This window comes from Diadema antillarum, unplaced genomic scaffold (genome assembly GCF_040938485.1).
Source record: "Diadema antillarum isolate AM-2024a unplaced genomic scaffold, OU_Dant_1.0 seq00001679_RagTag, whole genome shotgun sequence".
In the NCBI taxonomy this organism is placed as follows: Eukaryota; Metazoa; Echinodermata; class Echinoidea; order Diadematoida; family Diadematidae; genus Diadema; species Diadema antillarum.
The window spans coordinates 20,657-92,745 of record NW_027272374.1 but is presented as its reverse complement, the minus strand read 5'-3'; the positions used below and the strand labels follow the sequence as shown (position 1 = coordinate 92,745).

Below are 72,089 nucleotides of genomic sequence, written 5' to 3'. Positions count from 1 at the left end.
AATTTGTGTACCTTGAATTGGAGCAGCGAATCAAAATGCAGTGTAAAACTGACAATTTTAACAGTTTATTAACAGTTAATAGTTTAAAAGCACGCTGGAACACGCTTTAGCGGAGTACTTTATTTGAAAGATCAAAATATACCAGATTAAAAGATAGAAAACTAATATGCGGAAATGAGCGCATTATAGAAAAATAGTAGGTTTTTAAGAGGGCCTAATTTTCATTTCATTTTGATTTGCGTATTACGAAGAAACTAGAAATACATGTTTATAACATTAAATTCTTTCCTAAACTGTTTTAAATCAATTCAAGTATTTCATTTCAAATTTTACGGTGAAATAAACCTTGTAATTCAACGAAAGGTGAAATGTGTTCTTCGTCTCCGAACTTCATGTTGCAATTAGAGCGGTGCCGAGCATGACTTCAAAGCGTAGTGGAATGCTAGACATCCAATTGTAACGCCTTGAACCCAAACCTGTGTTTGCATGAATTACGAAGAGTTGCCACTCCATCTCTGTAACACCTCCCTGGTGTATGGGTGCACGTCACGAGATTAACCCCACAAGTCATACCTAACGCACAAATCACACAGCCCACTAGTAATACAGCTACAGAGTCATACAGTTCACGAGCAAGACGCTATAACGTGAACAAGGCCCACGAGACCGGCATTACATCATGGGGCTTTAATGTATGCAGTGTCATCTCATGGGCCTCTTTTGCCCAGTGTCCAGCTTGTGGGCCTCCTGCCTCATGTCGATCTCGTGGGCTGTGTGACTCATGGGATGATCCTTTGTGTACTAGGTGCAAACTGGTGAATGGTTGTTACGGCAAGCGTTTTTTAGAGACATTTGAATCCGTTGTACTAATGCCCTCTGCAATTTCTTGCTTTACAAAATACCTATACTGTTTTCTGAATGTTATGGTAAGAACAGTATCCTGCAATATGCATGACCTGGTTTATGATATAATGATGCTACCAATATATAGTCAGAGATGGAAGGGGAAAGTATGAATTATGAGAATGATAAAGAAAACCATATTGAACATTAACTGTAAGAAATAATAGAAGTTTTTATTGTCTCTCGGAGCTTGATTTCATGTTGATGTCATAAATTCTTTTTTTTTCAAGATATTGTGCATTCTTCTTCTTCTACATGTCCTATATTTTCTTGTTTCCTATGACATCCCATGCAGCTTGACCATGCCACAGGTCCTTGTCCTATAGTTCCCCATATTCTCGAAAATTTCATTGATTCGTACATTGCTTCGTTATTTGGATGCAACATCAAATAGGACACATAAAAATACATGAAATTGTATGAAAATATTCGTGTTACCATATCCAACAACTCGTTTGTCTTTGTAAACAGACGTACAGCTGTATTAAGCTGTCGGATGGCATCAATTTCAACTGATTTGGTTAGTCACATCGGTTTTCTGTTTAACGTGCATGCCAGCGCGTAAACTCGCCGGAGTAATGGAGAAAACAAAAGGCATATAGATATAGATATATATCTGTCATGTTTTATTCCAAACCAATGGACTCCCACACATTCCTCTCTCCTCCTCGTGTCACCCCAACATGCGTTCACAAGCATACCCCCACAGTCAGGCCCTATAAGAATCAAACGTAATCGTTCTCAGCCATCAAAGGCACAGATGCACCTATGGAATTCTTTTGTACATCAATAGAAATTGTGACAACTGTTTGAATAATTACAGCACTCCATCTCTTAAACCTCCTTGCTACTACTAGTCCATGGGCCAAGACCGGAAAAATGGGTTATAGGTACCACCTGAGGTGGCACAACCTTTTTGGTGTCATTTTGTTTGTCGGACATAGATATGCTTATCAAGCTATGATAGCATTTCCAAATGAGTAGCTTAGTCATGGTAAATGAATTTTTAACCAATTTGGTCTCGTTTTTATATCGCTATACTTCTGAATCGAAACTAACCGCTAAACAAAGAAGAGCGCTGTCTTCTGTATGTCCACAGGTGTTCTGTTGTAAACGCGGTGCTCTTAGTCTTTATTCAAGCCAGCGAAGGGAATATCCAAGGGGTTATGATATCCACAGCTGTCACGCGGTGCGCTTAGTCTTTATCTAGAACAATGTACCGTTATCATATCTAAAGTTCCTAATAAAAGGGATTATTCTGTTTCTATACTACCCTCTCAACAAATACATCAGTTTTAAACAAAAATCACTATGTTCACTTACATCATTATTTATTATAATGTACTGTACTGTACCGGTACATTGTTTCTGCATTATCTTTCATTGTTGGATGTAAATAAAGCGACATTGGCGTGGTATTAGCGTTTTCACCGTAGCGTTTTCACCGGAAAATGATAAATAATTGAAAAATACGGTTAAATTCACGAGGAATTGCTTTTTTGTTGTTGTTGTTTTTAGATAAAGGGATATACACTGTATTATAAGCTTTGGATATTCTCTTCGCCGTCTTGAATATTAGGCTGCGTTTATCAACTTTCCCCTGTTTAAACGGCTTTCGATAGCCCTTTCGATAGCCCTTACGAAAGCCCTTTCCATAGCCCTTTCGAGAGCCCTTTCCAAAGACCTGACTGCCTGTACTATTAATGTGTCGCTCGTTTTCTAAGAAGGGACGGCGAAAAGCAATTACCATCATAAAGATATATCTTCCTTTGAGAGTGACGAGTCATGATGCAATGCCACATGAATCAATTGTCTTCCTATCTGTGAGGCAGCTCCAGTTTAGCACATACTTCAAATATTTCTGAGTGGCGGCATGAGACTTTGGCTGCGTTTATCAACTTTCCCCTGTTCAAACGGCTTTCGATAGCCCTTTCCAAAGCCCTTTAGAAACGGCTTTCAAAATAGTTGCGTTTATCAACTCTCTTCGCGAACACGATTATTTAACTGGCCTCTCACTGCACAGCTGCATTGCGCTATTCGACCCAAGGAGAAGTACAAGTACTGAAGTACAAGACTACAAAGCCGTTTCAAAACAGCTTTGCGTTTATCAACTTCCAAAAGGCTTTTACAAACAGGTTTCTGAAAACCTGTTTAGGAAACCTGTTTGGATAGCCACAAATTTGGGGCTTTCGAAAAGGCTTTCCTAAAGGGCTTTCAAAACAGCTTTGCGTTTATCAACTCGTAAAAATTCCTTGAAAGCTGTTTGGATAACCTGTTTCTGCCGAGAAAGGAGAGTTGATAAACGCACCCTTTCGTAAAGGCTTTCCTAAAGGGCTTTCAAAACAGCTTTGCGTTTATCAACTCGTAAAAATTCCTTGAAAGCTGTTTGGATAACCTGTTTCTGCCGAGAAACCTAGAGACTAAGCACCTGTGGACATCATAACCTTTGGATAATCCCTTCGCTGCCTTGAATAAAGACTAAGCGCACCTCGTTTACAATAGAACACCTGTGAACATACAGTAGACGATGGTCTTCTTTGTATAGCTGTTAGTCTCGATTCAGAATTATAGGGATATAACAACGAGACCAAATTGGTTTAAAATTCATTTATTATGACTAAGCTACTCATTTGGAAATACTATCATAGCTTGATATTACGAAAGCATATCTATGTCCGACAAACAAAATGACACCAAAAAGGTTTTGCCACCTCAGGTGGTAGGCCTACCAATATCTGGCCTGGCCCATGGACTATACCCAGCCGTATATCTTTTGCCTGCTCTCCACGAACAATAAGAAATACTTGCGATTTCAGCAAAACGGACGTCACGCTTGTACGAACACAAAAGCAAATTAAAGCGGGTTTAATACGATGTATTTGAAAGGCGTGTGTCGGAAAAATTCAATGACATAGCAGAAGAGAGCTGTATAAAATGACACTCATCAAATGACATCAATACACCGACACACAGCCGGATTGTCCAGAAGATGCAACCCAGAACAAAAAAGAATGAAGTGGGAGGAACGTTTCACTGACGCCGGACCTGGGACCCATCATGAAAAGTACGGTAACAACAACGAAAGCCAAAAACGATATAGAAACCCGCAAGTACATGGCGTCAATATTCGGCACACGAATTGTGTGCCACAAAATTTAATAATAATAGTAATAATAATAATAATAATAATAACAAAAACACCCCCCCCCCCCACACACACACACACACATATTTGCACTAGCTGATTCCTAGCACTCCCCCAGATGCGCTTATATAAAAGACCGGATCTGCCAGGTCGCACCAAGGAGGCACACGTGGGGAGAGGTATCCTTGCTCTACACAGATGTCAGACATCCTACGCGTTTCTCATCACATTTTGCGTGCTAACCACTGGACATTCCCCTTGTTGAAACGAAAAAGTTTTTGACAAATTTTGAGACGAGTTTCTTATAGATTTACACCGTTCCTGCACGACGTTGGCCTTTATTATATGAATATGAAAATAATGCTTATAAGTGAACGTCCCAGTTAAGCAAAAGTTCAAGCTCATTGTACAGAGTTTGGAAAATCGTAAGCAATTGCAAGCAAGAACAAGCAAAAGCGCCGTTTTATGCATACGTTTTCACGCAAATTCTTGGTCTTTAAGCAATTGGTTTCGGGCAGCAAAGCAATTGCTTGTGCTTGTTATCAATACTGTTTGTTTTTGTGCAAACGGTACAAGCACAATGCTGACACAAGCAATTGCTAGCTTTTTGTTTTGTTTTTATATGCAGCCTACGGCCCACTCTCTCTCCCGGTTGTCCAAGGTAAGGTTTTTCAGCCGTGGAAATCTGTCGCTGGACAGGTGACAAATGTCATGAAAATGCCCCGAGACTCTCCGAACTGCAATGAATTCACATAAAGATACCTTTAAACACCACGATAAAATTTGTGAACCACGATTCAACTCACCAATGACCTGCGTGAAATGAGATTGCCCTGTTTGCAGCACAGACTGCACAAAGGTTGACGGAATAATGCTTCTGGCTCCTGGCGCTATGGAACGCCATTGGGGAAACAATAAAAAATTCATTTCACTCCAGCCAATATTCATTTCACTTTTAGCAAATACATTTCACTCACCAACATTTATTTTACTTAAAAAAAAAAATACATTTCACTTTTAAATGAAATTCATTTCACTTTTCACAAAAATACATTTCACTTTTAGATAAAAATTCATTTCACTTTTGAGTAAAAATTCATTTCACTTTTCACAAAAATACATTTCACTTTTAAATAAAAATTCGTTTCACTCTTCACAAAATGTATTTCACTTTATAACCAAAAACATTTGACTTTTCACAAAAAATCATTTCACTTTTCGAGAAAAAAAAAATCATTTCAATTTTCCGTTAAAAAAAATCATTTCACTTTGGCGTACCATATCACTGTGACGAAACCATTTCACTGCGCTAAAACCATTTCACTCTGATAAAACCATTTCACTCTGATAAAAAAAAAAAATACGTTCCTCTTTTTTCCCGGCCAAAAGGTGGCGCCAGTCTGAGAGGAGTCACAGTGCCATGGCACTTTGTTAGCACTGAGCTGAGGTGAGAGGGCCGGCCAGCCGGTCGGCTGGCTATGCAGTACATATATTTAGCGCGCTACGCCGGCGCGGCAGCGACGCGAGGCGAGCGTGCAGTCGACGGCCCTCGCCTCGGCCTCACCCACGTCACATGCACGCTCGTGCCGTTACATGCATACTACATCGAGAGTTGAATCTACGCCTGACTTGCTGAATAATGCATGCATCTTGGACGGGAATAGAGGGTTCTATTTATCGCAATACTCATTTTCAAAGGTGGGTACCGTACGGTATGGGTACGTTTGAGGCCCGTAACTTTGGGGGGTGGGGGGGTTCAGGGGGTTCGAACGAACCCCCCCCCCCCCCCCGCTAGCGAGCAGGGTCCGCTTGAAAAAAATAAACAAACAAACAAACGTGAAAACTTCTTCCCGGGCAGAGCTCCAAATACGACAGAAGGATGATTTTTAAAGATAAAACAACAACAACAACAAAAATAAAACAAAAACAAAAACAAAAAGCCAGCATGACCCAAACTCAACTAACGTCTCTTGCACATCTCCATAATTATTCACTACCACAAAGTGATCAACCTGGAGGAGGTGGTTGATATCTTCAGCAACACAAATCGAAGATGCTGAACTTGGTATAAATGATATAGGTATAAGAACAAGGGCGCCGGGAGCGGGGGAGGGGTTGCAGGGGTGGCACTTGCCCCCCCCCCCCCCCAAAAAAAAAAAAAAAAAAATTGGGGGGGGGGGGCAAAACGGTTTTGCCCTCCCCCCCCCCCCCCCCAGTGCTCCCTGTAACAAATTAATCAATTATTTAAAGACCAATATGAACAATAAAGGCACTTTTCTTGTCTAAAAGGTGTCAATTTCATAACTGAAAAGGCAAAAGTTTCGTCCCTAACGGGTCGAAAATCATAATTCATCATTAATATACATTATACCTATACATATTTACTTATGACTAAATTCAGTGTATAGATGGTAGCCTCGCATCCTCGAGTGTGCCCCCCCCCAACATATCTTTAGTAAACCTTACATTTTCCCTTTCTTCTATGCTTTTTAGCAATATAAGAATAACTTTTATTGCTCGAATAATGCGATCACGTCTAAGCTTTTAATGAATACATTTCAGACGAATGGCAAAGTGAAAGTGGCTCGCTCTGACCGTACATATAGTAATATGAACAGCTTTCAGAAAACAAACATCACTGCGTAGGACTATCATCATATAACTTATGAAAAATGTTAATTTGATATATACGGGAAGAGCGAGCGAGCCACTTTCACTTTGCCATTCGTCTGAAATGTATTCATTAACAGCTTAAACGTGATCGCATTGTTCGAGCAATAAAAATTATTCTTATATTGCTAAAAAGCATAGAAGAAAGGGAATACTGTTTGTCATAAATGACGTGTGCATAATCATATCTGATGTAACCGGAATTAAGCAGAAATAAATCAAATCAAATCAAAGAAAGGTAAAATGTAAGGTTTACTAAAGGTATCAGGGGGCACCCTCGAGGAATCGAGGCTACCATCATTACACTAAATTTACTCATAAGTAAATATTATAGTGTATAGGTATTATAATGTATATTGATAATGAATTATGACTTTCGCATTTTCAGTTATGAAATTGACACCTTTTAGACAAGAAAAGTACCTTGTTTATTGTTCATATTGGTCTTTAAATAATTGATTAAGTATTTGTTACAGGGAGCACTTGGGGGGAGGGGAACCGTTTTGCCCCCCTCCCCCAATTTTATTTATTTTTTGGGGGGTGGGGGCAAGTACCACCCCTGCAACCCCTCCCCCTCCCCCGCTTCCGGCGCCCTTGTTCTTATACCTATATTATCTATACCAAGTTCAGCATCATCCTTCTTGGATTTGTGTTGCTGAAGATATCAACCACCTCTTCGAGGTTGATCACTTTGTGGTAGTGAATATGGAGAAGCGCAAGAGACGTTTGTTGAGTTTGGGTCATGCTGGCTTTTTGTTTTTGTTTTTGTTTTATTTTGGTTGTTGTTGTTTTATCTTTAAAAATCATTCTTCTGTCGTATTTGGAGCTTTGCCCGGGAAGAAAATGAGTATTGCGATAAATCGAACACTCTATTCCAGTCCAAGATGCATGCATTATTCAGCAAGTCAGGCGTAGATTCAATTCTCGATGTAGTATGCATATAACGGCACGAGCGTGCATGTGAGTGAGGCCGAGGCGAGGGCCGTCGACTGCTAGCTCGCCTCGCGTCGTTGCCGCGGCGGCGTAGCGCGCTAAATCTAGGTACTGCATAGCCAGCCGGCCGGCTGGCCGGCCACTCACCTCAGCTCCGAGCTAACAAAGTGCCATGGCACTCTGACTCCTCTCAGACTGGCGCCACCTTTTGGCCGGGAAAAAAGAGGAACGTATTTTTTTTTTTATCAGAGTGAAATGGTTTTATCAGAGTGAAATGGTTTTAGTGCAGTGAAATGGTTTCGTCACAGTGGTATGGTACGCCAAAGTGAAATGATTTTTCTTTTCTTGAAAAGTGAAATGGATTTTTGTGAAAAGTCAAATGTTTGTCGTTAAAAGTGAAATACATTTTGTGAAGAGTGAAATGAATTTTTATTCAAAAGTGAAATGTATTCTTATGAAAAGTGAAATGTCTTTTTGTGAAAAGTGAAATGAATTTTTACTTAAAAGTGAAATGTATTTTTGCGAAAAGGGAAATGAATTTTTATCTAAAAGTGAAATGTATTTTTGTGAAAAGTGAAATGAATCTTTATTTAAAAGTGAAATGCATTTTTGTAAAAAGTAAAATAAATGATGGTGAGTGAAATGTATCTGTTAAAAGTGAAATTAATATTGGCTGGAGTGAAATAAATTTTGTTTTGTTTCCCTAATGGCGTTCCATATGGCGCCAACGGAAATGTACATAGTTTAACGCAATCCCAAACTGGCGTCTGGGTTGAATAGGCGGATTTTCTCTCTGTCATTGACCTAACACGCGTGAGTCTCGAAGAGGTCTAAATGCTATCCTGGTCTAGAAATTTACATCCAAAGCATCACAGGCATTTCGTGTAAGAAAAGTCTTGTAATAGTACCTACAGGGCACTCCCAGAATTGAGCTCTTTTCTGTGTCTCCCTATATATAACTATTAATTGACATGCAAAACAGTTAAAGTCATCGATGGCACGGTATACATATAGCATGGCCACCTGGCTCACTTTTTTTCTCCCTTTCTCTCTCGCTCTGTCACTCTCTGTCTCCCTCTCCCTACACATAAGCATGATGACTTGTGTACCTGAAGGCCGTGTCACACCATAACGCGGTCTTGTGGCGAGGAGGTAGTTTCCAGCACGTAGAAGATTTTCAGCGGGCGAACACGAATGTTTGCAATTTTCATTCATGCCTTGTCATACCGTACGGGGGAACTTCTGCGGCTTGACTTGCGGGGAAACAAATTTACTCCAAGGAGCTCTCCGCAGTTGGTCCGCACCTGACAGTATCTAGCGCGTAGTTGCCCGGAGGTGCTCACGCAAGTCCGATTCAACCGCAGCCAAGTTTTGAGCATGACCAAAACTTTTTCCGGGTGAGTCGCGGGAATGCCCGTAGAGGTCCACGCAGAACGCCAGTAGGAGACCCGTAGCGGCAGTACTTCCCAGGCAATTCCCACGCAGGTACTTCGCAGTCCCGTATGCAGCCAAGATAATGAAATTCTGTGAGATTTCAGCCATTCCATTAGAGGAATTCCTTCACTACGTTGTCAGCCCCCACGCGATTGGTATAAAGGTCACACAGTATACTCGCAAGTATAACGCGTCCAGCAAGTAGGACACATGCGCTGACTCGCACAAATCCTTTTCCGCCCTCAGGAATGTCCGGTATGCTAGAAAATCCCTACACGTAACAAGCCCGAGTAGCTTGCCTGGAAAGGTGTGACAGGGCCTAAACACGGTTGCGGGTAAAAAAAAAAAAATATGCGTGCGCACCTCCGGGCGACTACTTTTGAGATACATGCTAGTACTGTCATGTGCGGATAGCTATGGGGACCTCCGGGTAGTCAAAATTGTTCTTTGCAAGTCGCACGCAAGGCTGGTGTGACACGGCCTTGACTGACAAACAATACCACAGCATTAACCAATATGCATGAAATTGATTAGAAATTTTCTGTGTGACATCGGTACTTTATTGAGATATTCATGTCTGGCTCTCGCAAAGACTGAATTGTACAAAAAAATACATCGTACAAAATACAACAATGGTTACAAAACAAGTACTGATATCAAAGAAAGTTTAAAGTACACTTAAAAACAAAGCGAGATCGATGAGGATACTGCCGGGGTAAGTCGCAAACTGTTCCTTAACATTACATAGCAGACGCAGGTGACAAAGATTCTTTTCACTCTCACCCTTCCATCTGCATCATCCCTAAATGTAATATCAACCCTAAATGTAATACACCTTAACCCTAAATGTAATAACAACCCTAAATGTAATACATTTTAACGCTAAATGTAATAATCGAGTCAACCCTAAATGTAATACATTTTAACCCTAAATGTAATAATCGAGTCAACCCTAAATGTAATACATTTAACCCTAAATGTAATAACCGGAGACAACCCTAAATGTAATACTTTTTAACCCTAGATGTAATATCGACCCTAAATGTAATACATCTTAACACTAAATGTAATATCGACCCTAAATGTAATACACCTCAACCCTAAATGTAATAACAACCCTAAATGTAATATCGACCGTAAATGTAATACATCTTAACGCTAAATGTAATACATCTAAACGCTAAATGTAATATCAACCCTAAATGTAATACATCTTAACGCTAAATGTAATAACAACCCTAAATGTAATCCATTTTAACGCTGAATGTAATAACAATCCTAAATGCAATTCATGTCAACCCGATTAAATATAATACATTTCAATGCTAAGTGTTATTACGACCTTAAATGTAATACACCTGATTATAGAGAGAGTAACCAACGCAGAATATCGGGTAAAAGGTCAGGGGTATAAAGGGGATATGACGCAACTTTCTCTCGCACTCTTGAAAGAACGACAATAGTTGCTTAGACTTGTTTTTGCTGTTTACCCAGGTAAAAATCACACAGTCTTATCAAATCCAGTGTTTGCTGCAAAGTTAATTAGGTCCATGTGACATAGTTCTTAAATCTATTACCTTTATCATACAATCACATAAACATTTTGTATTCCAATCTTTATTCAGTGTTCATGATTGCTTAGAGTTTTGTTGAAAAAGATAAAAAAATGGGCAAAAGTTAAGTCAGTTTGCCTTACTCATACATTCATATATCATAGGAAAGTCAATATACAAATGGTGACTCAAAAATGATAAAAAAGACATCTATTTCCTTTTGCTTTGCAGGCATTTTTAAATTTATTTCGTGTACCCTCGCCATGACCAATTGTCCCAGTTTCGTGTCACTAAGCATAGTAGTGATTGCCAGGAGTAGTGAGCAATGTCATGAGGCTAATATTTCGGACAGTGATTTGCTGCCATGTCAATGTGTGACAGATATTTTGTTATTGAAACATTACATAGATAATGATGGTTCATAAAAAAAAATTGCGAAATTTTTCTAAATCTTTCTCATTTCTAATTTTCTCAATCTACTCGCTCTATCATCCCGTTTCATCAGTAGGTTTTTTTTCTTGCAATATTATTTATATGCAGAATTTCCTTGCAAAGAATTTTTGCCAATTTCTTTTCTTTTTCATCAAAACTGTAAACAATCATGAACACTGAATGAAGTTGGAATGCAAATGTTTATGTGATTGTATGATAAAGGTATAGATTTAAAAAGGACGGAAGGTAAACGAGTGAGAAATAGTTTCAAAGTCCATTGAATGAATTGGGGATAAAGGTCTTACCAGGACAGAAAGAGAGGCCGCTAAATAGGCCCAGAGCGAGTCCTATGTCCGTAGCGGTAGTCCCCAGGCTGTTGGAAATGTGTGGCAGGTACACAGCAGTCATCTTCAGTGTGCCGAGGAAACACGTAGAGAAGGTGAACATGGTAAGAACGGCCGCGGCGATTTGAAAGTTGCAAGCAAGCTGTATTCGAGGCATTTTGCGAGATTTTGAACGAGAAACAAACGTGAGGTCTGAAAATCTACGGCATCTACATGTACAAGATCACCGCGTCTGCCGATGATCAAAAGAAAGCACAGTTCACGCTCTGGAACATTGACCAGGGTCACTGATATATAGGGCGCTTATGGCTGGCCGTTCTAGCCAAAAATTTATGCCGGGCCTTTAGAGCCATAAAGTTATGATGTATTATTATAACGCCGTGTATAAATGCATAGACCAAATGGCAGCTGGTCCCATGATACCCACAAATACATAACAATAGAAACAAGAGAAATTTTAAAAGCTACATTTCTGTACACACCCTCGAGGGTACAGAAATTCAAACGAGGAGAGTGACAATACGGAATGGCTATGGAGTGTGACATTGAGAAATAAGATATGGATACTGCATTGATAGCAAATCTTTTCTGAATTAGTGCTATGAATAACTTAGATTTTTGACTGACGTGACAAGTTTGCTCCCGACGAATTGGGGATGGGGGACCAAAGTTGGGCCAATTTTCAAATTTTCATCTTCTTCTTAAAAACGCATGGTGTGATTTTCACCAGACTTGACAGGGCTTCTCGCTAGAGTGATAGAATACGGATCTTCGCAAATTGGGAACCATTCACCACTTGTAGCCTCAAGGGGCACAACATCCTTGGGGGTCAAGTTGGGGTCAAATGTTCATCTTCTTCTAAAGAGTATGGTCAGATTTTACAAACTTGTCAGGTCAGACTATGGAAAATATATTTGTACAAAATACAAATGGGAAAAATCCCCCACATGGAAGGCCTAGGGGGCATTATGCCTCAGGGGCAGAGGTAGGGGAATACAAAGCCTCCAGATTAGAGAATATTTACAAATTCCTACACTATAGCGATAAGCTAAGTTAGTGTTTAAGAGTATAGATCGGTGACTACAGTTTGAAGTCTGTTCATGGCATTTCTGGGGATGGGCCCTGTGTGTGACATTTAGGCGGGTGTGTGGGCATAGTTATGTATTGGGACCTAATTTTCACATTTTCCTCTAATTCTAGAAAATACATGTTCAGCTATCGAACTTCACAGGTATTATCACTGGGGGTCACGATGTATATTATTTAGTACAATGATTCCCCTTTGGAGGGAATCTGTGCAAAATATTATCATTAATAATGAAATTATTCAAAACCAATGATACTCTGAATAAATAAGTGAATGCACATTCAGGGGTTATTTGTGGTAGGTTTAGACGAGGACTCAATTGAGGGCTAGTTTTTACAGTTTGATTTTTTTTTCTTCAAACTGCATAGTCAACTTTTCTTATGAGATCGCAGTCCTATTTAGGAGGTATTTTTACCAGTTTTACCCTCTCTGTGCAAGTGAGTCAAAAACAATGTGAACAAATTTCACGTACAAACCTATTGAAAGGTAATAATCGTGACACTTAAAGAGTTAATAAAATAAATGGACACCATGTCCTCTGGATGCCCTCAATCTGCCTCCCTCCTGCTCCCCCCCCCCCCCCCCCAACTCCGTTTGCTGTATTCTCAGGTAATAGTCTGCAAGGAAGTGAAGTGTGAAAGGTGAACTTAGGATAGGCCTGCTCAGGTGAGCACGAGACTCTCGAGTCTCTTGTTTATAACCCCATGTATAGTTGAAGGGGATGGCTAGTGGGAATGCTGGGGAATGATTGTTCCAATCCTTGTGGGATTCATTTAAGAATACAGTACATTACATATCTATTGTTGTGTGAAAATTATTTGCTTCAGAATGGTCTCATATTCAAGTAATGTGCAGTTTAATCGCCCCGTCACTGTACAGGCATGCTAACCTGGAAACATTAAACTGCACATTACTTGAATATGAGACCATTCTGAAGCAAATAATTTTCACACACCAAATGCATAATTTACTCTTAAATGAATCCCACAAGGATTGGAATAATCATCACCCAGCGGCATTCCCACTGATTCCTACTAGTCAGTTACTTTATAGCCGTTCCCTTTAACCGCCTCCTCTGAATAGGCAGGCAAAGCTTCAATGATCAACATAAATTCCAGAAACTCCGGCCTTCGATATCATATTTCCAACTTTAACACACTGCACAGTGTATATTCTACTTGACTGATGGTGCATGATATTGCAAATAATGCGTGTACCAAGAGAAGCACTACAGCAAAACGAAAAGCACAAAGTGGTTGTTGATCGAACCAGGGAAGTGTTTAGATAGAAAAGGAGAAGAAACAAGAATGCCTCCTCTGTACCCATTAGTCCATGGGCCAAGACCCGAAAAATGGGTTATTGGTACCACCTGAGGTGGTACGACCTTTTTGGTGTCATTTTGTTTGTCGGGCATAAATATGCTTATCAAGCTATGATAGTGTTTCCAAATGAGTAGCTTAGTCATAATAAATGAACTTTTAACCAATTTGGTCTCGTTTTTATATCCCTATACAATGCACTTCTGAATCGAAACCAACCGCTATACAAAAAGAGCACTGTCTTCTGTATGTCCGCAGGTGTTCTGTGGTAAACGCGATGCTCTTGGTCTTTATTCAAAGCAGCGAAGGGAATATCCAAAGGGTTATGATGTCCATAGCTGTCACGCGGTGCGCTTAGTCTCTATCTAAACCAATGTACCGTTATCATATCTAAAGTTCCTAATAAAAGGGATTATCTATACTGTCTTTATACTACTCTCTCAACAAATACATCAGTTTCAAACAAAAATCACTTTGTTCATTTACAATTTTATCTATCATAATGTATTGTAGTGTGACAGTTGATAGTTTTTGCATTATCCCTCATTGTTGGATGGAAATAAAGCGACATTGGCGTGGTATTAGTGTTTTCACCCACCATATAGCGTTTTCACCAAAAAATGATAAACAATTGAAAAATACGGTAAAATTCACGAGGAATCGTTTGTTTGTTTGTTTTTTTGAGGGGGGTTGTTTTTAGATAAAGGGATATACACTGTATCATAAGGTTTTGATATTCCCTTCGCCGTCTTGAATAAAGACTAAGCGCTGTGGACATCATAACCTTTGGATATTCCCTTCGCTGCCTTGAATAAAGACCAAGCGCACCGCGTTTACAACAGAACACCATACAGAAGGCAGTGCTCTTCTTTGTATGGCGGTTAGTCTCGATTCAGAAGTATAGGGATACAACAACGAGACCAAATTGGTTAAAAATTCATTTATTATTACTAAGCTACTCATTTGGAAATGCTAGCATAGCTTGATAAGCATATCTATGCCCGACAAACAAAATGACACCAAAAAGGTTTTGCCACCTGAGGTGGTACCAATATCTGGCCTGGCCCATGGACTACATGCTCCTTAATTGCAGCCAAGAAGTTACATGCATGCAGTTTATGCAGGTGTTCATAAATCGCTTTGACAAAAGACAGCATTTCTGTATAATAACATGTCTCAATCACAACAAATCGCGCGAACAAAACTATGCACAAATGTGCGCAAGATGGGGAAATGTTAACTTTTTACAAGATACTCAAAGTCCTTTTATATTCCTGGGCAGTGGCGTAACTACGGGGGGGGGGGGAGCACGTGCCCCCCCCCCCCTCCAATCCGATGGTAAAAAAAGGAAAAAAATTGCCAAAATGGTAAATCAAGGGTTAGTAAACATATGCTTTTGAAATCGACATGAAAAGGAGATCAAGAAATAAGATATTTTTCTAAGACTTCTTTTAACCATAATTAAAGAGGTATGTAGTGTGAAACATTGTTCAAAAACCACGGAGCCGACAAACGATTGTGATTCAGCGTGATTCCTGGTTGGCATTCTGAATATAAGCAAGATGTGCGCAGTGTGCTCAGAACATCCGAACGGCAAAAAGAGTCGTTGCACTGTTGGCAATGTGATGTATAATGTATACAACTTTGTACCTTACGCTTCCTTATATCAAAGCTAGATCGCTGATTTTTCAGTGTTGCTTTATATACTAGTCTATATTAAAATGCCTTGCATTGCCAATAATAAGACTTGACCTGGGCTATTTCGTAACTTTTCCATGTATATAAAACACACTCAAACACAAACACATAGGGGATGCTCCAAAGTGCAGATTTAGGATATCCTTCCCCCGTTTGGTCACTTCGACGCCCCCTCGCTTGTCATACCTCCCCCAATCATGAAAATAAACCGACACCCTTGACTACCAGTGGGGGAGCATCCCCCTCTTAATTTCCAAAGCGAAAAAAAAAATATATAGCTACAAACGGCAGTTTTTGGACTATAAAATGTCAAAATGTTCAACCTCGCTCGCATTTAATCGTTATGCCATTCTCCTGATGTTGCTGCCAGTAACTGCCAGCAGTTGCGCCCTGGCGCCCACCCCTCCCCCCCCCCCTTTAATTTACAAAGCGAAGAAATATGTAGCTACAAACGGCAGTTTGGGGACTATAAAATGTCAAAATTTTCAAGGTCGCTCGTTTCGATCGCTCGCATTTAATCGTTATGCCATTCTCCTAATGTTGCTGCCAGTAATTGCCGGCAGTTGCGGCCGGTGCGCCCCCCTTAATTTCCAAAGCGAAAAAAAAATGTAGCTACAAACGGCACTTTTTTGACTGTAAAATGTCAAAATATTCAAGCTCGCTAGCTCGCATTTAATCGTTATTCTCCTAATGTTGCTGCCAGTAATTGCCAACAGTTGCTCCCGGTGCGCCCCCGCCCCTTATTTTCCCAAGCGAAAAAAATATATATATAGCTACAAACGGCAGTTTTTGGACTGTGAAAATTTATGTAAAAAATTTCAAGCTACATCGCTCGCATTTAATCGTTATGCCATTCTCCTAATGTTGCTGCCAGTGATTGCCGGCAGTTGCGGCCGGTGCGCCCCCCTTAATTTCCAAAGCGAAAAAAAATGTAGCTACAAACGGCACTTTTTTGACTGTAAAATGTCAAAATTTTCAAGCTCGCTAGCTCCCATTTAATCGTTATGCCATTCTCCTAATGTTGCTCCCAGTAATTGCCAACAGTTGCTCCCGGTGCGCCCCCGCCCCTTATTTTCCAAAGCGAAAAAAAAAATATAGCTACAAACGGCAGTTTTTGGACTATAAAATGTCAAAATGTTCAACCTCGCTCGCATTTAATCGTTATGCCATTCTCCTGATGTTGCTGCCAGTAACTGCCAGCAGTTGCGCCCTGGCGCCCACCCCTCCCCCCCCCCCCCTTAATTTACAAAGCGAAAAAATATAGCTACAAACGGCAGTTTTGGGACTATAAAATGTCAAAATTTTCAAGGTCGCTCGCTTCGTTCGCTCGCATTTAATCGTTGTGCATTTCTCCTGATGTTGCTGCCCGTAATTGCCAACAGTTGCGCCCGGTGCGCCCCCGACCCTTATTTTCCCAAGCGAAAAAAATATAGCTACAAACGGCAGTTTTTGGACTGTAAAAATTAATGTCAAAATTTTTAAGCTCGCTCGCATTTAATTGTTATGCCATTCTCCTAATGTTGCTGCCAGTAATTGCCAGCAGTTGCGACCGAAGCGCCCTCGCCCCTTATTTTCCCAAGCGAAAAAATATAGCTACAAACGACAGTTTTTGGACTGTAAAAATGTCAAAATTTTCAAGGTCGCTCGCTTCGCTCACTCGCATTTAATCGTTATGCCATTCTCCTGATGTTGCTGCCAGTAATTACCAGCAGTTGCGCCCGGAGCGCCCTCGCCCCTTATTTTCCCAAGCGAAAAAATACAGCTACAAACGGCAGTTTTTGGACTGTAAAATGTCAAAATTTTCAAGCTCGCTCGCTTAAGGCGGTGTCACACCTGTCCGGGCAAGCTATGCCGGCTTGTGGCGAGGAGGTAGTTTAAAGCACGTAGAAGATTTTTCGCGGGCGGACAAGAATGTTTGCAATTTTTGCACTTGTTTCTTACTTACTAGACGCGTGCTCTTAGCTTCTACTTGCGTGCGTTCCGTGTGACTCGCGTGAGAGCTTTGAAACCAATCCATTTTCCGTTACGAGCGACTTACGGGGATTGCGAAGTACCTGCTTTGGAGTTGCTTGTGAGGTGCTACCGGTAAGGGTTTCCTACTTGTGTTCTGCGCGTACCTCTACGGGCAACTCCCGTGACTCTTCCGGAACAAGTTTTGAGCATGCTCAAGGCCTTGTCATACCGTATCTGGGGAAGTTTTGCGGCTTGACTTGCGGGGAAACAAATTTGCTACCCGGAGCTCTCCGCAGTTGGCCCGAACTTGACAGTACCTAGCACTTATCTCGTCCTTAGTTGCCCGAAGGTGCGCACGCTAGTCCAATTTTCCCGCAGCAAAGTTTTGAGCATGACCAAAACTATTTCCGGATGAGTCGCGAGGATTGCCCGAAGAGTTCCACGCAGAATACCCGTAGGAGGGCCGTAGCCGCCGCAATTCACAGGCATTTGACCCACTTGAAGTAGGTAAGTTGCCCGCTGATCTATGCCTATGTGAAGGGAGTGCGTGCCATTTGTGGGTTCATTCTCTTCTTTGTCCTCTGTCCTCTGTGGCGTCGAGGACTACCTGGTCCCTTTCGGACAGGACTTCATCCACCGAATGGACTTCAGCAGCAATTTGATGCATTTGCTGTGAATCTTCCGGGCTTTGTGGCTGTCCATCCACTGGACGTTCTCTGCCCTTGTGCTCTTTCCGTCTACGGGGCATCTTCACTTCTTGAAAGCTAGTTGACAAATGATTGTTTGCCCATCCACTCGAACCATCCTATTGTTCAGGCTAGCACTCACCTCGCAGGCGACTAGTACGCAGATAACACGCAGTTGTGGCGCAGGTACTTCGCAGAGCCCGTATGTCGCCCGTAACTGACATAAAAGAAGCTATCACGAAGCTATCACGTGACATCCACGCACCTAACATGCAGTTCAACGGAATACACGCAAGAAGGACTTAGGTATCACGCGTTTATCATGTAATACCCACGCCAAACTCGCCCTAAACCTTGTCCGGCCGCAGAAATTATTCTGCGTGCTGAAAAATCCCCGTACGCAATAAGCCCGCTTAGCTGGTGTGACAGGGCCTTTTTTGGCAGCGGGTAAATAGAGCCAGCGTGCGCACCTCCGGGTAACTACTTTTGAGATACATGCTAGGTACTGTCATGTGCGGGTCATCTGCGGGGACCTCCGGATAGCAAAAATGTTCTTCGGAAGTCGCACGCAAGACTGGTGTGACACGGCCTTTAACTCGCTCGCATTTAGTTCTTATGCAATTCTCCTGATGTTGCTGCCAGTAATTTGTCGTTTCACACCGTCATTCCATAATCCATGTAAAGAAAACACATTCCGTTATGTATTCTACACAGCGCACGCACAAACACGCACACACACATACACACGCACGCACGCACAAGCACCCTCAAAATTACTTTTCCACGAGGTGCCCCCCCCCCCCCCAATCTCTTGACCCACGCTACGCCACTGTTCCTGGGGTATAGATAACGAGAGGATTTGAAGAAAAAAATAACAGCTTGATTCCGTTACATCCTATGCTCCTTACAGGATTTCTCAGAAATTCCTCTGCAAAATTCCTTATTTGTTTATTTGTCTAAAAACAATGTTGATGTCGTCCATGAATCTATATATCCATGTTTTGTTGAAGCTTATGATTCAACGTTCCTTAAAATCATTTGAATTGAATTCATGTTACATGTTACGCCCGATTAACGGGTATCCAATAGACATTTGACAGGGAAGCATTTGTGATGTAGAGATACGGTAATGGCCACATCATCCATTATTATCGATTATGTACATTATGTAGCGCTACACAGCTGGGAAACCCCCATTAAAAGAAGTGATCTAGATCAACACTATATAAAGTGACATGCCTGCCTTGGATGGTAAGAAATTCTATTTGCCCCTTTTGTTTACATTTTGATGTACTCTCTAAAAAAATCGAGTGAAAATTTTCACTATAAAAAGAGTGAATACAAAAAAGAGTGAATTTCGAGTGAAATTGGAGTGAATTTTGAGTGAAAATGCTCATTTTCACTCATTTTGGAGTGACGTCAGGGATCACTCGAAGATTTTGGAGTGATCCCTGACGTCACTCCAAAATGAGTGAAAATGAGCATTTTCACTCAAAATTCACTCCAATTTCACTCGAAATTCACTCTTTTTTGTATTCACTCTTTTTAGAGTGAAAATTTTTCACTAGATTTTTTTAGAGAGTATATTTCCTAGTAAGAATATATATTTAGACACGATCCTCGTTCGAGGTTCACGTTTAGAGCATATACTCGCAATGTTTATCCTTCTTTCATTCGTACACCTTAAATGGAGCATCTATTTTCATTTGCCCCTTTTAAGGATGTGTGTTTTGCAGCGATCGTTGTATACTTGATGGTACATACGTCACTATGTATGAGTACATGTACGTGGATCCATATGTGCAAAAGTCATGTGCCTACGTGCGTGCATGCCTTGATGATAGTTGTATTGTTGTTGTATTATATTACATTTGGAAATGGATTAGGAAAATACATATTCCATACAGATTGTATAGTGTACATATAAAACAAAGTGGAGGGCTCTATACGTGGAAGTTTGTTATCTTCTTTGTTGCTGAATATCACTAACAGTCTTTAGGAATAAAAGTCGATGTAATTGTTCTCTTCCTTATTCAGAGAAAACTTTGAAGAACAAGCAAATCGGTCTCACTCGCTAACTATTAGTCTATACCGTTTCATTCTTTTTCCATTGGAAGAAGGGCCACGACGATGAATGCAAGCTGTGTCTTTTCATGTCCACATTGATGACTCAAATATTCATAATGATAGGTTAATGTATGTAGACAACACACGTTGACACAATGAATGAAGGGAGGAGTAGAAGAGAGAGGAAGTCAGATAAAGAATATTTCAAAGTTTACGACCTTTCCCTCTCACAATCCCCCCCCCCTTTCTCTCTACCATTCTATCTGTCAATTATTATCTCACCAGCATTACTCTTTCCATGCTTCTTCAGATCTTCTTGTTCTTCTTCTTCGTTCTTCTTCTTAAATCTTCACCTGGGGAGAACCACTGAATCGTGTCGATTATTGTTCAATCTGGATAAATGGTCCGCTAACACACGCCTACTGAGTTTTCAGGTTATACACATTGTTATCTATAGTTCTATAAAGAATTAATATTGTTCTGCGAATGGACACCCGTTTTGATCGTCAAATACAGTAAAATATGTTAGACATATACATTGGCTTTGGTAATACTAAAAGCTGGAAAGGGCAATTGTTACCGCTATGTACATGTGCAAACTCTTTAACAACATGTTATCACACAGTAGTCTATGCTGTGTACATGCTTCATCATGATACCGAAATACTCTATAGTTCCAAGAAGTTAGGTTGTCCAGAGTTGTACAAATCATCCGATATTCTTTAATGATACTTTATGCCAATGACTCGCATATTGCCTTCATTCATAACGACCCCTTACACATACCTTCAAGGCACAGCTATAGGGCTCACACCTGTAAATATAATGGAATATTCCTGACTGCATCACAAAATCTTACCAAAGATACTAAATAAAATGAAGAAAAAATAATTAAAAATCAGAGAAGGCAGTTTGGTCCCAAAAAAAAAATGAATAACTGCATTTTAGTTGGAAGATGAAAGCTTTTCTCGTGAAACTTGAAAAGACTATTATGATGGGTGCATGTACGGAAAACATGTGATTTCTTGAGTGAAAAGAGCTCGCGGTAGTCTGGCTTTGTGGACCCTTGGACAGAGTTTGAGCAGAAGAACCCCCATTAAAATTTGATGGATGAAAGGGTATACATCACTTTTTCTGGTTACCCAAGATGAAACACATCATTTCTCCCAGCTATTTTACAGAATTTTTGAATTTTGAATTTTGACACAGGTCTCTACGGGGAATTATTTAATCGTGTAAGCCCTATATGTATAGTAATAGATTACGAAATGTATCACCAAATGTAGGTCAGGGCCAGCAAATAATGTATTGTTACTAAATCTTGCATGTATGCAATGCAATGTTACAGCACTCATAATGTTGATAACTTAACCCTATAAAGCCCATGCTGTTTTTACCCCTTACAGGCCCAAGGGGGTATATTGTGCCCCCCCCCCATATAACTTCCTTATTATATGACATATTACCGTCATATTTGATGAAGCAGAAGCAAATCCACTATACTAAAAAGTATGTAATTGTTGAAATTTCTCAAGGTCAACACGTGGGGGCGCTTTTCATTATAATATAAAGAAATATATGAGACCTGTGATGTATTGTTTTGGATAGGTGCATATAGGGTCTATTTGTGTCACAATTCCATGATATTGGAATTTTGAGTTTGCAGATTGATAACATGATAAACAAATGATATTACAGGCAAAGTTTGTGTGAAAATTAAACGAAATAAAAGGAAAGTCTTTGGAAAATGCTGTATTTTCGATTGCTTCTGTTATATCTATTATTTGATGCCTATATAAAATATAAAGGAAATAATAAGAATACCATTTCAGGGTAATTCAAAACATAAAGGAAATAATAAGAATACCATTTCAGGGTAATTCAAAACATAAAGGAAATAATAAGAATACCATTTCAGGGTAATTCATGACCAATTATTACTTGAAATTTTGGTCCTTTTTTATGGTCATTTTTATGTTGTTAACTGAAATTGAAAGAGAAAAAATGCAAAATCTGATTGACATGGTTATCAGTTTACGGTTGCCATGGCAACCAACAATATCAGACATAGCTAGATTATATATCAACATGTTAACAATAAGATTTCAAGAAAAGTCACCAAATTAGAGTGAAATTGGATAAAGGGTGTAGGAGTGGCAAATGAAAATATGCCACCCCATTGGGCTTTACAGGGTTAGATCAAACACTCAATCAAACGAGGTTTCTTGGGTGATATCATACTTCCTGTTTCTTGACGTTACTCATACATGATTACTACTGATTGTCTTTTATACTCATGCAGTAAGTACAAAAGGTTGTAATGTAACTTAAATTTTTTAAAATTTTGAATGTCGTTTCCTTTTGATAAAGAATTAGGTCCTAAGTTCAGAGTCTATGCACCCATATATACACATATATTTAGTAGGGCCTACATTGCATTTTCAGTGATCCAATTCATTGCGGAAGTTAGAACATGTACATAGCATATAAAAACATGCCCACACGAGGTCTCCTTATTGTGGACATCTGGAAACCACTGCAAGAAACAGCACTTGTGTTCGTTTGCGTTCTCCGACATACGGCCAGCATGAACCACGTTGAGGCACTATCTAACTGGTCTAAAGCAATACCTCGGGGTCTACCCTGGATATGATGATACAAAGTGAATTTCTCATCCAAAAGGAGGGTCAACACGGTAGGCAATATTGATATCTGTATATACCGTTGGGTTACTGATTTAAAAGTGTATCATGGGGAGTTTTGGAATATATCCGTGAAGGCTCGTAATTCTTCGGAGAACGATCACACAAAATCTTGAGAAATTATGACCTTGAAACTTCACTATAACTCTTATTCACAATATTGCAAGTATGATTTGTAGTGAGTGTATATGCATCTATATAGGGCCTATGTCAAAGTGTGTAAGACATCATGGAAATAATATTTAGTCATGGTATAGGCCCTACCTTTCTACAGATATGAATGTTATCCATTTTTTTTCATTTCTTTATAGATCTTTTGATTTTCAAGCTCGATTCTTGAAAGTTTGTTGGTTTATATGAACTAACTATATGTTCCCATAGCCCTACCCACCTACAACACCGCATGTAGCTCTGTTGTGCAACACTTGAAGCACATTGCATCCAATTTCTTCTACACAGCTGATGTGTTTAGATTTATCGGCATCTAGATTACTTCATTCTTTTTTTCTGTGTTGATTGTGTGGTGCTCGTGGCGGATTTAACCCTTTAGCAAGTGAAGATAGTAATATATAATAATAATTATTATTATAATGATAATAAAAATAAAAATGATGATAATAATGAGAAGAAGAAGAAGAGTAGTAATCATATAATGATAATGACGATATTAATAATGAAGATATTCATTCATTCATGAATGTTTTTATTTTCATTTCCGATCAATATACATAGGTAACATGTAATACAATCATGTCGCATATAGGCCCTACTTTAACTTAACTCGTGAATTACACACTTTCTTACTTTAACACATAGGACTTACGCATGGTTGTATACTCCGCAGTCTTCTGAGAAGTGACATTGTAAGCATCAACTGTTTTCTTCAAAGTGGTGTACTTGGTTCGATGCCAGGAGCATTGAAGGAATTAAACAGTGGTGAAATACGGTTGGCTGTGGTTTTGTTGTGTTTGTCTGTGTGCATCACAACGTCACTCCAACTTTATGAGGTTTGCTCTGGGGATACTATAGGAATTGAATTTCACTTTGAACTAACTTACAGCCAGAGCGCTCTCTACGAATGGAACATGCTTAGTGGAAACTGCGAATTCAACTTCAATGGTAAAATGGTGTCTGATTGTCTACAACCTAACCAAAGGGAGAGATTTTCTGTGGAAACACTCAAAACTGATTCGTATCTAAATGTGACACTGGTTATTAGACATTCTCTGCGTACAGATAGCGGTACGTTCTTCTTTGCTGTTGGAGAAGACATAAGAAAGAACCGGACAGTTATTCTGAGAGACCAGGCTTACCTAGAAGTCGTTCCTGCTCCTGCCCCGGCAATATGCACTATTCATCCACTGTCTTACACAGCAAATTGGATGAAGCTACTGTGCAGTGCCCTTCATGCTGACGAAGGCGATGGATCTTTAGCTTGTTATCAAGACTCCGAAATATGTCATCACGTCCAACAACCACACCAAATAAGTAATTATATAAGAGCCGAGTTTTTTGCTAGCACCAAGTCACCCATCTACTGTTGCTCCTACAATACAGCTTGTGTCAAACGCCATGCGGAGTGCTCGGATTACGTTTATCTTCAGCCAACCAGCGAGTCTGAAACTTCAGCGCTTTTTATCAGCAACCCTACCGATGATACACGGGTAGCAATACCCGAAGATGTCGGTGTACTTGCCAAGTTCAGGAAGCGAGGTACATCACCTGAGCCAACTGCAGCTCCTAGTCCTAATAGCGGAAATTTCGGAAGCCAATTTATTTGTTCTCTTCTAATTGGTCTCGGTCTTGTGTGTTCCAGCTGGACTTGAACACAAGGGAATGCAGAAAGCTCTCTGTTTTCTAAATTAAACAAGGAGCAAAGAATATACTTTGTCTTTTTATACGATTTTTGTTTTTTGTCTCTGAAAACTGAATTTCTTATATTCATATCCCTCCTCATTAGGCACAGCAATAATGTTAGTAATACAAATAATTTGAGTGCAATGTATGAGTACTTGTAAAACGACTGCTGTGGTTTTGTTTCTTTAATTCTGAAGCAGCTCTGTGTCATTCGCAATCGAATGAATTGTGTATTATGATCATTTGCATCAAAGGTATCTATGTGGTTCAAGTGCAACAAGTTGTCTTTGAACGTTGATAAGACATGTTTGATACACTCTAAGAGCCATCAATCCCATACCAATAATAAAATAGATTTTTTTTTTGATAGTGTAAATATTAGTGAAAAGAAATCTACCAGTTTTAGGTATCATTCTGGGTTCAACATTGACTTGGAATAAACATGTTCAAAAAATATGTCCTTCGATTTCAAAAGCGATTGGCATACTTTATAGGTTGAAACCAATTTTGACCATGAACGTTCTTTTAATTTTGTACAATTCTTTTGTTTTACCACATACATGTATCAATTACTGTAAGATTGTATGGGGCAACTGTAACAAATCCAAAATTGATATGCTATTTCATTTGCAGAAAAAAAAAAAGCTATCCGTATGTGTACACATTGACGTTATGTAGCCCATACCAATCCTCTATTTAAACAACTGAAAATAAATGATTTTCATTCTTATCAATCCCCCATTTTAAGTTCAAGTACAGCAACAATCTATTACCGTTCTTGACACTTTCATCTCAATTAGTAAAGTACACTCTTATCCCACTCGTCATTAATTGCAATTACATTAATCTAAATAACCCGAAGTTACTTGTCGCCCATAGATTTATCCGACACTACGGACCGGATATATGGAATTCTCTGCCCGAACGAATTAAATCATGTGAATCGCTTTTTTCTTTCAAAGCAAACATGAAAAAGCACATTACATCAAATTATGGAGATTAGCCAATATCGTGAACATCCTAGTCTTCTAATTGTAAGATGGTTTAATATATGAATGTTTTGGTACCCCCCCCCCCCCCCCCCCCACACACACACACAGTCTTTTTACATCCATTATCGTAGAAGTCATCTCATACCGCGCGCCTGCTGGGAACATTTACTTGCACCAGCACTCACATCACTCACTATACTCTCTAGTACATTGTATCTATTCAATTATTGTTGTCGCAATGCGATGCTAGAATGACATTCTGGGGTTGTTGGGGTGTGTTTTTTTTTTCTCTCTCTCTCTCCTCTAAGGCTGTAGTATCTTCAAGCTATATATCCTTATCAGACTGCTTATGACGTCTCCGTGGCCGAGCGGTTTAAGTCGTTGGCGTTCCATGCCAAAGACCCGGGTTCGATTCCCGGCGGAGACCAACTTTTCAACTCTTAACACTTTTCCGAAAAGGAGGAACAGTGAGGGGAATAATGATGTCAAAGCCGAGCACCGTTTTCTCCTTCCTTTCTCATATCTCACATATGCCAAATTAATTCAGGAGAAGCCGAAAATCTGTTTGCAGCGGTGATTACTTTCACAATATATAATACCTAATGATAGATGCCTTATAACACCATCGGTCAAAAAAAAAAAGTAGGAGGTAGACCTACATGTAGGACCTTCATATTTTCAAACACATGCAGGACATGTTGGATAAAAATGACATAGCAACTTTTATATTCGTAAAGTAATATGTCATTACTTTCTTTTCTCCTAGCACACATGTAACATGTATTTAACTGTTGTCTGGTACAATATATTCATTCTTTATAATCTCTTCTCGTTGGCGTGCGTGTGCATGTACGCGTACTACATGTAGATACACTACAGTCGTAACTCTAAATTTCCTTACGCATGTTGTAGGGATGTTATACCTCCATTCTAACTTATTTACATGTTTCATGTAACGTATATACAATGCATAATCAAATGTATTGTAGTTAAAATTGTATGTAGCGAAGTACTATTTCAACCCTAATTAGGCCAGTTTATTCAGGTAGATCGTAGAGCGGGTGAGGCTGGAAGGCCTCCCATTCCCCCAGATCTCGGCCGTTGACAGCGCGATCGTGACGAAAATCGGCACACACATTGCCTGCGATGCAATCTAAAAAAAGTAACGTTGTTTTTTTTTTTTTTTATTATTATAATTTATGCTAAATTATGCTAATTTATGCATAACGTGCATGTGAAATCAGACTATTTGCTATAAATCACCTAATAAAGCTCAAAACAAGCAAATTTTTGTGTAAATTCTTTCTAGTGTCCCTAGCAAAGGTAAGTGAAAAAAGAAATGTGCCATCAAAAAAATTGCCTAAGTATTTTTTATTTTTTATGTATTTCTTGTTTTTTACTTTTTGTTTTTCGTTGTTTTTTCAATGGAATTTGTCCACAGCATTGTTGCAAGCAGGAAAATATACCGTTAATTGATTTTAATCAATAAAACCCAAAAATAATCATGCTTTTATGAAATTTGACTGTAAGCACGGTTTGCATTGAATACATACAAAAATTCAAGTTTTTGAGTATTTTTTTAGCATGACATGCATGTACATAATTATGCATAACTTTGGAACCGCGTGCCGGGCGTTACAAATTTTTTGTCAAAAGAAACGGGAGACTCGGAAAAAAAAAAAAGATCATGAAACGTCGCGGCGATAGCTTTTGCGATGGCGACACATCGCGCGGAATGTCAGGGGGGGGGGGGGCCTCCGAGCCCCCGCCTAGTTCGGGTTAAGTATTTCATGTTCTTTTTTTCTTGTATTTCATTGCTCTCGACTTTTTTGTTTTTATTGCTTTATATCAATGAAATTTGTTGGGGACACTTTGTTCTAAGCATGAAGATATGTTCTTGATTGATTTTAAACAATAAAAGCACAAAATTAGTCACACGTTATGATTGCATTGAAGTTGTATATGAATTTACGTTTTTGAGCAGTATTTGGTCCAATATGCAAGTACAATTTACATACATATTTATGCGTATCTTCGAAAACATGCACCCGAGTGTCACAAATTTGGTCTCAAAAGCTGCAGGAAACTCGAAAGCAAAAGGTTTTGAAACATTACGCAGATACATAGCTTCTTGTGATGCTACATTTTGTGTGGAGTGTCAAGGGGGGGGGGGGGGAGCTTCCAAGGCCCCCTCCAGGCCTAGTTACGATTAAAAAACTTCAAAACTGTTGTATGAAGCATTTTATAAAAAAAATTTAATTTATGATTATTACTATTAAAGCGTTTACAATTGAAACTGCCATGTCAACGGCTGTCTGACCTCATGTAAGCTGAACATCATAGGAAATATGTGGTTTGTGACTGTGTGATGGTATGATGGGTACAGCTGATAGGTACAGATCACCACTGAATGTCTGCAATTCTCGTTATTCCATTCATTGACACATCTTCTTGTAAGGATCTTGTGTCCTAAGTCCAATAACATTGTCTGAGCAAAGACCGGCTACAAGCACACTTACAACTAATACCAACAACAAACAACTGTGTCATACAGTGTTTTCTATTGAAGAAGTTAACTGCAGTGATACACACACAGTACTATAGAACACAATCACTTCTACCAATACAGAAAATATGTTTCATTTAAATGTTCTGGTCATATGTTTATTTCATTGCACTTCCAAATACACAACATACATTTATGTCATTCTTAACAAGTACATAGAGCCTCTTTTAACTTATACACACAATAGACATGCACTGAGTAGGGTCCTGTATATGAGGCATATTATGCATTACTGTATACGCTGTTATTTTCACATACAGATATTTTCGCAAAAGAGGAGAGCATAGACATTTTCGCGAGATGTTGTTTTCGTGAACTGACACCACCGCTAACATTAATATACTATTAACAGAGTGCATGGAGACATTTTCATGTGTTGTTAATTTTGTGATCCAACTGTGACTCGCGTAAATTAAGCCCTTGCGAAAATAACAGCTTTTACAGTATTAGCCTCACAAGACAGCAGTGCAAAGCATATTAAAGAGCTAATTTACAAATGCATTTCAAGATTTGCACCAAAGCCTTCTTGTAACTCAGACAGTCTGCACCGCTTTGATACATGGATATACATGTAAAGAGTGCATTTCGAATATTTCTAATGCATATTGCCAGATACGATACATGTAAACGTAGTACCACATGTGGGATGAAATGCACCATCAAGAGCTGTTAGAACACTCACAAGTTTAATGTTCATACACACACAATAATAAGTATTCTTAATACACGTATGTGACCCTGCACCACAAAACTAACAAATAGTCGCAAGACATTAAATTTTAGTCAAGGGCAGATTCTAGAAGAGCAGACTAAGCTTTAAAATGATGTATAACTCTGTTTGAATGGACTCTCATAACCAATCTGAATATTGAAAAGAAAATACATACTCTGGAAAAGGTGTTTCCCGAGAAAAGAGCCTCTCGAAAATGGGGTATGTTCAAGCACTTAATTTTACCAGGCCGTGCTAGATGTACGTGAATGGGACAAAAAAACAGTAATGCACTCCACAGCAACAACAATGAAGGGATTACAAGATTAACCTGAAATTGATCATGCTCAATTAACACATTCTATCCATGACTAATAATAACTTTCAAAGCAGTAGCATAATCCTTTCAAAAGTTATTAGAGTTGAAAGTGAAGAGTGTGAGAGAGGTGTTTACGAAAATGCAAAGGGGACTATAAGACACACCTAATCACACTTTTCTATTTAAAACTAGATATATCGCTACGGCTACTGATATGCCTCCGCCATAATGCATGGTTCTCCTAATAGGTCTATAGTACAATGTCTTGACAATGTGTGATGACAGTTTCACACAATTGGCAAAATATTAAAATGACAGGTTTGACACAAATGTGCTGAATGTTCACTTTCCTAGAACTAGGTTCAATTGGATGAATGATTGAAATGTCAGAGTGCAGGTATTTGGGGAACTGATGATTTTTACTTGACTTTTGACCCTTGTATAAGTTTATGCATTGAGTAATTTTCAAGGTATTGAGAAAAAGTATAATTTCAGTATCAAATGGGAAAATAGCATTATCTAAACCTGGCCTTTGACCTTTGACCTCACAGTTCCAAAGAGAATCACTGTTAGGTTGAACATGCATAAATATGTAAGTTTCATGATGATACCTTGAGTTACTTTCGAGATATGGAGGAAAAAGTGCAATTTAGCACTTTCACTTGACCTTTTACCTTTTGACCTTTGACCTTTTGGCAAGAAACTTCCCCAAAAATATATATTGGGTAATACATGCCATACATCAAGTTAAAAAAAAAAAAACCTTCAGCCTATTGCATTTTAAGGAAAGTAGTGATATTTTGAGGAGTTGACCTTGACCTTTGACCCCTGACCTTTGACCCATGACCCCAACTTCCCTAGATAATCACTGCCCATCGGTACAAGCATATATACTAAGTTCCATGAAGATACCTTGAACCATTTGCGAGATATGGAGAAAAACATGAAATTTCAATTTTTTTTCCACAAAATAAACCTGTGACCTTTGACCTTTGACCCTGTGACCCTAAAATCCACACAAAGTATTATCCCCCAAGGATATACCTTCATATCAAGTTTGATGTAAAACCACCACACGGTTCTTGAGATATCGACAAAAACAAAACGGGACGGACGGACGTACGGACGGACGGACGGACGGACGACCCGAAAACATAATGCCTCCGGCCACTTCGTTGCGGAGGCATAAAAATGCTTAAACCACAATTCCCAAACTTTACCATAATGTAGAAGATGTCTTGCTCTTTCAAAAAAATATGAAAAACTCAAGATTGACTAGGCTGACCCATCTCACCTATTTTGAGTCCTCACGCAATATGAAAAACTCAAGATTGACTAGGCTGACCCATCTCACCTATTTTGAGTCCTCACGCAAAATCAGTGCATGCAACTTTTTGTTCGTTTTATGACGCATGGTCACATAATGGTGAAGGCTCGTTTTAGAGGAATAATAATATTAACTGGCCTCATTTTTTTAACTTAATTCTACAAACATATCTCTGGCTGACATCAGGAGGCTCTTGTAACCATGAGGACTTTCATATGAAGTGTGGTAAAATAAGCCTCTTATGAGACACCTGAAATCTATCACAACAGTCAGTTTTCAAGATGTACAGATATCACAACATAACTCTGCGATATATCACTTGCATACAGGTTAACAGCCCTCTCCAATCAACGCTCCATGAATGTTCACATCAATTCAACAGCAATGAATTTTAAAGACTATTTCTTCTTAGTGATTTTTATTTTTCTCACTATGAACTTTATAGTTCCAAAGTTGTGGGTAATATCTTTCTCTCACAAGCACTATGAATTTGCACAAAAATTCTCTTGTAAATGTCATAAAACATCAAAACTTTCTGGGGTGAAAGTTCGGATCACACTGTAGCCACAGATGGCAGTCCCTGACTCCGAAACACAGAATGCTTCTTCAGGACACGGCAACCTCCACCGTGCTCAGGTTGCACTCTGGTAGGACTCGTATCTGGCACGCCTTGCTCCTGTAGTAGACCTGGCTGTCTCGGAATGGCAAGATGGTGGGCTTCCTGTCAGAGGAGTTGCTATGGTGATGAGATGCCTGGTTGTTTGCATTGGTTGTGTTCGCTTCAGCCAAGGGTTTCCCATCTGTGGTTACAAAGTGGGGAAGAAATCGGGTATGAATATTGTGAAATATTACAATATCATGATAAGACAAACAATGAATGTCACTTCCGACACAAAAAAAATAAATGAATTTTTAAAAATTTATCAAATACTTCAGACATTTCATTATGCAATGGATGTGTAGCAGTTCTAACAAACACCATCTAACTTTACACTGCAAGGAATATAGCGAAGGTAATGTCAGGTTTACATATGTTTATAGCTTAAAAGCCTTTGACATACCAAAGGCATCTCTCATCTCCCCCAGATTTGGCTGTCAACACCTCCCCTGCCCCTCCCCTGCCCCTCCCCTGCCCCTCCACTGCCCCTCCTCCTGAACCTGCCCCTTTCCCCCCCCCCCCCCCATGCCACTGGGCACATTATAAGCCCATACGATGATGTGTGCACCAATTCTACTCAATAGGGAATTTATCTAGTCCTTTCCTGCATAATTTGAGCAGACCCTTATACAATGACTGCAAGATAATCTATTATTTCATCTGTTGTTTGTTTGTTTGTTTTGTTTTTTAGTGGTTTTTTTTTTTTTTTTGGGGGGGGGTTATGGAACACTACAGAACAGGATCCACAATCTTCCACTAAAAAAGGTTGGAACGTAATCACTATGGCACTGATCATTGATAAGATAAGAATAAATAAGCATTCTACCTTTCAGATGTTCTTTACTTTACAACTGCAGATTAATAAGGGCCATTTGTTTACACATGTTAGACACTGTAAATTCACTGTTATGAAGACTAGGCTAATAATAAAATTTCTTTACCATGCACACAAAAGTTAGGAAAAGTTTAATCTTTCATACCTTTGATCTCTGAAATTGAAATTGAAATCTCATTATTGGTTCACGTTTTCAGTCATGATGAAATTCACTACTAAAGTTTTGGTCACAATTTACCAACACTACAGTCTTGATTTCGCTAAACAATGAATGGACAGACATGAAAAATACACAAGGCACATGAGCTGCAGAGTCAGCTTACCCTTTGCTTGTACACCAGTCATGTACTGGCTTAACCTGATGGCAGGCATGGGCAGAAAACCAGCCACCAGCGGGATGACCTCTAGTGTCACCTCTGTGATCTCTGACCCTTTGGTTGGCATGGTAACGACACCAGTGCTGCGCCCACAGACGGCCCACATGCCTCCGTCCGTGTCAATCTCGTACATGAGAGAGGACACACTCTGGACTGTGGGCGTGAGTGGGGTATTTGTGGGCGTGTCCCCAGATGAGTTTGCCATGGCAACTGCGGTAGGCGTGTCCAGTATCTTGATTGTGACATCAAGGGAGCAGAGGGTGCCTGCTTTGCAGAGCTCCTCCTTCGGGGGAGGTTTGATGATCGATGTGATCTCAAACAGAGTCTGTGGTATAACGATAATGAGGTCAAGTGGAAAAGGGTTAGGGAAGCACATTGCAGTATTGATATCAAGCGGCCAGTATACCATTGGATGTGAATAATTCCCATTTTGCACTCAGCATCTGGATATTGATTGACTCCAGTTATGCGCCACTACATCGGCTAAAATAACAGGCACAACATCATGTAAAATGTTTCATTTCCAAGACACTACACAACAACTGTTTCGCTTGCTTGTTTTGCAATAATGAAATTGCCCTTTAACTGATGGTTGAATGAATAAAGTCAGGTTCAGCAATCATATGTAGATACCACAATCTCTTGGTCGTCATGACATTTCATTTCCATAAAAAATACAGCTTAAGCTAATTTTTGTTCAGAATTCTAACCCAAGTTTGTTCCTCACCATATCTTGCAGGCACATACCAATACATGCACACACAAACACACATACACACGAAATACTAGCATTCACGTGATCTGAAACACTTATTCAGTTTCATCATGCATCTTCAATAATTTGCTATGTGTGGTTGCTGTATGCAGTATAAAGTTTGAAATGCAAACACCGTCACTTTGTCTTCCTGTTTCATATCAACAAAGTAGACTTCAAAGGTGCTTGCACGTTCATTCAGTTTACATACCCACACATAATCAATGTCTGATTGTGGATGTGTATATCATTTTTTCTTCTTTTTTTTTTTGCAAGAGGGCAAAAATCATCATCAATGAACTATAACAAGTATCAGAAAAACTTCATAAATGCAAAAACAGAAGTTGCTTTTTTGAGATATGCAATTACAATTAAGACTTATAAACAAGATCAGCAACACAGAGAATCTGATTCCTTCTATCGTACAAAGTCAAATGCAGAGTAGGCCTATATACCTGGTAGTTCTCGATGTCAAAGTCGTAGAAGCTTGTTCTATTTTGAGTGGAGTCGTCGTGAATGTCTGCACTCTCCGCATCCAGATTCAGATCGAGTGGCCTGTAGGTGACTGAGAACTGTAGACTAGTCATATCCAAGGGCCAGGATTCCGAGCAGGATTTGGCCTCCCATAAGTATGACACTGTCTTCCCCGGTTGGAGTGGCTGGTTACCAAGAAAAAGTAACAAATTTAGCCAATAATGCTTATATTGAACGAGGAAAGAAATTATTAATGCCGAGAGGTGAAGATGTGCTGTGGCTGATTCATTATCGATTGTAACTCTCTGTACAAATCTATTTGTAGGATCACAACTCCTGATCTACATTTTTACAAACATATCAGAAAAAGTTACAAGTAGAACTTTCACCTGTCATTTACCGCTTTCCAGGCAGCAAAACTACCATCAGGTTAACCCTGGTTGCTGGCAGTGACACAGTGGGTGATATCAAGTTCGGTGCTAGTGCTAGTGCTAGTGCTAGTGCTAGTGCTAGCCCCCGAATAACAGCGTTAAATCGAGCTCCAACACCGACGGTCAGATTAACGATGCGATACCGATCAAAATTATCGATCACCAGCACTAGGTGTTGGCATCACAACACCGCGATCTCCGCAGGAATTGCGCGACGAAAAAAGTGATTGTGCGTGATTACAGTCAAATATTAATAGATGTAGCCAAAATTGCTTAGTTTTAGGGACATAGTGAGGAAGACAGATTGAAATGCCACAAATTTCATCCACTCCCCAAAATACAACTATCTTAATTTTGCTCCCAGGCTCAGATTTATGAAGCCATGTCGAGAGTGTTCGTGTACGTTACATGGGCGACCACTGCATTAGCATAGACTTTGCACGTAAAACGTGCATCTATTATGGACGTGAATATGAGTCTCGCACGGCAACGCTAACACCAGCACCGAACTTGAAATGACGAAAATGTTAATCCCTAGGGGCTAGTGTTAGTCAATGGCGAAAAAGCACGTAAATCGCTAACACAATCGGCGGAGCTCGGTTCAGCAGACGACATTCAACACCAAGCCCAGCACCAGCAACCGGAAATACGTCATGATTTTGAGGTCAACTCCCAACACCGACGCAATTTCAAGTTCGGTTTTATCGCCGCTGCTAGTGCTGAGATAGCACTAGCACTAGCACTAGCACCAAACTTGAAATCACCCAGTGAACTTGGAAGAAATGCCTAGGGCCCGCAATTCCAGCATTCTTATGTTATGTGGTCCAAGATGGACAAGGGAATCGGAGCATTTGTCTCAAGGTCACTGTGTTACCATGTCAAACCTATGTTAAATACTGAGAAATTCATAACTCCATCAATGAGTAGAAATTAACATTCCAGAAACTGACAGATGACAAAGGCACAGTTTGGTGTGAACTCTACACATCATACAATCATCTGCAAATGAGATTTAAATGGGCAGTGAGAACTCAACTGATATAAATATTTCCACCTTCTTTCAATGTATGTGTACTCACAATAGACGTAAAGCGAAATGAAGGTGTCAGCGTCAGTGACCTTTCTCCTCTGACTTCAAGTGACCCACTATTGAGTTCAAATGAAGGACGACCGCAGCTCTGCACAGACACCTGCAGAAATTTCCTAGTAATATTAAAACAAGAGATTGCTCCATGTCAAGTGTAAATCCATATCTCTATGTTACGGGCAACTCCCATTATCACAAAGTCCTCTAGGCCCCCATTTTTCTTTCTTTATATCAGAATTTCATTACAGACAAAGAATAAACTATATGAAGACATATATATGCTAATTTTGGGACCTGAATTCTTACTTTATTGTAACAAGAAGTTCGTTATAACCATGTTTCATTATAAAGGGAGTGCACTGCAAACAAAAACTAAATATTTGTGATGTGCTCTTGTTACTTCTGTGACTATCATCTTTCTTCGAGAGCATTGCTTTATGATAAGATTTCAAATACTGCTTCTAGATCTCTGATTACTCATTTTGGTACAGGTGAATGGTATTTAAGCCAGTGTAATATCACTGCATTTGTTCACTCAAAACTTCCTGTCAGAAGACAAATGAATTCTCACAACATAGAAAAGTAAATACAATAACAAAAACAACACTACACGTTGTATCTGTTCAATGAAGGGCTTTTCCCCTCTGCTGCACAGTGATGCTCCTTATTTGCAATGCATTCCAAAATTGGTGTTCCCCTTCCTCTTTTTGTGACTTCTTTACCAATACTGTAAAAGTGGAAATTTTTGCGGTGTTGAAATTTTCGCGCATTTCGCGCAACCAGAAACTAGCGCGAAAATAAAAGCACGTGAATATTTTTGCTTGCCATATGTTCCTGTGCGTGATGTCTTGATTCCGCGGAATTAAAAACACGCGAAAGTCTTCTCACCCGGCCAAGCGCGAAAAATTAGTCGCGCGAAAATATCCACTTTTACAGTACATTGCTGTTGGGAGACAAAACCTCATAAATCAAAGATGTCAAATGTTCAGGAGAGCAAAAAGACATGGCACTATAACAAATGGGATCAACTTTTCTTTGACATGCTGTAGTGGCTTCCTTGAGGGGTGAGACAGCTAGGATTTGGACAGAATATCTTATTACTGATTACTTGATGTTTGGTTTAAAAAATAAGGGATTTTCATCAAAATTTGACAAACAAGGTTTTGTCACCCCAGCAACAATACATACTTTATATACAGATGCTGTTTGATCAGTCATACCTACTTTCAGTGACAAATTTCCATCAGGAAGCTTTGGACCTACATGTTATGCTCCCATTTTCTATCAAAACAAGCCTCTGGGTCCACTTCAGTTCCTCAAATTTGAGATTCAAGGTTTTGTCATCACAGCGACAATATGCACTTTATATACAGATACCCTTTAATCAGTAATATCTATCAGTGATGAATTCTCATTAGGAAACTTTGGACCCACATGGTATGTGCTTATTTATCAAAACAAACACTTTACAGTTCCTTATGGACTCTGGTCAAACATTTAAAAATCAAACATGCTTCAAATTGTATCACACATAGGGCTTCCTCCTTGTCATATCTGAGATGTCCCTGATTTGTCAGTGAGAAAAAAAAATATTTGTGACATTTGACTTTGCATTTCTGTTTTAGTGATTGTGACTCCTATTTCAAAATGATTATCTATGTCTTCAACTGCCCTGGCAATAAGAGGAAGTTCTCTTTTTTCCCCTCTAAACATAACTTTGTATTTTACGGTATGTATACATAATTTATTATACATAATTTATCTTTATTACTTTGTTGACTATCATTTATTTTTCATACTTTGTAATGTATGTATGCTTATGATTGAATTCCTGATTTACTTTGTGTTATGTTTTGTTAGAAGAAACATGAGAATGAAAAAATAAATGAATGAATGAATGAATGAATGAATGAATGAATGAATGAATGAATGAATGGGGGAAACATGGAATGCTGCTTGTTCATATTTGTTGTACAGCTACATCCTTGTATGTAGTGCATGTCTTTATGCACATAAATATACCAGTCAGTGTGAATGCCTGTGCATTCATACAGATATGCATATACTGAACATCTTAACTCTTCAAAGTCAAACCAACAAAACAGTGCAATAGATAAGGTAAAAGTATATACTGTACTTGACTTTTGTTCTTTTGTTTGTTTGTACTTGCACTACCATAAACTGAAAATAAAGAGCCCACTCACCTCTGCCCAGCAGTGTAAATCTTGTGGTGGAATGTGAAAGGATTGCTGAATTCCAGGGTCGTCATTACAGTCTCTGACCATGGACACTCCACAGAGAACTGTACAGAGAAATGCATTCCCAAAATGGATCAGAACATAGTGAAATACATACTTTGTATCGTAATGCTAAGGAGACATTGCTTAATGCAAGAATTAATAAGGGCTGCGATAAAAGGGACACTGGGAGGAGATCATACCATTTTTTTAATTAAAAAGTTGGTTCGTTATGCTTCTATGTTTACACTTAAATGTACTGTGTTAAAAACGAGGAATGTTCGTACGCATTTTAATTTCGCGAGAGCCAAGATTGAAAATTAAAATGCACATGAAAGTTCTTGTCTCCACTATAAGCATTGAATGTTACAGGCAACTCGCAAAAATTTCATGCTGTGGAAAAGGACTTCAGCTCCGAAATATGCCGCGAAAAATATCGTGTTTTACAGTAAATATGCAATAGGGAGATTTGTGGAGAGTACCGTATGTCAAAAAAAAAAAATACGATGGGAGCTCTGCAATGATATCTTTAAGAATAGTGAATCAATCTAAATACAAATTCAGGGTATGAAAATATAACTCATTTCCTACATCTCACAGAAAACCCCATTTGATATGCTTCAGTGGTCAAAGAGAAATGAGGAATTTTGTAGACGATGTCAGGAATCTCTTCCCTGCAAGTTTTGTCTATTGTATTCATACACAAGAGCATCAAAGTGCTAAACTTGGAAGAATTAGACTCATGACATGCTTTACAACAATCCACATTTCTCTGTGACCGCTTAACCAAATTGAATGGGGGTTTCTGTAAAATAGAGCTAAGATGTTATATTTTAAGACCTTGAAGTAGCATATAGACAGTTTAGTCATATTGGGCATTATCAATGCGAAAATCTGATTGTAATTTTTTGGGTGACATACTGTACTTTACCTGAATGTTTTCCTTCTCTTCTCTCTCTGCAGCCGTATATCGACCCATCTCGGCCACGATGCAAACCTTCAGGGCGATCTCACTGTAGCTTTTAACATCTCGCAGGAACCGAATGCTCCCTCCCTCCGGGGAAGACTCCACCTCGTACTCCTCCTTCTTGGAGGGGAGGATGCCGAGCGCAGCAGGCGTGGTGATGGCCAGGGAGGTTCCCGTGGCGACAGGGGAGTGGCCGGTGGTGAGGCTGAGGTTGACAACTTGTGGAATGCCAGACAGGAGACCTGGGCAAGACGATAGAATATCACAGGAAAGACAATATAAGTTTTGCCTGCCGCATTCTGTAGATCTGTAGAAACAGCAGCATACACCTCGTATGTTTACATGCAAGTCATGATTAACTTCACAAAGTATGACCCAACTAGAAATTTATCGGAATACATGGTGTATTCCGCCTTGCCTACCTACAGGTACACCACACATCAAAGAAATGAAATAAGCCTAACCCATCTCTGGGTCCCATCCTATTCCACCGTAGCAAGTTGCAAAAAAAAAAAAAGGATGAAAAGTTGAAGTTTCCTTCATTAAATCAATACAACAATTGAGTCTGGGTCATACATGTTCATACCAGACAACTTTTACAAATTGTTCTGTTTCATGAAGACATAGACCCACAAAGGGCAATGTTCTTGAAGGACACAAGATACAAGATGAAAAATGTTCCTGAAATAGTTGAAATGGTCAAAAATATAAAAAAGAGACATAAAATATACTTTCCCAAGATGAGGAGCATACATGTAGCCCAGAAGAGATTTAGGGGACATATTACTTACCAGACTTGGAGGATATGGACAGTTGCGCTTCTTTGCTGAACACTTCGATCTCCAGACAGTCTTCAATGTTGGCCAGAAACTCTGCGTTGTTGATCTTGAAGACGAGCTGCCGAACCTGGAACGTACCATTCTCTGCCGACTTGACATGGCAAGGGACAAAAGCAGACATCACAATAAGCCAGTTCATAGTTCCACTTTGCGCATGAGCAGAAACAAGGTCATTCGGACCAACAGGAATAATGGTTTTTAAATTCACTGGGATAAGCATCTGTAATGTAATGATTATTCACGAGATACTCATAAATGCTGCTTGCCAGCACATCCACCTGACAGCAAAAGTGGTATTTGGCAATATCAAAAGAAAGAGATTGTCAATACATTCAATGCAAAATTATGAAATGGACGCTTTCCCAAGTGTAAATTGACGGATCGTTCTGCTCATCTGGTCAACGCAACTCTATTCTTTGTTTGAACAGGATTGTGAATCCCATAAATTGTTATGTAAAGCTTATGCTTTATGTCACTCTAAAACGAGTTAAGAAGTGAAAATAAAACCTTTGAATTAAATTAAGTGCCCCTAACCGACTGAGAGAAAAGAAAGGTCATTCGTACCAATGCGCCCATGAGCTAACTCCGAACTAGCTTATTGATGAGACAGTGTTTAAGATGCCCTTTGTGCCTACCACTCCAGCCAATACATTACATTTACCAAGACTTTCACTGCTGTAGATCTATCAAACCTCTCTGACCTTTCAACCTTCAAAGTCTGACCTCTGACCTTTCAAAAGTGACCTCTGAACTTTCATTGCAGGTCTGGTACTGTTCTCTCCTAGAAACATCTATTACTGTGAATCTTGTTCTTTAAAACCTCATGGATCACTCGAGGTGCAAACTTGAATAGATACACATACTTGCACAATTACACTTCTGTTCATTCTATGATCTCAGGAAATGGAGGGGGAGGAATTATTGCAGGGTATTTATCACACACAAGTATCCTCAGACAGATTAAAGTATACTGTATACACTGTTATTTTCGCGTACAGATATTTTCGCGAATGACGAGGTCACAGACATTTTTGCGATATGTTGTTTTCGCGAATTGACGCCGACGCTTACGTTTTAAATGCTCTATCAACAAAGCGCATGGAGGCATTCTTGCGTGTTGTTAAATTTGCGATCCAACTGTGATTCGCGAAATTCGCAAAAATTAAATACTCGCGAAAACAACAGCTTATACAGAATGTTCATTGGCTCTCCACGTAGCAGCTTTACCTTGAATTCAAACTCTACAACGTTCCTCCCTGGTTGCATCTCCACATGCTCCAACATCAGCGACCTGGAGCACGTCTCCTTGACAACCACATCCTTGGTCCTGCCGAGGGAGGAGGAGCTATCCTGCCTCTGCAGCACGGCTTGGGCGTTGCGGCAGATCAGAGTGCTCAGCTCAACTGAAGATATGAATGATCATGAGAGGTACAATGATGTATGAGCAGCGCATAACTACATACACAAAACAGGATCATCTGACAAAAGGACAACATTTAGATAATTCTGTCACCGTCTGAAGATTTACTTTTGTTGAATTCCTGTTTGTTAAATGATGTTCTACTTTGAGGTGTTTTGTTCTATATATGATGTGAAATGTGTAATTCAGCTTCCTTTCCTGAAAAGAAATATCAGTGTGTCAGGCAGAATATTTTCTTCATCAATATCAGCTTTAAAATCAATGTTATCTACTGTTTCTACTGGAAAAGCACAGGAAGCAGACTCGGCTCATTATCTTTCTTTTTTGCTTGTGATAAGAACTGACAGAAATTACAACTGCTAATTGATGGATGATGAATATATCATAAAGTGCCATAATTTGAGGCAAGATATATTAGAACTAAACTGACACTTTGATAATTGATAAAGAGAAAATTTGAATTTACTGTCAACTTCTCCAGCCATCTTGACCTCGGATTGGAAGTCAGGGGTCACACCAACTCCGCCCTTCTCCCTGACCCTTGACACGGCCTCCAGGTTCCTCAGTCTCTGCAGGCTGTCCTGGGAGGGGCTCTTCTCCATCCCCATTGGCTGGCCGTCTGTAGCCACACCCCCTGCCATGGACTGATCATGCAGCTGAAGAGTGATCAGGTCCACGGTGATTGGTGCAGGGAGATGTGAGGTGAAGGTGACTTTGATGCAGACGGCCTCCTCCTTGCCGACATGACCATCAGCAGGGTCGACAGAAAGGGCTGGCAAGGCGCATATCGTGTCCAGTGGAATGAGAGACTTGCTGTCCCCTGCAAAACATACAACATTCAGCCTCATCAGATACTGTACACACTGATGATTTCACTAATGGCACTTGATAAGACATTTTTATTTTGCACTTATTGGTCTTCAGGTTAACATGATTATTCGAAAACACACACACACACACACATACACAAACATTCAAAAATTTGACTTCTCAAACAACCCGTTATGTTAAAACATTGCAAGAAATTAGATTAAATCTCATCTCAAATCTCATCTCAAATGAGATTAAATCTCATAAAGTAAAAAGTACCAGTATTCCAAGGATTTGAGCAAGGGGCCTGATAGCATGGACTTGGGACTCTTTGACTTGTAGTCACTTGATATTGCAACATTGATGTGCTGGCCTGGGACAGTATATGGGGGGAATATTGTATTTATCATTTTGATCAATATTTTTTCATGATTATTTTGGCAATTGAGAGTCTAAATTTGGAAAATTCATGATAATAAAATGGCAGCAAAAATGTCAGTGTATCCAGTACCAGGGGGGTGTTTCACAAAGCTGTTCTTAAAGTTAAGAAGGACTTAAGTGCGACTGGTGATCAGTTACTGTGCTGAATTTTTGAGATTCTGATACTTATAGCACACAAGAACTGATCACCAGTCGCACTTAAGTCCTTCTTAACTTTAAGAACAGCTTTGTGAAACACCCCCCTGGTGTTAATTTTTTTTTCTATTAAAACATATAAGACAACAAGTCGCATTTCAATATCATTCGAACAATGTGAATGAATACAGCTGTATAGAAGTGGCATATCGTTGAGAATCTGAATGAACCAAATCATATCACAGCTGTAACCACTGAAATTTGTGAAGTCACCAAATGGTATTCTTATCTTAGCCACACTGTTGCATTGCAATGTAAATGATATCAATTGGTTTGGGGTGGGTTATGTTGTCGGGGGGGGGGGGGGGGGGGGGAAGGTGGTTGTTTCTGGGCAGGGCCAGATGATTTGAATAGTTCACACTTTTTTTCCCTAAAAATCCCTAAAATCCCTTGTGACCAGTAACGAGGAGTTCAAGAATATGTGTTCAACAGCCAATAAATAAAACTTTTAATACCTGCATCTTCGCTCTGTTCGACCTCAGAGGTGAGGCGTTTCATTTCCTCATAATAGGCCTGTCGCTCACTTTCTGGTAGGAGGGCTTCTGCAGCTATCTGACAGCACAGCTTCAGGTATGTGGGACTAAGAGTCAAGGAATCCAATATGTTGCACCAACAGTAACACCCCATACACTGATCTGACCATTGGTCTGACTTTCATTACATTTTCCTCAAAGTTTACTCATACCATTGCCGCACCAGTTCAAATCAATGCACACAATTTGGTGACATAATGAAAGCATGCATTTAATCTTTAATGGTATGAAGATTAATTTTGGTCCAGATCGTTGAATGGTTTGGCTCCCCTCCCCCCCCCCCCCCAAATGAAAGAAAATGGGGGGGGGGGGGGGGGGGTGGACCCTATCACTCTCCAAGAATTCCAGACGGAGATTCTTCCCACCTAAAGGGGAGGGCAGAAGGGTGTACATTCTACATTGACTCTTGACACCAATCCACTTCCTCCCCTGCATTGCATTATCACATGCAGAGCAATGGTAAGTGACAAAACATATACATGAATGGACGGAACTCTGATCAAAACAGCAGTTCAGGTGGGAAAGCCTTAAAGGGTTAAAACAGCAAAGGATATTTTTCTTTGTTGTCCAGTTTCTTGTGACACTCGGCCAGGTCCTTCCTGGTGGAGGCTACCAGCCAAGGCCACGCCTCCTTCTCATAGATCCTGAGGGCATCGGAGAGGAAGGTCTCCGCTTTGTGTAGCTCTCCCGTTTTCCTGCACCATGAGAAAAGAGATATGGAGTGGCAACATGACAGGGCATAGCTCCTAATTCTGCCTCCATCCTTTTTTCTTTTTTCTTTTTTTCTTTTGAACGAGGTTCAATGATACCATATATGTCATACACAACTGGGATTCTATTTGCATCAAAGCTAATTTTATTACGAACTTTATCATTTGTTCCACTGAAGCACTATTCATTCTGCAATGTTCTAATAGATATACAACATCACAGACAGCACTGAACCATCTTTCACTTCTTCCCTCCTCCCCTAGCCAATTACTTCATTGGTGACTTACATTCACAGTAACTGACAACAACTACACTAATATTATTTGCATCCACCACACTGCTGCATATCACTTGTGAAATATTTTTAATTAATGAAGTTGTGTTCCCTCTACACTCATTCTCCAAAAGACAGATACACTCACTGGGTAATTTCAAGTTCGGTGCTAGTGCTAGTGCTAGCGCTATCTCAGCACTAGCACCGGTGCTGAAACCGAACTTGAAATCATGTCGGTGTTGGGAGTTGACCTCAAAATTATGACATATTTCCGGTAGTTGGTGCTGGGCTCGGTGTTGAATGTCATCTGCTGAACCGAGCTCCGCTGTTTGTATTAGCGATTTACATGCTTTTTCCCCACTGACTAACACTAGCCCCTAGGGATTACTAGTATCATTTTTTTTCATTTCAAGTTCGGTGCTGGTGTTAGTGTTGCCGTGTGAGACCCGTATTCACATCCATAATAGATGCACGTTTTACATGCAAAGTCTATGCTAATGCAGTGGTCGCCCACGTAAAGAACATGAACACTCCAGACATGGCTTTATATATCTGAGCCTGGGAGCAAAATTAAGATAATTGTATTTTGGGGAATGGATGCAATTTGTGGCATTTTAATCCATCTTCCTCACTATGTGTAGTGACTTAAACTAAGCAGTTTTGGCTACATCTTTTAATATTTGACTGTAATCACGCGCCATCACTTTTTTTGTCCCGCAATTCCCGCAGAGCTCGCAGTGCTGTGATTCCAATACCTAGTGCTGGTGATCGATAATTTTGATCAGTATCGCCTCGTTAATCTGACCGTCAGTTTTGGAACTCGATTTAACGCTGTTATTTGGGAGCTAGCACTAGCACTAGCACTAGCACCGAACTTGAAATCACCCACTGTCACAAGTAGCACAACAATATGAAATCTTGAATATTTCTTGCCAATTGCAGCATGAGTTGCACACACTGCCAGTCACCACATTTCTAAGGCTGATATGCACTGCACCTGCTTGCCACTGTCTAAAAACCTTCCGGACAGTTTATGTAGATGCAGCGTACTTACATGTAGAACTTGGCCAGGTCTTGGCCGATCAGCCTCGCTGAGCGCATCCGTCCAATGTGCTTGAAGGTTCCCATGGCAAGCTCAGACAGTTCCTGGATTGTAATTACAACAAGCAGAACAGTACAAAACAAGATTATTTCCCAGTAAGTCACTGTGTGCTGTCAGCATTGTGTTTTGAGGGCATTGAATATGCACAAATATGCCAGGGCAATAGTTCTTCTGCTGCTGTCTTGTTCATATTCATAATTGTGAAATACCAAAGTATATCCTTTCTCTTGCAATGATCACTTTGGGCATTAGGCAGTCTGTTCTTGTAAAAGTCCCTTGTCTATACATCTTCCACTGTAAATATTCTCCATTCAATGTGATGCTAGAATATTGGGAGGCATATTCCCATATAGTTAACTAGAGAAGCACTCTGAGAGCGCAGACCTCCGCCAAGCACGCAGCTCATTTCCACCACTGATTAATTGTTCTTCCACAGAGATCAGTGATTTCCACCCATAGGCTACGTACTTATGGCATTGTGTGCTGAAAGCCGCCCGTTTTCCCGATATAGAAGCCTTTGTTACGTCATAAACCCTCAGCTGCAGGGCGTGCCTCGCCCTAGCAGAAACTTGAGCACGCACTTTAGTGCGCGCATGCAAACCTCAAATATGCGCAGCCTGAACTCCCAAGTTCATTGACCCTACCTGCCAAAATATAAAAATCCTTCATAAATTCCCAAAAAATTATCGGATCACTACCAAAAGTTAATTGTTTGTTACTTGTGCCATTCTCAACCTTTTCTGCAAGTTTCATCCATATCCGTTGACTACTTTTTGAGTTATTTTGCACACGGACAAACTAACTAACAAACTAACGGTAACGAAAACATAACCTCCCCCCTTGGCGGAGGTAACAATAGATGATGTATGGTCATTGGATGCCATTCTAGTTGTCAAACTTCCAATTAAGCAAAATATTAAGGAATCCAATGGATTGAACAAAGTTTCCAACTTTTGTCATATTTTGAAGAAAAAAAAAGTGACTGCCTGACAAGACATGGTTCTTGTTGGTGTTGAAATTGTTAATGCTTTAATTGATGTCAAAATTTCAGTCAAACTATATCATTAGTCCCAGTAACCCTATGCTGGGAGACTCCACACTTATGCAGCCAACATCATCTGGGCCTTGTTGCAAAAAATCATGATAACTTTGAAATTGATGGTAACTCTGAAATCAAGGGCAACCATTGCAAACTTCTCAGCTTTGATTGACTATAGAATGGTGATGCTACGGAAGTTACCATAGATTGCTGTGTTACCATTAAAGGTCCTGTTTACCTTTGGGAGCAGTGATTTGAAAAATGTTAAAGATATCGCATTTGATGCATATGTGTAGGTCAGTTGTATCACAAAACATCCTACCATATCATATTTTTGCAATAAAGCCTAAAATATAAGGAGATATCACTATTTTTCTCAATAAACGAAATCTGTAGACGGAGGAAACATTTTTATCATAACTATGATCACATTTTGTATACTTCACAATACTTAACATTGATTATATGGGTGCAAATTTTTACATGGTTGTTTCTATCCCTAGCTCTCATTTCAAAACTATTTTGAAGCACTAATGCTGGATTTTTGTTTCTGCTGCAAATGGTAAATTATGCCTTTAATTGTAAAGTTACCATAGTTTCATGCAACATGGGGCAAGATTCTCACTCACCAGGTAGTGCTTGGTGAAGGCTTCCTGGGAGCTGAGAGCCTCCCGCAGCATCTGGTTGGGGCTGTTCTCCCTGGCGCCAATCTCCGCTGTCTGCCCCATCCCAGACAGGAGGTCCACCACCGAGTTCAGCTGCTCCGATGTCGGTCCAGCAGTGTCTGGCATCAGGCCGGCCAGCAGGCCCAACTCGTGCAACTATGGGGTGAAGGAGTGACAAGTTATCGTGCATATTCGAGCACAGGTGGCAGGCTATCGCGCCTACAAGTGTGCAGTTGAAGTAGTCGTGACTAACAGACGGTAACCTACACGTGTACTTTTACAGAGCCTTACAAAATTCCAAATTTACTTTCTTTTACAACTGCACGACGGTATCATGATTGTATGCTGAATATTTCAATTTAAACAGACAAAGCGTTGAATGGTGCAAACTGCAATGATTTCTTATATTCCCTTCCTGTCCTGTTGCTGATCATAAGGTGATAATGATGTGAAAAACAAGCAATCTAATAACGGGAACAAGAAAAAGTTCAATGACAATAATTTGAACCTCATATGCTGCTGATGATTGCTGTCTTCATCATCATCTTTATTTCTATTATCAATATTGTTAAATACAAAACCACAAAAATATTCAGGTGACGATGCGCTTCAGTTCAGTTCATTCATTTTCACTTGATACAAACATGATCACAGAATACATTGCAGAATACAGAACACATTAATACCCCCATTCCACAGAGATTTTCTTTCATCTGTTGCTCATCGGAAGCAAAATTTACCTCTTCTGACCACCCACCAAAGTGTATTGGATCACGGTCTTATGAATCTGACTTGCGTTGGTCGACTATCAGGTCAGTATCAGACATGTCGGGCAGTGATCCAATGAGGCAAGATCGTCCGATGAAGATCATGCGCCACACATCTGACACTCACCTGATAGTCGACCAACCAAGTCAGATTCATCAGACTGCCATCCGATACACTTCGGTGGGTGGCCGGAAGCAACAAACTTTGCTTCCGAGGAGTGACCAATGAGAAAAAAAAAAATCTGTGGAATGGGGGTATAACACAGTACGGTAATGTACCTACTTGACTGAAGACTAGACAAAAACCAAAAGCAGCAATCATAACATGATATCGCAATAAATCTTGGGGGAAACTTGGGTAAACATCACACAGACTGGCTGCGCTCGGGGGAAACTCGGGTAAACATCACGCAGAATGGCTGCGGTAAACCGACCTTCTTCTGTGCGTAGAGCCAGAGGCTGGCCGTGTAATGCGAGTAGGTGTTGATGTGGGCGGCGTCGCTGCTCCTCTCGCACTTCTGCAGCACCTCCAGACAGCTCAGGAATACCCAGCATGCAATGCTCCCCTCTGGCATGCTCACCTGCAGCACAGAAAAGACAACATCCCTTACGTAATCAAAAGGGTTGCACGAAGCAAAATTTCTGCAGTTTGATGTACGGCATGGTGTATGATATTTAATGCTAAATCACCTCAAGAATCTTAAATCCTCATCAAGTCGCGCATCAGGTTTGATATACCAAATGTGCCACCATAGAGGTCACTTTGAACAAATATACACACACTCACACACACACACACACACAAATTTCTATCAGTTTTCTTAGAAGCCATGCAGTCAGTTCATTGCATCAAAGTCTAGGGCACTGATTCCACTCTTGGTATCTAAGGGCCCACAATAAAATGCACAAACATACTATAATTCCAAACAAAATCGTAAAACTTCTGGTCTGAGCCACAAGTCAAGTTTTGGATCCCCCCGCCCCTCTAGGGAACAACTTCTGAAACCTCATGGACAGGGGGGCAAAAGATGCAAGCACTATAACTCTTGATTACCTCAAGAATCTTCAGCTCCTGGACACAGTTGTGCATGAAGTTCTGAGCTCGATAGGCCACTTCCCAGGGTCTCTTGAGCAGGAAGAGCAGGGCAGCCTGGCGAGAAAACAGGTAGTTCCTGACGTCCAGCAGGGTGGGCTTGCCCCTCTCCAGGAGCTCCCGCTTGTCCATGTTGACTGGCTTGGAGAGGTTCAGGCCGTCCCAGCAGTGGCACGGGGCCTGAAAGTCCGACAGCCACTTTGGAGTTGCTGCACGAAAGTTGTGGGGGAGGGGGAAGAGTTATAAAAAAGGGACAGAAAGGGACAGAAAAAGGGACACATTAAGTGTTGTGGATTTACTTGTTACATCTATAAAATTTAAAATACCTGGTAACAAGTTAGTATGCATTAGTTGTTGCTATAGTGGGCAAGCCTTGGACTGCTAGGAAGCATATTCATCATAAAGGTATACATAAGATTCTCATGTATTCACAGACCAGTCTACAACATGGAAAAGAAAGCATTAAAACTGGTACATGTATTGAGACTTGGATCCAACATAAATTGTACAGCGCACTCCCACTATAGCAAACAAAATTTTAACAAAATTTTAGATACAGCAAAGTAAAATCTGGGCCAAAGATAATAATCTAGATATCTTTATATAGTTTATTTTTTTTATTATAATGAAATTTCGATAAAATGATGATGGAAGAAAATTGCTGGTCCCGAGCAATAACTTCATTATAACAACAGGAATCGCCTGTAGCTCCCTTAACTGAAAACACTATCATGCCCCAACAGGACTGTGCAAACCAATATCTCAAAATTTCAAAGATTTGCGGAGCAGACGACTGAATCTGACTCTCACCTCCAGCACTTGAGTTGATGATGAACTGGGAGAAGAGGGCATCCAGTTCATCGTACTGGACGAGTGCATCCTCAAACTGTCTCAGTGTCTCAAACATAAACGCAAGTTCTTCCTGCACAAAACAGCAAGGTATCACAAAATGAGACAGAGTACAGTGCACTTACTCTAGTTTTGATAATACAGTCCCACCTCAGTTATCTGGCCCCCTCTCATTTAGAACTCTCTATCATCTGGACGTGTTCACGCCATAAAGATGCAAAAAAAAAGGTGATTTCAAACTCAACTGAACCTCCTGTAAAACTCCCAAGATTTGCCCATGATATTCCCATTAGAAATATGTTCTGACTTTTACATCTCAATGTTTCAATTTCCATAAATACATTAATACAGGCTACAATTTTAAGTAGACTGGAATAGACTACATAAAAGTTACAACGTATGCTATGTGTAACTACTTAGCTACCACTGGGTTGTCTATTTCTATAAACATTTCTATGCGCATTGACATTGTTTCTCCCACAACTGGCCAAACAGCTTATCTGGACAGGTGCCAGTCCTAACATGGCTGGATAACGGAAGTCGGACTGAAATGATGATACTATCATACTTTGATATCATGCAATTCAACACAATTATTGGTTCTCAAAGCACTTAACAAACAAAAGTGTGATACATATTCACATTCAAATAACAGTTACAATTTAATACAATTTAGATATGGTTACATTTGAAAATAAAACCATTTAACATGAAAGTAGTTCTGAAACATTTAGCTGAAGTGCAACAACAGGTTCGATATACTGATACCTTCAGAATATGTTACAGTAATAAGATACACAGAAAGGCAGATATTTCTATGAAGTATTTTCAACTTTACAAAGCTCTACAAAAAATCCTGTGGAATTCTACTCTCAGCGATTCATCTTGGGGAAAGAAAGACACAGTTAGCTTAAATCTAGTCCATAGATTAACCCAAACTGTGCTTTGTTCACCAACTGGCACTTGTGCTGGAGTGCTGCATTAGTCCAATGGCATAGATATCTGGAAACTAATTGCTAACCAGCAGAGATGATCTCATCCCCCCCCCCCCCAATCCTTATTGTGTCACCACAGCCTCCCTGTTGGAATGAGACACATTACTACACCACAGCAGATTATTTTAAAACTAGGTCAAATTTGGATGGATTACAGAGTGCTGATGAAAAAGCTTGACAAATTAACCCATTCCATACTGAATTCTGAAATATCCACAGACTTTAATAATACACAGGCCACCAGATTCAAACAGGGAATGGCTTAAACTATGTGCCCAAGCACATAAAGGGTTTATGCGCTTTTCTCACCATTCCTCTCATTACTTGTTATTGTAAAACCAGAAATATTTGCGGCATAAAACTTTTGCTTATTGGAGCTGACAGCCTTTTTTAAGGTATGACAGCCTTTGTTGCGAATTGCCACTGGTGTTCAATGCATTACGTCGACAAAATCTTATATTTGCGATTTACTTTTGTGAATCTTGGCTCCTCGTAAATTTCATGAAAGTTTTATGCATGCGAAAATTTCTGGTTTTACAGTATATCACAGTGGTGGATCCAGGGGTGTGCACCAGGCAAGCGCCCCCCTTTAATTTTTTCTTACAACAAAAGAAATGAAAAGAAAAGCTTGTGGCCCCCCCCCCCCCCCCCCAATGATTTAATTTTTTATTGTAGTGGCACCAGAAAATTGCACTGAAGCCCTTTTTTTTTTTTTCTTTTTTTGCTTGTCAGCCTGTGACACTCGGAAGTGGCACGAAAAAAGGCACAGGAGACCTTTTTTTTTTCTTTTCTTTTTTTTTTTGCTTGTCAGCTAATCAAATCCAGGGCCCCGTCTTATAAAGCCTTCAAATCGATCACAAGTCCCAAAATCAATCGCAACTTGCATTGCAGCACACACAAAACTTGTGATTGATTTCTATCACAAGTCTTTATAAGACAGGCCCCAGAAGTGTTTTTGTGCCCCGCCCCCTTATGGAATTCCTGGATCGCCCCTATATTAAGCCCCCGTTCCACTATCACGATTTGGACCCCGATCTGTCCCGATCTAGCAGATCGGGAGAGAGCGGCAAAAGCGTACGGGGATCGGAAGCATCGTAGCAGCAGCGTGTGGAGGTCGGGGTTGGAGCGGGCAGTTTTTCAGATCGGGAAGAAATTTTGAACCGGTTCAAAATTTCTTCCCGATCTCCCCGATCAAAATTGACATATTTTTAATCGTACGGCAAGCGGGGAGAGCGTAGTGACAGCGTAAACGCAGCGAGGAGAGCGTAATGACGGCGTAAACGCAGCGGGATGAGCGTAACAAGGTCTTTCTGAGCGTAGTAACATCGGCATAAGAACGGGAAGTAATTTTAGCTGTAATTTTCGAAGAAGAAGAAGCGATGAAGAAAAAGAAGAGAAGAAAGCAGCGAAGCAGCTACCCAAAAGGCGAAGAAAGAGAGACTGCACGTGATGCTGAAAGAGGAGGAAGAGGACATAGCAGAATTTTGAAGAATATGAAATCATCTACAACTGGAGGAAGACGGACTATAAAAGCAAGGACATCAAGAAAAAATCCTTTGAAAAATCAGCACGTCTTTGTTTATACAATGCATTGCTGCAAAAGAATCGTGAGTTGAGGAGGCTCTTCAAGTTCAAGTTCAAGTTGATTTATTTCACTTCCAACAAACAAATAATAAAAAAATACAAAGAATAGCTCATATACACAGACGTCATGAAATCAGTACCACAATGCGATGAACAGAATAACATTGTAAAAGAGATACAGGCAAATTATCAACAGAGATACAACTAACAGTTACGTCACTGTGGTAAATGCATACAAAATATTGCTGGAAATGGAGAGGCCTGCTAAAAAGCAGAGCTTGTTATAGTATTAGAATGCAGTCCCCTCATAGAGAAAAATAAATAATTGCAAAAAACAACAACAACAACAATTTTCCCTAAGCGGTAGCAAAAAAAAAAGACAGACAGAGTAATACACACATACATGCACACATACGGACGCACATTAACAAACACATGGCGGCTCTCTTGTAAGGAAAAAATTGATGAGAGGATAGAAAGATATAGTAGTGAAGAAGGTAGTAAGTCCGAGGTGGACAAGGGGGGGGGGGGGGGGGAGGAGGGGAGAGGAGAGGGAAAATGGTGGGTCATAACCAGGGCACTGGAAGCACAGAAGCACTTGCTCGCTGATGAAGAAAGAGTAGTGAGAATAACGAAGCAACAACAACTTTGAAAATCAAAAGTAAAAAAAGAAGAATGAATCTTCGAGGTCCACAGTATATTTCTTCGGTTCTGCATGCTAATAAGTTGACTGACTGCTGATCCACAGTCGAATCGGGGTACATCGGGGCACATTGAGCACTTTTCAGCTCTCTGAACGGGGGTAACAGCGTGATAAGATCGTATAGATCGTTCAGAGCGTACATACAGCGTGCATTGATCGGATAACATCGGCAACATCGCACTAACAGCGTAGCTACATCGTTCTAAAGCGTACCGGCAGCGGCAGAGATCGCAATGTCTAATTCCCGATCATCGTAGTAAGAGCGTAGCAAGCACTTGGTAGTCGTAACTGCAGCGTACTTAGAGCGTTCTAACATCGTACTGTGTCCAGATCGGCTCAGGTTTTACCCGATCCTTCCCGACCTGAGAAAATTGTCAAATCGTAGCGAGAACGGCATAGTGGAACGGGGGCTTTAGATACATCTTGAATACATCAAAATGACACAATGCCATAAATAATGCAAATTTATGAGAGTCGGAAGTGCAGCAACATACCTGCACCTCGACACCTCGACAGAAGAATTTCATGAATTTGAACATACCTGCAGCAGGAAGTACTGGCAGAAGTTCCAGTCCTTGTTGTTCCTGCTCTCCCGCTCGGCCCGTATGAGCTCCTCGAAGCGGCCCAGCACCCGGTTGTAGGCGAGGAGGATCAGGCTGCGCAGCCGCTGTAGGAACAGGACCTGCGAGTCCTGGGCTCGTGGCGTGGGAACTGGATTGTTGGGTTCGTGCAGCACTATCACTCTGCATAGGAATTGTTTGATTTCACATTTTACAGAAAGCTTGACATAAAATGAACACACACAAGGTTGGAATATGAAAGGAAACAAGGAGATAAATGACAAATAAGTAAGGAAGCACAAAAAGCACAAATCAGAAGATAATTAACACTGTCAACCCAACCTGTCAGACTGCTTGCTGCAAAAGTCGTTCTTTATCTTGTCGAGAACCGATGTCCTCGGCAGAAACTTCTGCTTGTTCCCCCGCTTGGGGTTGGCCGTCTCGACCAGGACGATCAGCCAGTCGCTGACGTTGTGCTCCTTGAGGGACTGCTGCCAGGCTGCAATGTCGTTCTTGACGCACACTTTATAGGCATCTGCATCCTAAGAGGTGGAAGAATATGTCAGTCATAAGATAACCACTGTACAGTGTAATCCAGTTATAATGAACAGGCTTATATACTGTAAAACAAGGAACGTTCGTGTGCATTTTAATTTCGCGAGCACCAAGATTTGCGAAATTAAAATGCACGCCAAAGTTCTTGTCAACACTATATGCGTTGAATGCCAGTGGCAGTTCGCGAAATTTCATGCTGCAAAAATGGCCGTCGGCTCCATTTCGCAAAAAATTCATGCCGCGAATATATCATGTTTTACAGTAGAAATTCCAGTTACACTGAAGTTGAAGTAATAATTCAGGCCACAAAATTTGTCCCACTTTTCACGAAGTGACGGAAGCCGCACGGTTTCCGTGCGACTTTCCGTCACTTCGTGAAAAGTGGGACGAATTATCCACTCTACTGTTTTTTACTGTTTAATTGTTCAGTTATACCGAAGTTTCGATGTAACGAAAGAAAAATTGATGGTCCTGAGGACTTTGTTATAACAGGAGTCAACTGTATACCCATTCCTTGTGTTGAGTTATTCATGACCATACACAGTTGTTTACAATACCGTATTTACACACACTTTGGTGGGAATAGACACGAGGCAAACCTGATGATGTTCTCTAACTAGGGCTGTCACTTAAATCAAAATCTGTGAGGTTTCAAAGAGCCATCAGGGATACACAAAGTGATATCTACATCAAGGAGGCTTTTAAATTTTCTCATCAGAGCAAGAAGGGATGGTTAACTTGTTCAATACTGAATTCTGAAATCCCCATAGGCTGAATACACAGGCCACCAGGTTCTGATAGGGAAAGGGTTAACTTATAAGGGAGCCTCCTGTAAAATCTGGGAGACTTGTCAGCCCTCAATAAGAAATAGAGGATCACCTGCTGACAAAGAGGAATGTTTTCATGAAAAGTACTGGTAATGTTTTTGATGAAATATTTTGTCCAAGTAACTGAAATTAAGCACTGAATTCATTCATTCTTCAAAAGCAAGTTTGAGACATGATAGACAAAAGGCTGTCTGACCGAAACAGAATAGAAAGTGCCACGCTCTCAGCCCCAAGACCTTCCCAACTCACGGGGCACTCTGTCCAGTACATGTGAAACACAGGGAGCTGCAGCAGCTTGCGGTCATTCTCGGACGGCAGGAGGTCAGAGTTGTAGGGGACAAAGTTGACGTCCACATGGATCATCTTTGGGGCACGACCATACGACCTTGAAGGAAGACGGATACCACAGACCAAAAAGTAAGTTTCTTATTTTTGCTGTTGACATGGATTATACATTCAGATCTAGGAATCAAGAATTGCAAATGTACGATCATAAGGATAAAACAATACACTTGACTGCATTTGCGTGCATCAGAGCACAGCAAATATTTAATGTGAAGATATATTCCACACTTAAAGGGATAGTACAGTATTGATGGAGATGAGAATTGGGCTTCTAACTTTTTGCGAGATACCAAGAAAACACTTATGATATAATTACAGAGCATACCATTTTAAGAGGAATTCAATGTTTATTTGATGAAAATCGGGTTTGGAATGACTGAAACATCCAAAAACAAAGTAAAACAAAGCGATCGTAATAAAGTGTGGGTCCCACACTTTATTAGAATCGCTCTTTTTGGGATATCTCAGCCATTTCAAAACCAATTTTCATCAAATAAACGTTGAATTCCTCATAGAATTACATGCTCTTCCATATTTCAGAAGAGGTTTCTCATTATCTCACAAAAAACAAGAGACCCGCGGGTCTAGCGCTCACCTGAGTATCGCAAGTTCATCTTTCACGCAGTCACTAATCTAAATTAAAATTTGACCAGGCATTCTCAAGTAGAAGATGAAAATGTACAATAAGGGCCCAATTTTTTTAAGATTCCTTAATTTGGGGGGATTGGGGCCCCCTGGGGCCCTCTGGGTGGGGCATGGTGCCCATTTTGATAAATTGAGATCCTGACCCCCTAGGGATGCTACCTGCCAAGTTTGACAAAAATCCATCATGAGGTTTTCAGGAAGAAGATGAAAATGTACAATTCAGGTCCCCATTTGGACCCTTCCAACCACCCCCCCCCCCCCCTACCCAAGAGGGGCACCCCTGGATCTCCTATGAACAAACTTGAAACTACAGTCATTAATGTACTCACTCATGATATAATCTCAGCTCTATAACTTCTGATTCTAGAGATTTATAAAGATTCCTTCATTTGGGGGGGTTTGGGACCCCTGGGGGCCCCCTGGGTTGGGCATGGTGCCCATTTTAACAAATTGAGATCCTAACCCCCTAGGGATGCTACCTGCCAAGTTTGGTGAAAATGGGTCATGGGGTTTTCAAGAAGAAGATAAAAATGTACAATTTAGGCCCCATTAGGACCCCTCCTCACCCCCTCCCCTGGGTCCCAAGGGGGGCACCCCTGATTCTGCCATGAACAAACTTGAAACTACAGTCATCAATGTACTAACTCATAGTATTAACTTAGCTCTATCACTTCTGGTTCTAGAGAAGAAGATTTTTGCGGATTCCTTAATTTTGGGGGGTTTGGGCCCCCTGGGGGCCCCCTAGGAGGGGCATGGTGCCCATTTTAACAAATTGAGTTCCTAACCCCCTAGGGATGCTACCTGCCAAGTTTGACAAAAATCCATCATGAGGTTTTCAGGAAGAAGATGAAAATGTACAATTCAGGTCCCCATTTGGACCCTTCCAACCACCCCCCCCCCCCCCTACCCAAGAGGGGCACCCCTGGATCTCCTATGAACAAACTTGAAACTACAGTCATTAATGTACTCACTCATGATATTATCTCAGCTCTATAACTTCTGATTCTAGAGATTTATAAAGATTCCTTCATTTGGGGGGTTTGGGACCCCTGGGGGCCCCCTGGGTTGGGCATGGTGCCCATTTTAACAAATTGAGATCCTAACCCCCTAGGGATGCTACCTGCCAAGTTTGGTGAAAATGGGTCATGGGGTTTTCAAGAAGAAGATAAAAATGTACAATTTAGGCCCCATTAGGACCCCTCCTCACCCCCTCCCCTGGGTCCCAAGGGGGGCACCCCTGATTCTGCCATGAACAAACTTGAAACTACAGTCATCAATGTACTAACTCATAGTATTAACTTAGCTCTATCACTTCTGGTTCTAGAGAAGAAGATTTTTGCGGATTCCTTAATTTTGGGGGGTTTGGGCCCCCTGGGGGCCCCCTAGGAGGGGCATGGTGCCCATTTTAACAAATTGAGTTCCTAACCCCCTAGGGATGCTACCTGCCAAGTTTGGTGAAAATGGGTCATGGGGTTCTCAAGAAGAAGATGAAAATGTACAATTTAGGCCCCATTAGAACCCTTCCCCACCCCCCTCCCCTGGGTCCCAAGGGGGGCACCCCTGATTCTGCCATGAACAAACTTGAAACTACAGTCATCAATGTACTAACTCATAGTATTAACTTAGCTCTATCACTTCTGGTTCTAGAGAAGAAGATTTTTACAGATTCCTTAATTTTGGGGGGTTTGGGCCCCCCTGGGGGCCCCCTGGGTGGGGCATGGTGCCCATTTTAACAAATTGAGTTCCTAACCCCCTAGGGATGCTACCTGCCAAGTTTGATGAAAATCGGTCTTGGGGTTTTCAAGAAGAAGATGAAAATGTAAAAAGTTTACGCACGACGGACGACGGACGACGCACGACGCACGACGGACGACGGACGACGCACGACGCACGACGCACGACGCACGACGGACGCCGGACGAAGGGCGATCGCAATAGCTCACTTGAGCCTTTGGCTCAGGTGAGCTAAAAATGTTAGAAACCTGAAATAAGGTCTCAACCAAAACCATACTATCCCTTTAATAATGCATCCATAACTTTTCATTTATCATAAGATGGACAGTCATCTTTAACTAAGATTGCCAAAAGAAGAATAGGGTCTTAGCATGTTAGGAATTGTTTGTATCAAAATTTATCAGTGTGAAAACTACAATTCATATTCTTCATCTCTTGGGCGACATTTGATATACTAGTACTTGGTCCATTACACCATAATTGCATAAGGGAAGCTTTTAAACTGATAATGTAACTTAATGCAAACAGGAAGAAATTTGTATTCACTTTTCATCACACATTCACATACAAAAACAGCCTCTACATTGGTGGAAAAACATGAACACAACTAGTGTTTTCTGTTTTTATCTGCACAACCCACATACATGTGATTAAGATTCACAATTCACCACTAAGTATTTATTCTTTGTTTTTTTCACATTACATAGAAAGAAAACACTAAAGTGGAAGAAAATACATTCTTATTTCTTTTGATACAGCAGCCCTATGCTAAACATCATGAAAATCAAATTCAAAATCAAGAGGCAAAACTGCTAGTCCAATCTCAAAATGAATACTTTTTGCTAGCCTACAGGCATTTCGCTGCAACAATCACAGTCCATATAGGGCTTACAGACCAACCACAATTAACAGAATTGCTGCTAGCACAGAAACAGACAACAAGTCCAATCCGGATTTTTTTGTTACACACACATGTCCACTCTCCCTTATGATATTTGGGTTTTTTGTAATGAGTTTTAATCAAAACAAATAGATAATTTTTTCTCCTTCTTCTCATAAGGGAGAGTGGACATGTGTGTGTAACATGAAATCATGGTGCGAACTTGCAACCATTTATATATCAGATGTGAGATGGATGAGAAGTGAAGAGGAGACCTCATGAGCACTGAGGGGGAGAGTGCCTTGTGAGACAGCCCCCCCCCCCTCCCTCATGAGCAGATTTCCCAGAAAGAGTCAGGAGGATACTAAATTGGGAGAATTCTCAGAGACACTGTGATACTGCAAGAACTCAACTTTCCTGCAAGGAATATAATGGCTCACCTCCTCCATTCTACGGCCTCTCGTGGTAAGCCCTGTACCAACTCAGCATGAATGGATGAAAAAAGCTCCTGCTCTCCATGACCTAGCAAAGAAGAAATGCATTTTGTCATTAAATGGAATGAACTACATGTATGAATCTTGATCATTATACCTTACAACCTTTAAGCTCAATAAGCATGATCAATTGAATGACTGAATTCAATTAGTGAATTATGAATTGTTTTACAAGGCTCCAAAAGAAGCAGTGAATGCCAATCAGCAAGCAAGCATGGGACTGACAGCGATCCATTCAAGGACCGATAGGCACTGACTGAGGATGTGCCAGTGTTGTTGATGTCTTTCCCCTATTTTTCTTATTTTTTCAAAGGTAACATCCACTTCTAGAAAAAAAAAATGGCTGCCCACGTCACACGTAAGTTTTATTTTAAAGGAGGACACGTTTTCAAAAATCCACAAACATTGGGAAAACAACAAAAAGTCCAGTTTCTTAGATCCTTGTTTCTTAATTGTGATATAAAGAAGTACCAAAAATACAATTTTAGATGCGATATGTTGTCATTTAGGTGAGAAAGTTTCACTTTTGTCAGAGATTGTGCCCATATTATCAGTTGCTTTTTGTAGATTGGTACTGGTAGTGTCAAAGTATATGTGTGGTAATGCATCTATACGTTTATAGAGCGTGTCGCATTGTTTAGCAGTATATTACCGAATGTGTCGTACCTGCCGTAAATGGGCTCACGGCCGCTTACAGCCACAATTACTCTAACTGTTAGTCATATACAAAACAATTTGAAAGTTTGTTATCACGTGTTAAGTTTAAGATCAAAGTGTCCGTGTCTAGAAGATTTTCTATATTCAGAATGGTCAGAGCGCAATATTTGTCACATGATCGCTGAATGATTGATGAACAGTGATGAACTGATGAACAAACATCAATCGCTCGAAACAGGACCAATCTCTTAGTCTTTGTGACATTAGTCTTAACAGATAGATCTACTCTTAAAAACTAAAGCAGTAAATTTAAAGGGCATCTCATACCATCATGACCATAGCTCATAGTCATAGCTATAGCCTTTACAAGGTACTGACAATGTTACAGAATATAACTTTTAGACTCTATCCTCCACATACGTTAGATCTTATACGAGCTGGTTGATCCACATACACGGAGGACACCGAGATCAATGACTAACTAACCCTAACCCTAACTCTAACCCTAACCCTAATCCTAAATTTTTGAGTAAACTCTAATCCCAAAGCCACCTAACCGTATGTTAAACTTATTCATGTTAGCGATTGATGACATTAATCTACTTGTAATGAATCGTGATGCATAGCGGGGGGTACATATGGAAGTCTTGCCGTGGTAAATACGGGGCAAACGCAACACTAACAGATTATTGAAAATGTGAAATGGATTGATCATACCGTCTACGGTGCTATCAAATGTAGGATACGCGATCATAAACGTATGGGACTGTACACGACGCTATGTTTATGTGTCTTCAAATCCACAATCACACTTTAATAATCTTGTTCATTAGCGATATTCAGTCACAATGAAACGGCAATCTGAAACACTTACATGTCACAATCGGCTTGTTTTCCATTATTCTGTCATTTTTCTGCTAAAAGATATGAAAAATAATGAATTGAAAGTCCGTTTCTCAACAGTAATTGAGGTCGTACTCGTAGCCGACATTCGACCAGCATTCGACACCGATCGACCAGTTTGACCAGTCATAACTTTGATCAAGTGATGGCGCTGTGCACGAATACTGTACAGTGCCGTATATTAAGAGAGTCTGGCCAACTCATAAATTGAACGCCATGTCGTTACCCAGCGTACAGTGCGCTTATGGTTTTAGCGTGTGCGCTTTGGGGTTAGCGCGCGCAGGCGTCCCAAAGGCGCAAGGCACCGTGTTGCTTGACTGTTTTTTTTTCTTTTAAGAGAGAGAGAGAGAGAGAGAGATGTTGAACAAAGCCAACAATCAATCATTTTTACACATTCAAATAGACACAAGCACACAGGTATATAAACTTAATAGGGAAGCTGTTTAAAGGACATAATTCTAGAATATAAATATGATAAATTATTGCTGTATGAATAAAAGTAGAATTCACAGTATGTCGTGTCGTAAATTTTCACTAGACTGTAGGCCCCCTATGCTATATTGTTTATTTAGCAAGTTGTCCAGGGAACAAGAATATTGTACAACAAAATGATACAATGTATATATATTTACAATTCTAGCTGTACTGTGCACAGACGATAGACGAATTTACCAGTTTTACTGTTTCGCACATAAATAACCATCAATTACCATCCTATTTAGTACCATACTAGATAAACTGACATGAAGGCCTACTAGTATAAGTAGGCCCTAATTCAAGAGGAATACACCTATGTACAATGTATATACAACATGAAAAGTCATCGGCAAGTGCATAATTATAATGGTATGTAAAATGATCTCAAATTGTTTAAAAATAATGTCCCCCCCCCCCCCAAAAAAAAAAAAAAGACGTGTAATTGAACAATTGAACAAGCACAAGTACCTGGATAACATGATAACCATGAGGGATATCTTCAGTGACATCCGTACCAAATATAAACTATGATCAGGACCATTGAATGGATATGAAATGAGTTTTAAAAAATGAAAATGTCCAAATGGCGACCAGTATACCTCCGCCATATTACATTGTTCTTAGCAGATGTATAAGAGTTCGCCTTGACAATGTTACACGACAGTTTCACATATTATTCGCAAAAAAAATGTCACAAAATTTGATGCGTCGAGTGTTTACTTTCCTTGAACTATATAGGTGTAAATGGATGAGTTTTATTTAAAAGAGAAATAATGAGGAATTTGAGCATTTTTTACTCGTAAGTTGACCAATCTATTTTCATGGCAATACTTTCAGCGGTTATTTTACAAATCTGCGGAAATTACTGTCATTTTTATGACTTATATGATACAGAACTTTTTGGCCAAAATTGATTTACAAGACAGTTGTATATTATCCATACTTGGTCTATTTCATATGCTATCCTTATGTATACATTGGGCAAGCAGAATTATATGTTATGCAATATGTACCTTTGAACTGTGATGAATTTGTCAATTTGTAATATGTAATTGAATTTTTTTGTCTTGTTCATTATGTGGACTACATGTAAAAAAAACCAGTGAAAAGAGAATTTCCTTTATGGACAATAAAGCAATTCATTCATTCATTCATTTTAGTATTTTCACTTGACCTTTGACCATCATGGCCAAAATCCTTCCCTATGCGTCATTGTGTACGAATGGTGGCATGCAAATACCGCGTTTGGTTTTAAGTTTGTGCATTGGGTATAATCTCCAAGGTATGGATGAACTGGGTAATAATATTTCAACAATAGATAGTAGAATTTTAACATTTTACCCGACATCGATCCTTGACCTTTGCCACCTCCCATGACCCCAAACCCCACCCCCACCCCCCCCCCCCAAAAAAAAAAACAAAAAAAAAAACAATCACAACAGAATCACGGTCGGGCAGAAAGTTTCGTCTGGAAATACATGTGCTCACCTTCAGAAATTGAATACAGTATGGGGGAAATGGCAGTATTTTAAGATTTTAACCATTATGATTTTGACGGTTCACTTTGAGCATGTTTACGCAATCACACAATCATGTCAAGTTTCATGGCCAATGGTTTCAACAAAATTGATTGCGAATGAAGGACAGACAAATGCCTCAGGCGACACTTCGTACGTTATAGCGGTGACATATACAATCTTAATGAGAATCAAAACTTGGATAGTCTGAGAGACACCGCGAGGAATCCAAAGGAAAAAAAAATCATATATTAGTTTTCCCGTCACTCTCTAATTTCCCACTTCTTTCCTTCGTTTTGGATCTGTCGGAAAGCGGTGCATCATTACATTTGAGCCAGGTCGGTTAGCGCAACGCCATGCTGCGCAGGAAAGGCATGACGAATTTTCAGTTTATCGCAGTAAGATATCAAAATATCTTTCGCATACTTCAATAAAATAGACAACGGCAAGGACACTGCACCGCGACTGATATTGGGGATTTCCCAAAGGCAAGCAATACACGCGTAGCTGCGCATGTTCAACAATGGGCACTGCGTATAAACTCTCCTCACGCCCGCGTGATTGACTTTGGTAACGACATGGCGCCTGTAGATCACGGGACCAGCTTTTGACCAATCACAGGCTTCAAAACACATAAGCCAAAAACCGAGTTGGCCAGACTCTCTTAATATACGGCACTGATACTGTACTAGTACCGCATGCAAAGCTTAATAGGAGTCGGGCTCACACGGGTAAATAATGATTATTCCCCATAGATATGCGATTGTGTTAAAATTCAAAAGTTGAAAATACGAGTTCTTTTCACTCAAAAGAAAAAAAAACACTTAGTTACTCTACATGCACCCAATGAAATACAGTCCCTTCAAATTCCATGTGAAAAGCGTTCCTCTTCCAACCAAAATGCTGTATGTAGAGGAATTCATATTCATTATCTGCAGCTATTCAGTTTTTTGCCAAACTGCATTTCTGATTTTTTATTAATTTTTTTTCTTCATTTATTTTGGTATCTTTGGCACGATTTTGTGAAGGGGTCAGAGACATTCCATTTTATTAACAGGTGTGAGCCCAATATCTTAGCTCGCGACGTTGCCAGAGTTGGCATACAAATTATGCTTTCTGGCATAATTTTAGACCCTTCAGCATCGAGCATTATGCTAGGCATGATTTGCCTGTTTTTAGGCTAATTCTAGCATACCTGGTAATTATTTTGCTGCAAGAAGCAAATCTCCAGGCATTTTGTGTACTGTGGAACCTCTTTTTGGTTGGTTTCTTTGTTAGTTTGTGAGCTATTTTGTCGACGAAATTGACAATAACAAGTTGTGAAGACCATGTCCTGTTTTTTGTGCTGTTGTTGTTGTTTTTTTTAATAGGTCTTTTTTGCTTGTCAGTTGATCAGCAAATTGTAGCAAAAAGAAATGCGAGATCAATTGGGCACCATAATGGGACGGGACACCACAATTTAATTTTATTTCTATTGTTTAATTCTTTATGTTTTATTTTGTTTGCTTGTCAGCCGATTGGACACCATATTCGAACCATAATTCGTAGGAAAAGAATGTGATGACCATTTTTCTTTTTCTTGTCAGCTGATTAGCCACGACAAGTTCTGGTTGACATAATGTGCCATAATTCCTTGGCAATTTAGCAGTAGGCTGCTTCAAGCACAATCCCATTTTTTATTTTCGCTGGTCACAATGAGTAGCTCTTAGGTAAAGTACCGGTAATGAAAAAAACCTTTTTGACAAATAATTATTGAAGTACATGTACCAAGTCATCCAACAGGGCCTATACATCCACACCAGTCTAGATCGTATAGGTATTGGCGAACACACTGGTGAATTTGAAGGCACCTCTGTCCTCCAGTAGTTGTATTCGTGCATGCCCTTATCCTTCCCCATTTTATGTTCACTTATCTTTCACGTTTCTTGCCATTTGTTTTCTTTCTCAATGGGTTAAACCACTGATTTTTTTTATCACTAACTTCAAATGCTTACACGTGGTAAAAAAGAGTACTCCTTTTGTAATATTCCTTACAACTCAAAAGCTTGCCCGACAAGGTAAGAAAATATTATCTATAGGCCCCCTAAGCCTCATGCGAGTGACGTAACAGCCCCACGACATTCTACATGACAAGGCCTACTCATGAGGATGATACTGCTGCTGCATAATATGTTATGAGAACTGTCTGTCACGACCGTAAACCCTGCCACCTGTCGAAAGCAGCTAGCTGCGGCCATATTTTAATCTTTTGGTCCCTATGCAATGTATGCAAACCAGAAATACAAATTCGCTAAAACTACAAAAGAATTATTGCTTGATTTCATTTTCATATGTGTTTCTTTACATTAAAATGAGTAACTGATAGTAACAGTTGACATAGTACCGGTACGAGAATACATTAACATGCATCCCTACGCCTACTACAATGTACAACTGTACTAGTAAATGCAGCAAAATCAAAATGGCCTCCGACCTGACTATAGTGGTCATCTGTCTAGAAAGACCACTCTTTTGTCTTGCCTTAAAAGTGGCTGTATGTTAATATAGACAGATTTGACTGGACATCATACAAGCCTTTCAAATTAAGCCCTGTGGGTTTTTATGCCTCCGCCTGTCGCCGGAATCATCATATTTTCGGGTTGTCCGTCTTTCCGTCCGTCCGTCCTTCCATCCCAAGGTGTAATCTTAGAAATATCACATTAAAGCTTAAAGGAAAAAACATGCACAAACACACACACAAAAAAAACACACACACGCACACACACACACACACAATGTCAACCTAAACGGCAGTGATTCTGAAGCAGCATCTACGGAAGATGTGGAACAACAGCAGGGACATGGCCCCTGTGTCCAGAGAAGAGCTGCGCGATTCACTTTAAATCGCTACCATAACACCTCGAGTGTCACCAAAATGCTACAAGAACTTAATTGGACCACTCTGGAACAGCGCAGAGAAAATGACAGGCTAATTATGATGTACAAAATACAAAATAATCTCACTCCTCTTTCAGCACAGGACTATATCATCAAACAGGCTACTCAGTTAACGAGAGCCTCGCAACCACACTCCTATCAGGTACCATATTCGAGAACTGAATCGCATCGCCATTCGTTCTTCCCAAGAACTGTAAGGAACTGGAATTCCCTGTCGTCAGAAATTGTTTCAGCGCCATCTGTGGGATCATTTCGAAACCGTCTAACGGTTGATCACAGTGGCTAGTATTTTCGTCAAATTTTCTATGTGCTTGTAAATATCTGTAAATAAATTGTATTATAATGTAAATAGCACCAGTCTGCAAGAATCTTCAGTCTATTGAAGGAGGCAGACTTAATCAGAAGAAGAAGAACTCTGCAATGACTGACTGGTACAAGTAATCACAATTTCATGGCTTTTATTGGCTATGGTAGTTGATTGTTGGGTTACCAATTAAATGTAAAATTACCACAGTTTTATGCAACGGGTCCAGCCAGGACAGGTAGGCGGGCGGAATCATCTCAAAATTACAAGTCGCAGCAAAGGAAAAAAAAAGCCCCGAGAGTATACTTTCAGTAAAATACCAACAGAGTTGGTCTTTATGTGGGTATCAGGTGGTAGCAGACGACGCGTCTGCCTCGTCGGAGCTCGCCCGCCAGGCCAGGAAGCGCAGCAGCCGCGGACTGATCAGCAGCAGTAATACTGTAACCAGTTAGGCTACGCGCTAGGCTGGATCACCGAACTAAAACACTAAAAAAAATATATAGAGTTCGGTGGGCTGGATTTATAGCTCAGCCGATCAATTCCATGCATGCGACATGCGGCGCTCGCTCCTAGCGCTGCTGTTGGTTTGCATGCTTGCCTCATCATACAAACAAACGGTCAGCGCCGGGCCTCAGACTACAGCAGCTAGCTACGGAGATGTACGTAGAGCTCGTGCATGTATACAGTACGTACAGTTACTGTACACATACCGCGCGCGCGTAGCGTGTAAAAAAAAAAAAACACACACACACACACACTAATGCATATCAGTTCGGGAAACCCACTCACAAGGGGGGCCCCTCCTTATAAGTAACCCGTCCCCCTTATAAGTAACCCCGTCCCCCTTATAAGTAACCCCCGGGGCACCCCTTATAAGGAGTCTCCACGCTTTTTTGCAATGCAACGCGAAAATGAAAGGACTGCGGCAATTCGCTTGATGTTTGACATCGCATTTAAATCCATGATTTTAGATATGATGCCTCAAACCGATTTTGCTCAAATTTCGTGAGTAACTAGGAAACTTGTGAAGCTTTATGGACATAATCAAGCGAATTGCCGCAGTCCTTTCATTTTCGCGTTGCATTGCAAAAAAGCGTGGAGACTCCTTATAAGGGGTGCCCCGGGGGTTACTTATAAGGGGGACGGGGTTACTTATAAGGGGGACGGGTTACTTATAAGGAGGGGCCCCCCTTGTGAGTGGGTTTCCCGAACTGATATGATCAATAATAAACTATCTATTTTCATAAGTATCAGGAGGATCTAGGATCAGGCAGAAGCGCTGCAGTGACGATCCGACCCGGCCCCAAGCGAGATCTAGTGACTCCGTGACTCACATCATAGCCTTGGTATGGCCATAGAATATGTCAAAAAATCTTCGTAAACTAAAGTCTCTTGGAGTCTTAAAAGATAGCCCGACCAGACGCTGTAAGTACGCTGTGCGGTCGCGACGTACGCGTGTACCTACGTACACTTTGTACAGCGACTGGGCTGTGTATAGTTACTTGGTAGCTACATGTACTAAGTAAGTAGGGCCCTATAGGCCTAGCGTTAGTAGTAGCCCCGCAGACCGCGCCATGTGGCAGCTCCGCATTAGTAGCACGTTATTGTAGTAACCCGCTAACATAGACCTAACGCTAGTACTAGTAGGAATCCTGGCCGCGATTCTATAAGTTACTTAAAACAGTTTAACACTTAACTTGTTACATGACTAACACCTTTTAGTAGGCCTAAACTGCTAGGGTGACTACACTAAAACTTTCAAAAGTAAATTTAACAATGTCAGGCCTGCAGGGCGAATCCAGGAATTCTGTAAAGGGGAGGCGCCTTTGCAAAGTTAAGGGGGGGGGGAGTGCACATGTCCCCCGCCCCATTTTTTCTTTTCATTTCTTTCATTTTAACCAAAAAATAAGGAAGGGGCACGCGCTCGATGCGTCCCCCTCTGGATCTGCCACTGGGCCTTTAAAGGAAAGAGACAAAGAACTAGTCTAGTGTCGAGATCTAACATTATAGAAACCATGGGCATGGCATAACTTACTTTTATCTATTAAAGAGTTAGAGTGCGTCTAGGCCTAACGCTAGGTGGGTTTACTGTAACACCGTTACAGGATCAAGCAATCTTCAATGCCCTGGCCTGAGTGTATTGAAAGCGCCGTACATATAGGTGTACCCTTCAAGATTCTGTAGAATTAGGTCCAGTTCTGTCATGCAAAGGTAATTTTGTGATGGCTTTTGTAATTTACATCAAAATCGGGCTAGGCTGGGGGAAAGTGTTGGGATTATAAAACTAGAAGTAGAACTCCTATGTGTTTCCATGTGTACACTTGTATATAAAGTTGTAATATGTATTTGTGTTCTAACATATCTTACCTATTTGCAGTGTATGTGCATCCTTTCCACTCGCCTTTGCCAGTGTCAAGTGAGAGTTGACTGATAATGACCAAGCCAGAGCAGAGCAAACCTCAGCTTTCCTGTCAGGAGCTCAGCAAGCAGTGCAACGACATCGAATTGAGCTCGTCAGTTGCAGCAGATGGATGTTGGTCTAGGAGCAATCCTCAAAGGAATCACCAAAGTTCACATTGCTCTACCAGGTATCACATAAAGGTGAATTTTAAGTCTTCTTTCAGTATCTAGAATGAGCCACAAGGTTCAACTCTAACTTATAATTTGAAGCAGAAGTCCTAGCTAGATGTCGTGTAGACATCTAAGCTTTAAATTTTTAAATTTTGTAAATCATAGTAAGTGAAGGCTCATGGAATCTTGTGGAGTAGAATGTATTTCATGTGTGTGTATAAAAAAAAGAAAAGAAAAGAAGTCTATATAAGCATTCAAAAAGGCAAAGTATCCATCTGTAAGACTGTAGACTAGAAATACAAAGAGAAATGAGAACTCCTTCAAGAGAACCAACTGGCCACAACTAAAGTTTTAAAACCTGCAAACCAAAACTACAATTTTGCAATTTTTATTGCTCACTCCTATTTGGGCACTTGGGTCAAGGTAAACGGACCAAAAACTTTGGATCCTACTAGCAGTTAGTACCTACAGGGCGGCAGAGTGACTGATCCAAAATCCTGAAAGAGACAAAGGGGGAAAACAAAATCTGTCTTCTCATCTTCTCTTGTTAAGGCGTCGATAGGAATCCAGTCCAGGCTCTCTGAGCTGACAGAGTTCCAAGGGCCAGAGCCAGACTTAGAGAGATGCCGCAGCGACGAGCCAGCTCTCCAAAGGCAGAGGAGATACCTGAATGGTTTTGGCAGTGATGATGACTGTTTTGTCGTTGATGCACACAAGGTAACTTGTAACAAACCCAAACTTCTTCAGTCATCACTTCTGCCAAATTCGAGCAACAGTTAAGCAGTCAAGTCTTTTCCTTTTCAGTGTACAAACTTCATATAATTCTTATCCATGCAAGTGATCAATAACATTGCATCAATTTTCCTTTGTTCATTTCTTTTTATGGAATGGGAGGGCAAGGAAATATATCATTATTTAGGAGGTTTGTGCTTGCTGCTGCTGTACGCTACTGTAATGTCTGTCCCTTTTTGTGAACATTTTATATTTCTTTTATAGACTCGAGTTAACTTCAATGTCTTTACAAGCAATTTCAAGCAATCGATTATCTATGGGCTTAATTGCATAATGGGATAAAAATTGTTCATGTAGATAGATTTCCACATCATCAAGAATTTCCATATCAAGAATTTCAGTTTTTATCAGGTCAACTTGACGTTTGCATTTTTTTCCCCACCAAGAATCTTTTCATGAACTGATTAGTGTTTTACTCCCCCACCCCCCCCCCAACTCCCAGGATTTTATTGGATGGTATCCATTTATATGTACCGTACTCTATTCAATACATGTATAGCTTTCAACTACACATAGCTGAAATATTAAAGTCAAGTTCAGAGATGTTCTCAATCTCTCTATCTGTGCCTGCAGGAAGCTGATGCGAAGTGCAGAAAGCAGGCTTACTACAAGACGTGTGGCTGGCTGCCAAAGGAAGTGGCTGATTACACTCACGTGGACAATAAGGGGGACTTTCTGGAAGAACTGGGTAAGATTGTCCTATGCCTTTCAAGAGTATAATGTTACTTGGTCTAAGCAGACAGAAATGTGACAAGGAGATTTAAAGTCACATAGAAAGCGAAGTGCCTCATAACATTTTGATGTCAGGATGTACATCATTGTCCTTATTACATGAAAAATCTGGGATACTGGGATACACAAAATGTTAGTTGGCATTCGAAATACCAGGGTTGAAGTGTCCCATGAGAATGTGCGAAACATAGAGTGAATCTGACCCCAAGAACAAAAAAAAAGAGAAAATTAAAAATCATGGCAATATTTACCTGGCATCTAATATGAAATATTGCACAACATTTCATTGCGAAAATTGTTATTATGTGGGGGGTTTTTTCCTAGGAAAGTTCGCAAGACCATGAAGCATGAATGATAACCCAATTTGTCAGTATATTCCTATCTTGATATTATAACAGTTTTTCCATTTTACCTGTCCCTCCCTCTCTCTATCTCGCCTTCTTCCCTTTTTCTGTCATTTCCTGCTATTCTTTCTTCTTGTTCTTGATGAAATTATGTTCTTTTGTTCTAAATCATTTCCATCACGAAGATCAATAACATTCGATTAACATTAAATGTAATTCGGAACACGTTGGGAGCAAATGCAGTTATGGATCCATTCTTGTCTGAAAAGAATAGAATTGTTCTCACTCACAACTCCAAGGGCAGACTTCTTTGTCTGTTGCTCCTGACCATTTCATGTACTATGATTACAGACACCATGTAACTACTAAAGGTGCAGATCTACACCCAGTATGCCAGACTAGAACCTGATGAGGTTGTTCACATGAATCCAAACAAAAAAAAAAAATGTAGTCATTGCAGCCCCCCTCTTGTTATCTTGCACTGATTGATCCTAGACACAAACAAATCCCCCCCCCCAAAAAAAGAATAATAATAATAATAATAATAATAAAAATAATAATAATAAAAGGGAATAAAATACAATAAATGAATAAATAAATAGATAAATAAACAAATAAATAAATAAATAAATAAATAGATAAATAAATAAATAAAAAATAAAAAATCGTTTCTCTTGAGACCTTTGCTCATAAAGGTGTAAGAAAAAGTAACTTGTCCTCTGCAGCCTAATGAGGAGCTTCTGCAATCTAGACTGGAAGCCTGCCAACCCCTCATTAGCAATATTCCCCTCAGACGTACAACTTCACGTCAGTCAGATCATTTTAGATTCTGCTGGGAGGTGATTCTCATTTACCGGACTCACTCGAGGCGAAACTATGACTGAGGTTTTACGAGTTGACCCCCTACAACTTGGCAAATTGGTTGTCCTTATCCTGGAATGTCACAAAAAGAAAGTAAAAACTGTAATTACTGACACTACCAGCCCTTCAATTCTCTTTTGACTCATTACTGCCCACTCATTTACCTGTATTTGTAATCATCAGTGGACAAGCCATGCCCACATTATTCACTAATGATGGTCAACAGTTAAATATATTGTACGAGGGCATGATCTTGATTCAGTCTTGGTGAAAAAAAGAACAACTCTATGGCTTTGCAAAGTATGCCTTATGAGTTTCATTTCTTATAGAGAGACTAATAACTGTTGAAGCCCTTGTATTAGAAGTGTCTGTAATCACCAGAGTATGAAACTACCGAGGACTTGTTTCTGCTTGAAATAAAACAAAACAACAACAAACAAAAAACAACAACCTTGCTCTCTACAAGTCTCTACACTTTCTAAAAGTGGCTAAAATCTTCCTTCTCTACATGTGTAAGTTTGAATATGCTGTCGCTTTGTAAAACTTGTTTTAAGTATTTTGTAGCAAATTTTTCTTAGCATGAGATGAGCAATCTTACAAGATGTGATTGTATGTGAAACAGTTCACATTTTTAAAGTATAATCACTCTTTTGGTGTCTCACGTTGTAGAATGTAGCCTAAGAAAACAGCTCATCATTGCACAACATGTGACAACATTTACATCATTTGAAGAAGGGGACATTCACAGATAATGATAACACTTCATTTTCAACATTGCTTTTTGATGTGTTAGTTACTGGCATACTTTCTCAAAAGCTAAAATCTATAGAGGCGAAGACTTTTGATGTTCAGAAGGATGATGTTGGGTGTCGTCACATTGGACATGTCATAATCGCTTCTTTGTCCCTGAATTCATTTCTGTCTTGTTATGGTCCCCTTCTGTTGTCCTCCCTGGCCAAATGATTTTGAAAGTGCACAGAATTTCACATTATCTCTCTGTTAGTACGTGTTTTGCTCCTTCTAGTTGAAATAAGGGAGAATTGAAAAACTCTATTGCCCAGAGGCTGTTGTAGATAAGCAAATTGCATTAAAAATACTCTTTAAAGATATGATGCAATATATTATACATATGTTTATAGTAATTTCATTTCAATACTCTTGTTTATATCATCTTGATGAAAATTGTTGATTTCATCACTATGAAATAATCATTGACAAGTGGACTAATGATATGATCTGGAAGAAAAAAATAAGAAATGGACTGACATTACAAACGTAGCACTCTTCTCCAGGTAAAAATGTCAACATTCTCTTTTCTCCTTCAAGTAAGCAAATTTTTCAGTCATAAACAGTCCATGAAAGTCGACCCATAATCAGACCTGGTTTGGATCCTTTTGTCTCATTCCCATCTCACAGAG

The 72,089-nt window shown here is 40.1% G+C and overlaps 1 protein-coding gene across 1 annotated transcript; it reads right to left on the bottom strand.

Moving 5' to 3' along the window:
* Positions 1-30,565: 30,565 nt before the first annotated feature.
* On the bottom strand, positions 30,566-60,132 carry LOC139711648 (trafficking protein particle complex subunit 10-like). Its single transcript, XM_071623509.1, has 21 exons — positions 60,108-60,132; positions 58,523-58,604; positions 54,728-54,863; positions 53,439-53,638; positions 53,078-53,279; positions 49,216-49,327; positions 48,367-48,614; positions 47,747-47,893; positions 46,510-46,701; positions 44,794-44,885; positions 43,309-43,449; positions 42,677-42,795; positions 41,242-41,595; positions 40,583-40,758; positions 39,308-39,446; positions 38,481-38,758; positions 37,517-37,614; positions 35,305-35,428; positions 33,776-33,979; positions 32,513-32,891; positions 30,566-31,496 (listed from the first exon to the last, which is right to left on the bottom strand). Exons 1-21 carry the CDS (start codon positions 60,130-60,132, stop codon positions 31,303-31,305), a joined length of 3,642 nt encoding a protein of 1,213 aa, XP_071479610.1. The 3' UTR covers positions 30,566-31,302.
* Between the last annotated feature and the right edge of the window lie 11,957 nt (positions 60,133-72,089).

Excerpts from the sequence above, each read along its gene's own strand:
- LOC139711648 (XM_071623509.1), bottom strand. The coding sequence starts at position 60,132 with ATGGAAAACAAGCCGATTGTGACAT. Across the intron at positions 53,280-53,438 it reads TGCAGCAAGCAGTCTGACAG|AGTGATAGTGCTGCACGAAC; the intron begins GTTGGGTTGACA and ends ATTCCTATGCAG. Across the intron at positions 32,892-33,775 it reads TTGACATCGAGAACTACCAG|ACTCTGTTTGAGATCACATC; the intron begins GTATATAGGCCT and ends GTTATACCACAG.